General features: G+C 51.4%; 1 pseudogene; it reads left to right on the top strand.

Moving 5' to 3' along the window:
* Nucleotides 1–25952: 25952 nt before the first annotated feature.
* LOC128943466 (serine/threonine-protein kinase pim-1-like) lies at nt 25953–62871 on the top strand (annotated as a pseudogene).
* The last annotated feature ends 7869 nt before the right edge of the window (nt 62872–70740 follow it).

Genomic DNA, 70740 nt, shown 5'->3' with positions numbered 1-70740 from the left:
CAGACAGAGAAAACAATTAACAGGGAGAACTAAAACCTGGACACATTCCTGTGCACCTCACTCTTGGTACAGTGTTCCCTTCTTGCATCTCTTGGACTCATCCAGCAGCGATATCTCCTTGCTGTGAGTTCTGAGCGTTGTGCAGGGATGGAGTTCAGGCAGTTCTGAGAGCTCCTCCCCATTCTCTGGAAAGGTCACTGCCTCAGTCCAATGAAACGTAAGAGGAAACAAATGCCCAAAGAGCAGAAATCCCCAACCATGTCCCATCCAATCATGGAGAAGCCAATGGGACAGAGCCATATGGCTGGAGTATGTGTGTTCCACTCTGTATTATTAATTGTATTAATTCACTGATGCTAAGTATTTCAGCAGGAAACCCCCAGGGCTTCCAGGAATGTCCTAGTGGCTGTGATCACAAGTTATTCAGCAGTGCCACTTGTTCAAGAAAAGCCTTTCTGAACAAGCACAACTCTGAGGCTCTAGCTGGTTTACTTTTGCCTTTCAGCTGCTTCCCTCTAAGTTCCAGAGGGAGAAGTTTCTCAGCAGGAAGAAGGAGGCCAGCACTGGGGGGAGTATTCTGCCCAGAATTGGCCCATTTCTAGACAGGAGTGAGACTCGCCCAAAGGTAGCCTTTTCCTGCTCTTTTCCTTTCTGTTTCACATGAAGTTTGAAGAGGGTGTGTGTTTGTGACAGGCTTGCCTCCAGCAAAATACCTCAGTGTCCAGGTCCTGCTGTCATTGCAAAGTGCTGGGAGTGGTGGACTGGGAGTCCTGATCTGCACTAAGCCAACACAAATACCCTCTGCTGAAGCTGCTGGGGTGTGCTGGAGTGCAGCTGCCATTGCTAAAACAATGGGAGGAAGGCTGGGGACACAGAGACCCAAAATTGCCCCTTGCCATTCTCCTGCTGAAGGAGCCACCTCTTGCTTTGGTGTGGTCACCATCAAATGCTCGGGGTCACAGGATTCGCTGCAGAGTGGCAGCGTTGGCCTTTGAAGGCCAAGGATCTGCAGGAATTACTTCAGATTGAACACAACAAATTGCATTTCTGCTTTGGGCTGGAACAATGTGTTGGACCCTGACGGGGTGTTAGATTTTGCAGGCTGCCAGATGTACAGGGGACTGGCCCTGGGCAGAGGGGAATGGATGTGCTTTGTCTGGATCAGTGCCTACTCAGAGGTGTGTTTAAAGCTGCTTTTCTGGCAGGACTAGCTTGGTATAAAGCACAGTCCAAACGGGTAGGTGACTGAGGTGGGCTGTTGAGTAGGAAATTGGAAGCAAGAGACATGGAACACAATCCAGGTGAAGGATTGTCCTGGAGAGGAGCCTTGGGAACACCTCAGGGAAGGGCACAGCTAAGGGACAGTGTGCTGCAGCCACTCCCTTCAGCAGAATGTGTCTGCTGTGAAGTCACAGAGGAGACCTGCTTGTGTCTCTGCAGTGACAGCAGTGTGGCTGGAGAAGGCAGACAAAGCAGGGCAGAGTTTTCTCCAAGCAATGTCTCTGCTCCAGAAGCATTTACTGTTGTTGTGTCATTCCAGACGTGCCTCTGCAATGGCATGAAATAAGATCGCAGTAATGACAAGAAAGCACCCATTTAAAGGCCACTGAAAAAGGAGATACCGACTCTACTTTTACCCAAGTTGCTGAGAAAATAACTGAAACTTATCCTCATTCAGCATTCACCTCACTTGTCTTTTTATTTTCAGCTCATTTGTCTTTTTATTTTTGGCTTTTCCTCTCTTTGGAGCACACTAACTTTTAAATACAATGAAAAGGAACAAAATCATCAAAGCAAAGGAAAGTGTTTCTTAGTAAGGATTCAGCTGAGCTGGGGCTGTCTCCCTCCCTGAGAGCCAAGCGCACACACACACCCTCTGAGAAAATGGCCATCTTTGTATCCCCTTTGTACCCGGCTCGGGCGGTCCCTGTGCCCTTTGCCATTGGATGGGTACTCAGGAGCTTCCATTCTCTACTGAGCACCAACTTTTCTGTGCCCTCCCTTCTCGTCCTCCTTCCTTTTGGTCAGGTCTTCAACCCTGTCCCTCTCACTGTGACACTCAACAAACCAACCTGAACAAAGGCAAACCAAAAATAACACACAGAACCAACAAATTCCATTCTTTTGCTTAATAACCTTTTGGCTTCAGCCAAGTGTCACCTCATCTCTCAAACCTCCTCTGGTCCTGTGCTCTTCTTACTGATGTCTAAGTTGTAGAGCAGAAAAGATATTTGCAGTTGTGTGGGCCTTGGTTTCCCTGTCTCAGAGTAAAAGACATCCCAAATCCTTTCCCATGGAGTCTCCTGTAAATTCATGGGTTTTACTTACTCCATGAGTGCTCAGTCAGTGCCCCAGAGCTCTGTGACGACGTGGGCACAGGGCTGTATTTTAGGAAAGTGCTGCCTGGCATTCTGGAGAAAGAAACCTGGAGAAATCCATGCCAGAAGAGCAGCTTGGCTTGAGCCTGCTCTGTGTGGCCCAGCAGCTGTGGATCAGCTCAGAGCAGAGGTGGGTGAGCCCCTGTTTGCCCAGTGTGGGCTGGGCAGACGTGCTCCCCCAGAGTCTGTACTTCACTGGGGATCAGTGGAAGATTCTCCTGCATGAACCTTCCTCCCAGCAGCTGAAGCTCTCCCTGCTCTCTCTCCTCTCCAGCTGCCGTCAGCTGCCCCGAAACAGAGCTGGTTTGGGGTTTCCCCACCAGAGCTGGTATTTCAGAACTTCGTCGCTCGGGAGGTCTCTGAAATGGTGCTGTCTCTCATGAATAAGGACAAGGTAAGTGCTGGCACGTGAAGCTTTAACACTGTGCTGGAAGAGGAGAGTGCTGTCATTCCCTCAGTGTAGAGCAAAGCAAGTTATCTGCTGCAGCACATGCAGAAGAAAATGTCTCAGCACCTTCTTCTGCAAGATGGTGGAAATCTTCCTGTGCTGGGAATTGTGCCCAGATTTTGACCAGGCATTGATGGTGTCTATCCCAAAGGAGTTTCCTTCTCTCGAAAGCTCTGGATTGACAGGAACGTTGAGTGCTGTACAGTTCTTACCTGCTCTCATGCTTTGCCTTGGGTCTATAGCACACCCTGTGTGTCCTTGGTTATTCTTGGCTCCTGGTAGGAATCTCTGCCTCTCTCAACCAGTTTGGCTCCCTTTATGCAGCTCACAGGCAAAGCTCAGGGGCTGAGCCTCCTGCACTTTATGCTGGAATCACTTCTCATTAATGGCATTGGCCCTGCAGGAACCGTGTTCTGCAAGAGCCCTGCAATCAGAGTGATGGAGCAGAAGCAGTGAGAGGCCTTTAGGTGCCACTTGAGGCTCCTGCTCAGCTTCATCCAGCCCTGCTCAGCTTTTCCAAAAGCAACACGGTGCTCTGCTTTCCCTTTGCAGAAGCACATCACATCCAAAGCCATGTGCTCCTGGAGGTTTCCACATTCACCTGAAGAAACTGGGATTGTTTTGCAGTTTCCCAAGAGAGCTGAGAGGGAAAAAGTTGAAAAATGTCAGTTGTGTTCCACTGTAAAGAGGAAAACTTGAGACCATTTGAATTTCAGTCAGGGAAACATTTTCTCAAGTGAGGCTTGTGCCAAGAGTGGGCTGGTGGGAGGAGACAGGAGGGAGTCCAAATCATCTGGTTTAGACTTTTGGAGAGCATTTTGGTGCTCAGGGGTTGATGATATCAGTGTGTTAGAAAATGCATGTGTGCTGTGCATGGGTACCCCAGAGGGCAGAACCTGGCCTCCTGGCTGCAGGCAGGAATGCCCAGCAGCCCAGCTTGCCTTCACAGGCAGCAGGAAGCCCTGGAGAGCCAAGATTGGCTTTGCATACTGGAACCACACTGTCAGTCAGTGCTGGTCCTGTTTCTCCAGGCAGAAAATGCCTCTGAAGCCCCATGGTCAATAGACACCGCCTGTCTGTGTTTCTGTTACTTTTGGCAAGCTGGTTGCTCTCATGGTTTTATGATTCTTCCTTGCTGCTTTACTGCCCATTTAAGTTCTCTTTGCCATCTCCTTGTTTTAGGGATTGTCTTGCTGTGTTCATTCCTTCTTTTGCTTTTCAGGTTTGCTTTTATTCCCAGTAAGACCACAGTGTTTGGTCTCCTGTCTTGCTGCTCTGCCTGCCTGACTGTATCCCCAGAAGGTCCCTACCCAAACCTGATCTGCTGGAAGGGAATTTCTTCCTTGCCCCACAGTAATGTGCTGGTTTGCTTTTAGGTAGCACATTCCCCCTCTGGAACATGACAACTTCATGGCTGTGTGCAGGCAGAAGCCAGCAGGTTTTTTGGCCTTGTTGAATACGCAGGTGACTTGGTTCAGGGGCTCTGTCTCCATCCTGCTGGTGCTGACCTGCTCGGCCCTTCCTTCCCAGCAGGCACTGCCCTACTGCCCCTGGCCAAAACGCTGGAGCCAGAGAGAAGGGATTCAAGTTCAGCCTTGTGAATGATGTGCCTGTGCCTGCTCAGCTGAAAGTGCTTTGGAAAAGGGGCAAGGGAGGGATGTTAGCAGGGCATGGACAGGTCTCCTCTCGTCCTGTTTCCACAAGTGGCAAAATCAAATTTCATGTCTTTGCTGCAGTTTCTTCACGTGGTGAAGGTCTCCATGGAGAGCTCACCTTACTTCCAGCTGGTGAGCTCCAGCGATGCGTACCGTGCCGTGCCGCCGGGCGCCTCTGCCCCTGTGCGCATCCGCTTCACCCCCAGCAAGAACAAGGTGAGGCTGGAGGAGCCAAAGCACACAATGATCTCCACAGCCATTGTTTTCCCTGCACTCTGGCTCCAGCCCATTGCATGCTGTGAGCTGGGCTCCAGGCGTGGGCAGGCAGCCTGCAGCCAGTCACACCTGGGCACTGCTGGCAGGCACTGCAGCCAGGCCTGAGAGGCTCTGCTTCCCCTCCGTGCACATTGCTGAGCATTGCCAAGGGAAGATGCACAGGAAACAGGATGAAAATGACAGAGGGCTGCTGATAGATGTTGGGCCATCTCTAGGTGCAGTGGAAGGGGTTTCATTCTGATGGAAAACACCAGAGGAACAAAGAGGTCAGAGAGCTTTCGTCCTTCCTGGACTGCCAACAGCTTCCCTGCCTGCCCCTGGGCTGGAGCAAAGCCGGTGCTTTTTCACTCCCTCTGTTGTGCAGCCTTGCAGCTGTGCTGTCCCAGAGCACAAGTGAGCATGGCACAGCTGCAGGGCCAGGGCAGAGGATGTGCTGTGCCTGTGAGCCCGGCCTGGCACAGGCACACTGGGCTCTGGGTGCCCTTGGTCAGCAGGAGATTGCTGAGCTGCAGGGGACTTGAACACCTGCCTGCAGGAGCTGGTGTAGGGCAGGTACAAGCTGCAGGCAGAGCTGTGGGCCCAGAGCCCGTGGCAGTGACACTGCTGGGGCTCTGTCTTCATGCCTGTCGCTGTGCTTGCTCTGTCAGCTGGCACCCATTCTGTGCCAAAGGTGCTTTTGTGGGGAGGTTTGAACGGCAGTGCTGAGGCCCTGGCAAGTCTGATCTCAGTGCGGGGATCTGGAGGGTTCATGTTCTGATCTGGAGGCTTGTTCATACAGAAGGGTTGAGGGCATGGCATGGAAGGGAGGAAGCCTGGCAGGGAAACAAAGAGAGGCCCTTTCCAACAGCATCCTGCTACCTCTTAGCACTGTTCTTCTCCTGACTTGGTTGGACAGGCAAAGTTAGAGGGGAGTTGTGAGCCAACTGATGTTTCTGCACCAGGCCAGAGGTGCAGGATGTCTTTGGGTGCAGCTGTTTTCTCCTCTTCCTTTTGCTGCTTAGAGTCAGTTGAACACTTTGTCCTATTCTCAGACAGTGGGAATATAGAACCCTAAAGAGCAATGTCCTGTGTTCCCCAGCTCCATGTTGCTTAGAAGGGGCTTAGGAATTCTTTAACATCATTAAAGTTTAGAGTAGAAATGATGGTGGCCTAGGGCTGTTATCTGTATGAGCCAAGTGACACAAGAGCTGAATGCCACTGAGACAGATTTTGCAAAGTGCACTGGTGCCTTTAAAATGTGACATAGTAGTAGAACTTAGTGTTCATTTGAGGGTGCAATAGGTAAATTGATGGCCTTGAAGGGGTATAGGAAATGGTTTTTCTTCTGCCATGGGGATGGCACTAAATGTCCTGTGCTGAGCCAGTTTCTTTTCCTGCAGGATTATTGCCACGAGCTGGTGTGCCTCACTGCAAGGGAAAGGATCATTGTGCCAATTCGGGCCATTGGTGCCCGAGCTGTGCTGGACTTCCCTGCCCAGCTGGACTTCTCCAAGTGTCCAGTCAAGGTCAGCGCCCAGCAGACTCTGCTGGTGCGCAATGTCGGTGCCCGGGCAGCTCGGTACCAGCTGAGCACCCAGAGGTGAGGCAGCTCATCTGTCGCTGTGCAAACACCTTTGGGTGAGAGCGGAGTTGGGAAAGAGCTACAGAATGAGCCAAGCGTCGAATCTGCTGCCCTGCAGCCTGGCTGGAAGTGAGCAGGATGGATGGCATCTGCTCTTGCTTTCAGTGGCCTTGGAGCTTTCTCTGTCCCAGATTCCCTGGAGGCTGCTGGAACATGTTGGGAGCTGGCTTGCACCCTGCTGAGCACAAGCAGCTTCTGAAATGCTTCCTCAGCACTGTCAGCCAAACAGAGCCATTCTCTGGGAGGCCACAGGCACGTGGCTTTGCAGTGGTCCTGGAGGGGACCTCTGGAAATCATCTGAGCAAACACACTGCTCAAAGCAAGAGCAGTGTCTGGGGGTTGCAAGGTGCCATTGGGAGACATGGACCTGTCTTTAGATGCCATACAAGAAAACAAACATGTCAATGGACCTAGTTATAAAAGCAGAAGAAAACAACCTTTTTAAAACCCCTCCATACCTTATCTTTTCTGCCTGTCAGGTGCAGCAGTGATTCATTGAGAGGATGGATCTAACAGGATGAGAAGTGTCTTAAGGAGCAGCTCACAATTAACAGAGAAAAGCCCAAAATTTAGCTTTCCAGGCCTATCTCTTGGCAGTGATTTTCCTTTGGTTCTTACAGTGTCAGGGATGTCTCCTTCACAGCTCTTCTAGCTGTGGGCTCAGGGAACAATTTAGTGGTGTTGGCTGAAATTCAGAGGAGTTACGTTTAGCTGTAGACTTGTAGAGCTTGTGTCTTTGGGTCTTAGGGAGCCAGGTGTGTGTGAGAGATGACTGCTACAGCAGGAACGGAGGAGTCTGGTGGGTACTGCCCAGGGATTGAAGAGATGCGGGGGCTGATTTGCAGTCAGTTTTTCAGTGCTGACAGCTGAGTCCTGGACTTGGCTGGATCCTCTTCTCCTGATAATTTGAAAAGAAGAAGACACCTTCTTTCTCAGGCAAGCCCTGAAGTCGTCCCTGGAATGTTATTCCCATCCTGCCACCTGAAGGCAGGAGCATGTAACATGGGGCAGGAGTGGGAAGGGAATGGAATGGAAGGTAGTGCTGAAGCTTGGCCAGGGATTCCCCTAACTGGCAGCTTCTCTATTGTGGTGAAATTTCTGGCCAAAGACTAAGAACAGAATGCGGTGCCTTGCCCCCAGCAGGCCCTGATCCCCCCAGCCCCAGCAGAGCTGCAGCCGTGCTGGCATCAGCCCCGGGGCAGATGCAGGAGCACGAGCACTGATCTGGCTCTGGGGCTGCTGGGGCCTTGTCTTTCCTCCCCTGCCTCCAAAGTCTCACGTCCAGCAAATGAACATTGCTGGCCCAAGGCTTCTCCATCAGCCAGCAGTGATGTTCTCACCAGTGGCAATGGGAACAGGTCAGCCCATAATTACAGCAAGAGGTCCTTAATGAGCAGAACCTGAAGTGAGTTCATCAGCTGTTACTACTGACATGAACAAAGTTCAGCTTGGCACATGTTCTCTTTGTTTTTGTGTGTGATGCATTCATCAACAAAGTCCCCAGAACACATTTGAAGTGACAGATTGACCAGCAACAAAGCACCAGGGCCAGGAACTTTTGTTTCCTCACTGGGGCTGTAGAAGGGCACAAAGCCCAGCAGCTGCTGGGCAGAAGCACATTTCCCCTGAGCTGTCCCTGAGCATCAAAGCACAGTCTTGTGCCTTTAACCGAGCCATTGCCTGCTCTGTCCTGGGCCTGCAGGGGCAGCGTCACTGCACCGAGTTTACACTTCGACCTCGCTGAGCTCGACTTCGGGGACATCTCGTTTGGTGAGTGTTCCCTGGGCTGGGACACAGCCTCAGGGATGTGTGCCTTCCAACAGAAAAGCATCCCTCACTCCTGCTCTGCCCCAGCAGCCTCTTCAGGCTGTGAACTGCAGGGCTGCTGCTGCTGCTGCTGCCTCAGGGGGCATTTTGCCATTGTGAGATCCAATGGAAGCAAGGAATAGAAAGGCAGTATTTTCTGGTGTCTCTGTGCTGCTTTAAAAGACAGATGTCTGCCAAGGAAGGTGGGAATCTTGCTGCAATGGAAAGATGAGCCCCTCCCTCCAAATGATTATCCCTTTGAAATGACAGGGCTCCCAGGCAAAACTGTGGGAAAAGGAATAACAGTTCTTTGCTAGACTATCTCAGGAGAGCACAGACAAGACAAGAACAGACATCTCCCAGATGCCAAGTCCTGTTTTTCCCCTTTGGTGGAGTTCTGGTCACAGCAGGAGGAGCTGTGGGCTCTGGCAGGGCAGTGATCCCCCCCCAGCCGGTGCGGGAAGGGAAGGGAAGGGAAGGAGGAAATGCTCCTTTTGCACAGCCCCAGAGGGCAGGGGGATGTGGGCAGTGCTCAGCAGCAGCAGCAGCAGCAGCAGCAGGGCAGGCAGGCAGGGTCGGTGCCAGCGCTGAGCTGCAGCCAGGGCAGCCCCAGGCCAAGCACAAACCTCCCGCAGCAGCAGCGGCCGAGCTGCGACCCCGGAGCGGGAGGAAGGGAAGCTCCGCTCCCTGCCCAGCCTCAGCTCCCACTGCACAGCCGCCCACGGCATCACGCCACAACTCCCAAAAACCCCCAAGAGAAAAGCCCAGCCCAGGGCCAAAACCCCCCAGAATCCCCCAGAACCCCTATCCCCCTTCCCAGACCAAGGGCAACATTCACGGCCAAGCCAAAACCCAGAACAATGAAGTTCATGAACTTCTGAAGGAAACTCATTGCCTTTTTTGAGCTGCTTCTTCCCCAGCCTGCATCACCACGGAGGCGCTTGTCAAGTTGCCTTTGGAAGGAATGAAACGCGAAAGGCAAGAGATGGAAATATGGGTCTGAAGCAGGAGATTCAGATCCTGCTGAATCCAATTTCATTCCTAAGGGCTCTCCGGCTGAAGGCAGCTGTTGTATCTTTGCTTCTTTGTAACTGTTGACTGTTGTCTGCATGTGCTGGCCTCAGTCTCGTTGGAGGTTTTGACATCTGGGTTTGTCCTTTTTGTGCCTGTCTTGCCTCCCTGCTGGAGTCCCTGCTGGAGCTGGCAGTGGTCACTTGGATGGGCACAGAGAAGCTCTGGGCTGCAGCTGCAGTTGTTTTTTCTCCCCATCTGTGTCCCAGTGACTCTTGGTGAGCAGGCCTGGGGAGAAGTCTCCTCCCCACAGAGCTGGCCAGCCCAGCCAGATGTGCAGTGCAGAGCAGGCTGTGGCTGCTCTGCGCGCTCTGCAGGACATCCCCACTATAAGTGGCTGTATCTCTGGCTTTGCAGGATGGAAAGCAAATCTCAGAGCCAAGGTGGGGTGAAGCCTTGCAGGCAGCACTCTCAGTGAGCAGCATGGCTGTGATGACCCTGTTTGTGGGCTGAGGTGGGACCTGGTTCCTAATTGCTAATCTCAAAGCAAGGCTTGGCTGTGCCCCCAGTTGAGTGGGCTCTGAGCTGTCACGTGCTCAGCTGTTTGGCCCAAAGCAAGAGATGCCTTAAGGGTCCTGCAGAGAGAAGCTGCATTAGGGTGCTTTGCATCACGTTCTAGTTCCTGATTCCATCCTTATTTTCTTTTGCTGTAGCTTCTTCTCACTGACAACTCACTGTTTATATGTCTTGAAAAAGGTGGGAGTGTTGGCAGGCTGAGCAGGGAATTGGACAGCTTGAATTCTCAGAGTAAATGCTGGGTCTGGGTGCGCACTCATCACTGAGAGAGAACTGGTGCTGGTTTGGGGCAGGTGAGGGAGCTCGTCCCCATCCCAAAGAGAGAAGCTTGCAGTGTTCAGCAGGGCTAGGAGTGGGCATTTTCAAGGCTGCAGTCTGGAATCTGTGTCAAAGGGAACTAAGTGACGATTAATTCCTCATGCAGCTTCTAGGTGAGCTGTAGTTCAGATAATATTAAGCTCAGCTCCAATCCCACTTTGATCCTGCCAGGATCTTGCCCCCAGGATCATGCCCTGCTGGGTGCCTGAATGGATATTTGTGTCCTTGCCCAGGCTTTCCCTACACGCAGCGCTGCCGCCTCACCAACAGCTCTGCGGTGCCCCTGACGTTCCAGCTCCGCATGTCGGACGATGGCACGCAGCCGGCTGTGGACAGCGTGGATCAGATCCGCAGGGACACCGACCCGGCCTGGAGGAAGGGAATCCATTTCCATGTGGAGCCCAGGGAGTTCACCATGAATCCCAGCCAAGGCACCATCCTCCCCCAGGGACACCAGGACATCGAGGTACGGCAAGAGCCCAGCCACAGCCGCTGCAGCACCAGGGCTGGAGCTGCACTGCAGGGTGGGAGGGCTTTAGCTCTGGTGCCAGCTTGGAGCATCCTGGCACTGAGAGATCTGCACTGCTGGGAGGCCTCTGCTAGCTGGCTTACTCGGGATGTTCCTCAGGGAGCACTGTTTGCTTTCCAAAATCATATGCTGAGCTCACAGACCTTATGGCCAAGGCCTGAAGCCATTCTTGTGTTTTTGAGAGCGATTGATTTGATTGCAACGGGGCAGAGCAAGGATGAGGGCAGAAGGTGGCTGTTAGAGAGATGTCATTGTATAAAGCAGTTAGCTTTTCTTCTTGGTTTCTTTTCCCTCCTCCTGGGGAGCAGAATGATTTGTGTTCACTGCAGGAAGCTCCAGTGGAGACAAAAAATCTGCAGCCATGTGTAGCGGTTCAAATTTATTGTATTGATTCCTTGTTAAGTGGTTTGTTCTGTTGTACCCCGTGTTCTCCCTGAGTTGGTTTACTCCTGGGTTTTACCCTCCCACAAAGCTGTCCCTCATGCCATTCCCTGCCCCTTGTTCCAGCTCTCTTCCTTCCTGTCAAACCCAGCCCCTTTTGTTCCCCAACCTTCTTTGCCAATTTAACCTGGAGCCAATCCCTGTCTGCAACACCCCTTTGGAATTCCCCTATTCCTGGAGGCCCCATTGGCCCATGTGAGCCATCCTCCCCACCCTCCTATCCAAAGTGGCCCCAGACACTTGATGTAATCCCCTCAGTGCTCTGCTGAGGATTCTCTTTTGGTTTGCTGTTTGTATCCACCCCCTGCTTTGTGTCTGTACAAAATTCCTTGCACCGGAGTGTCCAGGGCTCTTTTGGCTCTGATCCTTTTGCTTGGAATAAACCCTTCCTTGTGGAACTTCAAGACAGAGATCCTTCTCCTTTCTTCTCTGCCTGGTCCCGTTGGTGGCTTGTCTCTTGCGGTGTTGAGCAAGAGGCTCTGAGGGTTCTGCCTGTGGTCAATGCCCAGCCTGGGGCAGTTCTGAGGATTCTGCCTCTGGTCAATGCCCACCCCAGCACAGTTCCCCACTCCTGGCTTGGGGCTGGAGTTCTCAGAGCCAGCCCGGGCTCAGGGTCCCAGGGCAGCCATGAACTGCCCAGCACCTGCTGGGCCACACTTTGCCCTCAGCCTCCTGCTGCAAAGCTGAACTCATTGTGGTCAAGTCAGATTTCCTCTACATGGATGTCTTTGTAGTCAGATGAGCAATTGGCCCCTTAATTTGAATGCAGTGGTGCATGGAGCTGTAGTCTAATGTTTTAATGTAGCTGTCCTGTGCCCTGATAGCACGGTGTGTTTAACAAATCTGGTATTGCCAGAAGGCTTTTGTTACTCTGAGACTGTGCTCTACATATGGAGCAGCAGAAGAATGAAGGGCAAATCCTCCCTCAGGAACTGGAGGATATCACCCGTGGGTAATGAGCTTTTGGAAGGAAGAATTGACTGTTCTTCTCTTCCACCAGGTGACCCTGTGCTCCAACACAGTGATGGAGTTCTACCGGAGATTGCTGGTGGACCTGGAGGGTATTGGCAAGGGAGTGGCAGCCCTGATCATCACAGCCAGGTACCAGCCCTTGCCTGGCCTCCCCCAGGCACTGCCTTGCCCAGGCTGTGCTGGCTGCAGCTGCCAAGGAGAAGTGCTGCTGAATGCCCTCATGTTGTGCCAGCTGGACATGAGAACAGCAGTGCTTGGGCCGCAGCCCATGGTGAAAAGCACGTTTGCTCACAGCTCAGCATGGTCCTGGGCCCTCTTCTAAAGGCACCAGGAATGATATCATTGATTGGCCTTGTTTTTGGTGCTTGAGGTGGAACAAATTTCCCAAGGGCCTCCTCTCCTTCAGGCTGCAAGAGGTGGGGTTGTGCTGGTTGTGAGCACCGTGCACTGGTTTGGGCCACAGCAAGCAGCTGCTGAGAGTCAGGCTCTGGCTCTGTCTGTGGGGGCACATGGCAGGGGGGAAGTGGCTCCCAGCAAGAGTGGGGAGGGCAAGGTCTGACAAGGGGAAAGCAGCCCTTGATGTGGCAGGTCAGCTCCAGTTTTTGTCCTTCCCTCTGCTTCCCATTTTGAGCTTTAATGTTGTCAGAGTTGAGAGCAAAAGTCGTCGTTGCTGCAGCAGAATTCCATGCTGCTGTGCTGCTGTGGGTGTCAGTGTGATGCCCAGAGGGATGCAGCTCCCTGGTGCTGTTCCCTGTGCCAGGCAGAGCCATCCAGGCAGTGCCTGGGCTGCCATTGTGTACAGCAGGTGGAGCTGGGGCCAGGCAGTGCCTGGAGCTGTGCAGTGAAGGAGCCAGGGAGCTGCAGGGCCTGGCAGGGGCTGATCAGCCCCTCTGTGGGGCAGCTGCTGTCTCGTGCCCTCCAGGGCTGGGGCAAAGAGCTGAGTTCTCAGGCAGGGCAACAGCACCATGGCAGAGAAGGGAGTCATTTTTACTGAGACCCTGGAGCTGTGTGTTCCTTGAGCCTTAGGGAGCACTGATCCTTGTTGGGAAGGCTCCCCCAGAGCTCGTGGGTCACTGGGACTCTTCCAGGAGTCCTTGCAAGCCTTCTTGTGTAAAGGAGGGGCTGAGGCAGCTGTGGGGCAAAGTGCTCTGCCTGGGGCACTTGGCAGCCTCTGGGTGCTGCCTCTCAGGGTTTGCCCCTCCTTGGCAAGACATGTTGGAGTGGGAAGAGGTAGAAGGCAATTTATCCCTGTAGGGCTCTTCAATGTGCATTTGACAGTGACCAATGTGTTCTGCTCCATTTCACAATCTTTGGGGGTAGGCATTCTCCATTCTCTCAGTATCTCTGATTGTCCTGGGGTCATCTCTTTGCCCAGATGTCTCGTTCCTGAGCTCCAAGTGTCCTCCCCAGTGCTGCTGTGTGATGAGTGCCACCTGAAGGTGCCCTATGAGAGGAAGATCCTCATTAGGAATCCCAGCCACCTTCCTGGCTGCTACGGGCTTATTCCCCAGGTTTGGCATCACATCCACCTCCTCCTATCAAATATTCCTGAGGAGATTATTAGGGGGAAAAAGGGTTTGGATAAGACCTTGCTGGTTTCTAATCAGTCCTAAAGATCTGCTGAGAACAGGATCCTACCCAACTGTAAACTTTAGGAGGCAGTTTAAGCTCCTGAGGAAACAGTTGATGTTCTAGTCGTCAGGGTGTTTTCCTGTGGGAGATCTTAGAGGGTTGTGAAAAGCTGCTGCACCCACAGACACCAGTGCCTGTGCTGGCAGCCTCCTTGCAGGATGCCCTGGGAGTGCTTACCCTACAATTCTTGCATCTTGTTTGTGCCTTTGACCTTTGTCCTGGGGAGTTTTAAAGGTGTGTGTAAGTTGCTGTTGTGGTGGATGTTAAGGAGCCTAAAGTTTTTTGAGATGTCCCTCTGAATCTGCGTTTCATTGTGTCCCTTCCAGAAACGCAAGGAGGACTCTGCTGTGCTCTACTCCAGCCCCAAGCCCTGTGGGATTGTGCAGCCCCAGAGCACAGCAGAGATCCCAGTTGTGGTGGCAGTGCAGGCCCTGGGCACTCATCGCACCAACGTTCTCATCGGCGTGTTCGGGGATGAGAGAAACCCCCTGGTGAGGGCAAGGGGAGATGTGAGCCTGTGTGCAGCTGCTCCTGGCAGGGTGCACAGGGACAGGGATTGTGCAGGGGAAAACAGGCACAGCTGCTGGGGAGAAGGACAGGAGGGATGGGGGCACAAACAGCTCCTGCCTTAGAGGTGGGAATCTCAGTGTCTGACACAGAATGGAGTTGGGCTAAGCTGGAATCCAGGGGCATTTGAGTTCATTATTCTTTCAAATGCTGTTAACTTTGGAAACATCTGTTTGAAAATGTCATCTCTCTGAGCACAAAAGAGGATGTCAAAAGTCTTCTAGGAACCTTGAGCTTTCTGGCATTTGAAGACTGGTTGAAAGGATTGAAACTTCGATTAAAACATATGGAAATGGCAATGCCAAATTCCTTGGATGGCACCAAACATCTGAACCTGGGCCATTGTGGCACTGCCTGTAAATCAGTGAACAGGAAGGAAAGGCAATGCAGGCTGTGCCAGGGAGCCTGAAGTTTGACCAAACAGTTGCTTTTAACTATCAGGCTGCTTCTCTTAAAGAGGAGGGTTTCTCCCCACCAGAAGAACCAGTTGTTTAACTGTCAGGCTGGTCTTACCTAGAGATTTTTTGCAAAGATTAAAGCTTTGGGCCAATAATTTTTAGTTTGAAAGGTTCTCTTACCTTAATCCTTTTTGATTTGGAGGTGAACATGTAATTTTCTTTTTCCCCAAAAGCCCAGCATTTCAGCTGGAGAGTGGTAGCTGTCCCTAAAGAAATAACTTGAGCAGGGTTGAGCTGTTGAAGGTTTTTTAGGTTTGTCTGTTGTGGTTTGTTTTGGGTTTTTTAAAATCTTTCTTGCTTGCTTCCTGGAACAGAGAGCACAATTACGGAGCTCAGGACGGCTGGCAGAAATCTCCCCAAGCCCAAGGCTGGCAGAGCTTGGCAGGATCCCAGCACCACAGCCTGTGTATGTATGGATGGAAAGATGGATGGATGGGGAATGTGACCTGAGTCACCTGGGAGTGTTGGAAAATGTCAACCAATCCCCCAGTGGTGTCAGGGGAACATTCCTGATAAATCCCAGGTGGAGCTGCAGAGTTTCTGGCCTTGGGCACTGGGGGGGCTGTGCTGGCTGGGCACTGGCTGGGTCTGCCCCTCGGTGTCTCAAATCTCACCTTTTTGCTGCCTTCTCTGTCTTTTCCTCTCCCACTGTGCTTTTTGCATCCCCACCAGGTGTAAATGCCTGTCCTCTCTAGTTGCTCAATGCAAGCAGTTGCAGCTGCTGCAGCACCTCAGTGTCACCCCTGGGCTGCCTTTAGAACAGACCTGCCCCAGCCTGGATTGGGAAGGGCTGGATCAAACCATTTCTCAGTTCAACGTGCCAGCACTCAGCCAGGGGCTGCATCCTGGCCAGGAGCTGCTCGTGCAGGTGTCCCTCCCTCCCTCCCACTGCAGGTCCCTGTTCATAGTTATTTATTTTCCAGAGATGAGCTCCACCCACCTAAATTCAAACCCCAGCCACCGAAGGAGAGGAGAACCAGTCTGGATTGTGCAGCAACTCGATGGAGGCACTTCAGGACTGGAAAGGAGGAGGCAGCCAGAGCCCTGAAAGAAGTGCAGGATTTTAGCCAATCTTCAGGAGCAGAGGTAGATTTTCTTGTGCACCTACTGCTTGCTTTGCCTCCCCAGCCTGCCAGCACCAAGTCCTGCTCATGCTGAGCTCCCTTTTTGCTGCCCTGCTGTGCTGTGCCCTGACAGTGGGCTGGGCAGCAGGGCCAGTGGCTGGACATGGGCTGAAGGAGAGGTAGAAATAGGACAGTTTTCCTTGGAGAAGCTGACTCAGATCCTACAGGCCTGTGCTGAGTGTGGGATTTTTTGCCTTGTTTCCTTCCCAATGTAAGATGAGGCTTTTCTCTGCATTATAATGGTAACACCTCCAGCTTCCCTCCCAGAGCAAGCTGGGGTGATCCTGATCTCCATGGAGCCTCTTCCCAAGGCAGCCAGACTCCCTGTTTGCAGGGCTCTGCTTTCACCCAGAGCTGCTATTGCACTGCTGGCCCTGGAGCTGTCTGACAAAGGGAGACTTTGCAGAGGGGCTGTCTCTTCCTCCCAGCATAGAAAGTGGCTTGTTTTTTGGGTGCCAGCACCAACTGCTGAGCACCCTCACCTCCCTCGAGGCTTGGAGGGATTCAGGTGCTCCCTGGACGTGGCGCACACTCCCCTGGGAGCGGAGAAGGCAAGAGGGAATCTGTCTCCCGTGCCCATTGTCAGTGTGGCAAGCAGGGCTGGAGCTGCCAGTGCCACTGGGGGCCCTCAGCATTGGCCACAGAGGGGCCTCCCATCCCTGCAGGCCCATCACAAAGTGCTGCCGGAGCAGCTGCTTGTTGGAGAGGCCGTGCAGGACACGTTGCAGGGCTGCCCAAGGACGCTGTGTGGCACCTGTGGAGGGCACTGCTCCCCCTGGAACTCCTCAGGTGCTCCATAGGAAATTTTTGCAGGAGCTTTTGCTGTAGCACCTTGAGAAAGAAGCATTTAAATCAGAGACAGAGGGGAAGAGCCTCAGGAGTCAGATGAGCTGGGCTGGACTCCTTCCCTCAGCTCCAAGAGCTCTCACTCTGAGTCTCCTCCTTTTCTAAAAGCAGGAAGTTTTGAAACTTTTTAAAGGCAAGTTGGGCATCAGAGAGAATTTCTACTGCCAGGAGCCATCCCAGTTCACTTTCATGTCATGTACTAATTAATGCATTGACCCATGAGTATGGGAGAAGATTTTCCCCATGGTCCCTGCACTGGTCAATGGCATGGATGCAGGATGAGGTGAGGGTGATTCTGGCAGTGTTTGGGGAATAGGCCCCTCTGGCTACAGCAGCAGTTTGCTCCAAGATGCTCTTCTGCCTCCATTTCCATGCTCAACACCTCAATCTCTCCTGTCTTCCGTCCAGGCTTTCAGTATCCTGCCACTGCCAGGTGTGCTGCAGCCAGGAGAGAGCCAGCAGGTCTCCTCCACCTTCTCTGGCCAGCTCAACACCACCTGCAATGTCCCGGAGCTGTGCCACATGGAGGGAGGCTCCACCTCCGAGGTGCTGGTGCCCAGGGCGGCCTCACGTGTCAGCTCCTCCCTGAGCCCCCAGGAGATCAACTGTGGCTCACAGGCCTCTCTCAGGGACAGGTGAGTCAGCCTTCCGTGGGTTCCTGCTCTGCCATGGGTTATTGTCCCTGCAGGGCTTCCCTGCTCCAAGGCCTGTGAGCTCAGAGGAGCTGCAGAGCAAAGGCCAGCAGCAACACAGGGATGGCCACTCTGAGCTCCCTGGCTGCCAAGAGAGGAAGGACCTTCTTCTGTTGAGACAGTACCTCTTCTTCTCTATTTGAGTTCTGAGCCCTCCTGGCTTAGCTGCTGCCTGCAGGGAGCTGGGCTCTGGGCTTGCCTTGGCACCACCTCTAGAGGTGTCTTGAAGTCCATGGTGTTGAGTGGCATCTTCTTCATCATCTGCCTTCTTCACCAGAACAGTGGGACTGTGGTATGGGCAGGCGTGGGGCACAGAGCAAACCTTGCTGTGGGTCCTGCTCCTGCCACAGATGAAGTCCTTGCACTGCTGATTTGCCAGGGTTCTCCTTATGGTGGCGCAGCAGCCAGAAAAGCTCCTGTCCTTTAGGCTCCCCTGCAGCTGCAGCCGTAGGCAAGCACAGGAGAAGCTCAGCTCCAGCAAGGCAGCCCAGCTCAGGACACACAGGCACAAGTGTGGAGCTGGGAGTGGAGGCTGCTTAAAGCAAGCCTGTGCAGCAGGACTTCTTCAGGCCAGACTGAAGTTGGTTTCATGGGGAGGAGATGGATGAGGCTGCTTCCAATGGTTTCCATGGCAGCCAGCACTGGTTTGCTTGGTCCCAGCCGGGTTCCAGCAGGAAATCTGCCTGACAAGAGCCTGTCTTGCAGGAGAGGAGTTCCTGCAGCCTTTGCTTTCTGACTGATAGGATTGTTCTCATGAAGGAGCAGGCTAGGAGCCGTTAAAACCGAAGATCACGGACAGAGACTCTAACTAATTAAAGTTAGATTGTGGGATGTTTATTAACACCGGCGGGCAGCACCAGAGACGTCCCTAAAAGGCGTGACCGTGTGTCCAAGGTTCTTTGCCCTCTCTTTATTTCCCAAGATCTTACATACAATACATCCGCACAACCCCAGCACCTCCCATCCCTGCTCTGTATTCAAATGAGGTCATTGGTCCTTCACTCCTGTGCAATTCTTCCCTTGAATTGGGGCAATGGTCTCGAATTGGGTCAGTGGTCTTAAGGGATGAAGTCAGGAATGTCTTCATCAGATCTCTGTGACCCTCTGGCGCCATCCAAGGTCCCCAACTTAGTGATTGATTGACATCAAGCCCAGGTGCTAACCATTGTTCTCCTGGTTTCAAGATGTTCTTATAACAGTTCACTTCCTCCACTTCCTTCTAGAAAGAAGCTCCTAATGGTAAACAATAGAACAATCAGCTCCAGCTTAAGCATCTCATAATCATTAACCTATGGTCTGCCTATCTAACCTACATCCTGATCAATGGGAATTGCTTCTAACCCTCAGCTGAAATCTGAACTCTTTAAAATCATGCTTCAGCTATGCCCAGGGAGAAGGGAGGTGAATGAGCTGAGTAAGAACTGTAGGAGAGCTAAGCAGATGTCAGCAATCTGTGCTCTGCTTTAAACTGGGAAGCCAAGAGACAAAGGGCGTTTCCAGGCACCAGCGCAGAGAGCTGCTGGATCAGCCTTTGGCAGGGGCTGGAGGGGTCTGGCTGTGCCTTCAGAGGGAGCTTGCACAGCCAACACCTTATGATGGCAAATCTCAGGTTTGGCTGGTCCTGGAGGTCCCCTTCCACCCATGCCCTCACTTGGGATGTTCCCAACCTCTGTGGGTTGAGGAGAATTCATGGAAATGGCCTCAGGGTCAAGGAATGAAGTGCTGGGCCAGCCAGGACTAGGGAGCCCAAGTTTCTGGTGGGACTCGCAGCCATGTTTTCTGTTTTGTCTGCAGAAGGGAGCTGAAGGAGCCAGCTCAAAAGGTCGAGGAGGAGGCAAAAGCCTTAGAGGAGGCAGACAGGGGGAAGGAGGAAGAGAGGCAGAAGAAGGAAAAGAAGAGTGTCTCTGTTGGGAAGCAAGCTCCAAAACCAGCGAAGGGGAAAACCAAGACCCGGGAGAAGAAAGAAGCCCATGCAAAAGCATCACAGAGGAAGGAAAGCAGAATCCCAGAGAAGAAGGAAAGCAAAATCCCAGAAAAGAAGGAAACCAAATTCCCAGAGAGGAAGGAAACCAAAATCCCAGAGAAGGAAACCAGAGCGCCAGAAAAGAAGGAAACCAAAGCCCTAAAGAAGAAGGAACCCAAAGCTCCAGAGAAGAGCGAAACCAAAGCCCTGAGAAGTGCGAAAGCAAAGCCCTAAAGAAGGGGGGAGCTGCAATCCCAGAAGACCCAGCTGAGCTGGAGAACTCTTTACTCTTTATTCACAAAATTCGTTTTACACAGTTTGACAGACCTCGTGTGCAACATTAGTTAGTTCATAGATTTCCTAGCAGTTCTTCTGTTATTGGTTAATAAATTAGATTTTACTTGTGCATCAAATCTCTCTATTGTATTGTTTACCTGTTCTCTTCACCGAGTCTCATGGGACTAATCCCTTGTTGTTGCAGGTGCATTTTTGCAGTTTTTCACCCTCAGAATAGATTGTTCACAAAGTCTCATTCTCCAAATAGCTTCACATGGGAACTTGTAACTGCTTAGCTGCACTCAGAAGAGATGACAGGCCAGCTATTAATATGGCAGAAGAAGGCCTGATTTCAAAAGGCCTTTCTTTTATCATTATTCTACTGGTCTATGACATCTCCCCCTTTTCGTTCATTTAAAAAAGGCTCCTATGTTCTGATGTTGAAACAGCTCACTCTTGTGAGGGTATTATCTCATCACAGTTGTCACTGGTTATCTATTAGATATGGGATAAGATAGATAAATGACCAATTACAATCAACAAAACTTACCAAATTCTATCAAGTCATTGACATAGGGTTTTGCAGCATGAGAAAACAAAAGAAAAATGTCCAATGTCTCTTAGGGAAATGAAAAGAAATGACCATTGTTTCCAATTAGTTGAGAAGGATGAGAAAGTCTGTGAGCTGGAAATGCTGATCTTTGACATCACTGAATGTCCTCCTGGGCACTGGAACAGGGAATAACTGCAGAAGGTTCGTAGGAGCACTGTACCATGAGGATGCCATGAGGCTTTTGTTGGCAAATTGCCTCTGTCAGTTTCCAGCCACAGCCATGTCTTGGCAGTGCTCCTTCTGCTCCTGCTCTGGCCACAAAGGCTGCAAGGTGATGGGGTTATTTCTCCTTTCACTGGGCCTCATTTTTTCAGAACTGATCAGTATCTGATGGAATGACCAGGTGACTGCTTTGAACTGCTGATGATAAAACACAGGCACATCTTCTCCTGAAGTTAATGAATTAATTAGGCTTCACTGTGATAGAGCCTATTGGGGTTTAGATGTGATGATCTTTTTTCCAAATTTCTCATGTAAATATTGCATTATTCAAAATGATTAGTTGTCCAAATTTCTCATGTACATATTGCATTACTTGAATGTTCATAAGGCGTTCATTCCTCTTCTTTTTTGTTTTTTAAGAATGAGATGCATGTCTTTTTTTATAAGTATGATGAAACATCATAGCAAAATAATACATGCAGTGAACAAGAAACTTACAGCAATTAGGAATAATTTGGAATCAACAATCAGGAATATTTCAAATAGCAGAAAAAGCTAACAACATAGGTTTCTTTCACCCACCAGAACCAAAAGAAAGTTTTCTTGGCAGTTCTCTGCTTTTAACCCCCTGTGTTCTCAGAGGCGTATCCATGTCCTCAGTGGCCACACCACGTGCCAATATTCAAATCTGGGCACCTATTGGTTTAACTACAGCATCCCAAAAAACTCACTTGCTTTTCAAACCAGGACAGAGGGTCTCTTTCCCTTCTGGCTGGCAAAGAGGTAACAAGGCCGACCCGGCCCCCATCTCAGCCAGGCCGGGCCGGGTGGCTCCTGCCGTGGGGCCGGGCCCATTCCCAGGGACCCCGCCAGGCCCCATCGGCTGCTGGGCAGGGCAGGGGAGGCCGCGGGGCTGAGGCCCGGCCGGGCCATGGCTGCAGTTGTGACCATCTGGGCTCTGCTGAGCCCTGCCCTGCCGCCAGCCCGGGCTGAGCCATGATCCACCGGGCCCCAGGAGCAGCCCCGGGCCGGGCCGGCTTGGCCAAGATTCTGCCACCGTTGGGGTTCAGCCGCAAGCCCCAGGCAGGGGGAGGAGAAGCCATCGGCCCCAGCCATGCTGCTGCTGCTGAGTTCTGGCCTGGCTGCTGAGATCCTGGCCCTGCCCCAGCGCAGCCCATCCTGACACAGCCCCAGCGCAGCTGCTGCAGAAACCTCCATCATAAAACAGCTCCGGTCACAAGCACCGAGCCCGGCTGGGGTCACAGAACCATCTGCAGGCCCCAGGTGAGATATGAACTCTTTCAGTGCTTCCATCCTCCCTCGAGGGAGAGAAAAGGACAAAGTGCAGATACATACATGAGCAGCACAAAGACATGGAGGTCAGTGAAGTGGAAGCTGAGTCCCAGATAGGAGGGATGAGGAGATGTCTTGATCTTGGAGCTGAAATCCTCTTGTAAAGCAATGGAGAAGGATGTAATTGATACATCAGACTCTCTTTTTCCCTATAAGGCATTGAAAAGCATGGGAAGATGACTTGTTCAGCAAAAACCTCCATGCTAAAGTAAGCAAACCTTGAAGTAGCTATGATCCCATGAGAAATTTGAACAGAGAAAGAGAGACTAGTGATGAGACCCTGTGCCTCATGAAGAGAAGAAGACCTCTGTTTGTAGATATGAAGATGCATTCAGAAATAGATGAAGAGAACCTTTGTTCCTAAGCAGCTCATCTTTAAACTAACACCCCATAAACTAACATGCCCATAAACACAGATGTGGCAAAAGATGTGAAAAAATGGGAGGGACTTCACGATTGCAGATTTTCTGGGAGGCTGATATTCATGGGAATTGAGAGCCACGAGAAATATGTTTTCTTGTAAAGCTTCCATAGCATGAAAGAGAGACTCCTTTCCCTACGTGAATTGAAGAAAAACTATTCTAGAGGTGGCAAAGTGACTGAAAATTTTAGGTTTTGTCTCTTTCATTGTCAGTAAGAAAGAAAAGCTTGCAGGGAGAGGAGAAGTGTTCCAAAAGTTTTTTTTGCATTCATATTACTCTTTCTTCTAGTTACTGGTAATAAACTTTTCTTTATACCCTTTTAAAGTTTTGAGGCTACTTTGCCTTTCTCCTAATCCTACCTCACAGCAGGAAATAAGTACGTATAATCTGGTGAGTGTACTGGTATATAGCCGACACTGAACCCATCACAATCATTGCTGTATTCTCCAAGAAATCTCAAATTAGTGAACAAAAACCACTACAGACAGCTTCCTGATGAGCTCCATGAGAGCAGAGGGAAATCAAGGCAGAGCCATGGTTTGTCAGGATTTGCTTGATCCTCATGCGCCTCACTGTGCATTTGGAGCTGAGCCCTTGAACCTTAGGGCCTGAGAGGAGATTGCACAAACCTTTCCAGGAGTCAAAGTCAGAAGAAAACCGCAAAGTGTCTCAAGGCATTCATGGCTCCCACTGAGGTCCATCCCCAACACAGGCTCCTCGTGTCCTCATTGGAGGACAGAATTGAAGGCCAGAATGGCACAAAAACCTCTCAGAGACTCAGCGTGGAAAGGAAAATCCAAAGTACCTTAAAAACCTTGAGTATCTCAAAGTATTAATGAGCCCCACTGAGTGTCAGTACAAAGCTCCCAAGGGACTTGTTAAAGTAGATAACTGGGGCCATGATTGCACAAACCTCTCACAGAGTCTGTATCAAAACAGAAACACCAAGTACCTTAAAAGAACTGAAGTACCTTGAAGCATTAATGAGCCCCACTGAGTGGTGTTACTGACAAAGCCTCTCCACAGACTAATTCCAGCAGATAATTGGAGGCCATGATTGCACAAACCTCTCACACACTCCAAGGCAAAAGCCAAACCCAAAGTCCTTTGAAAAACCTGCAGTCCCTGGGAGCATTCAGGAGCCCCCAGGGCCATTGCTGAGCAAGGCTCCCCAGGGACTCCTTCCAGCAGATCCTTGAGGCCACTGGGATGTGGGCTAGGGGGGGATGCTGAGGGCAGGACAAGGGGCTGCCAGTGCCCAGCCTGGCTGGGGCTGTGCCAGGAGGCCCCAGGGCCTCAGGACAAGGTGTCTCCTCACAGCCCTTGGTGGCACAGACCCTGCTCCTGTGCCCCAGGGCACCAAGACTTGGCTTCTCTTCGTCCCCACCTGTTATCACTGCCACCAGTTCTCTGCTCTGCCTGGGGTCTGGGGACACTTTTTCAGTCGTGTCCCTCAGTGGGACCCATTACAAGTCCAAGAAACTTTGGAGTTGGATTCTGACTTGGAGTTCTGGAGAGGTTTCTTCAGCTCCTTCTCAGGGACTGATGTTCAGGGCCTGAGCACAAAGCCCCAGAGGCTCATTACAGTCCTAGTCCTGTATCTGTGCTGCTGAGCTGAGCTGGGCTCCTGGTACAGATGCAGCTCCTGGTAACCAAGAAGAGCTTCAAAAGCACATTTCTCCTGATGAGCAGCTCTTCTGCCAGCCCAGCAGGGCTGGGGTACTGCCTGCAGCCAGCCCAGGCACAGCACAGAGGCACAGAGAGCTTCAATCAGTCAGGGCTGGGAAGGTGCTGAGAAGTGCCTGGGGCAGAATCACTGCCAGCCCTTGGCACAGGAACCTCTGGCTGCAGGACAATGCAGCTGCAGCTCCTGGAGCCATCTCCTGCTGCTGGACCATTCCAATGCCTATAGACTCTGTGAGTACAACTCTGGGTATTTCTGGTGCAGGGGAGGTGAAATGCTCATGAAGCTCTGATGTACTGAGGGGTTCTGATCAGTCACAGAATATTTCCAAGACAAGGATTTTGATAAAAATGAGGAAAATTCCTAAGACTGTATTCAGTTTCCTACTATTGGAGGATGACGGGGAGGGGGTATAAATATTAAAGGATGATTATGAATTTTGACAAGTACCTGAGAAATCTGAACTGTTACTTTTAGTGATCAATCGGTTCACAGGAGATTCCTAATGTACTTTCAGCCACTCCTCTGCCCATGGACAGCACCAGCATCACCTTTGCATGACCCATCAGGCTCAGTCTGAGCTGTCCTTTCTCCAAGCTGCAAACAGAACCTGTCCCATCCAGTGCCCTGCAAACAGGCAGGGTTCTGTAGGACCAAGGAGAGTGCACAGAGATTTTTTGGGGTCTGTGAGTGCTGGCACAGAGAGATCAGGCGCAGGGAAACACCTGCAGCAGGGAAATCTGCAGGAAGCAGAGAGAAGATCAGGGAATGAAAGAAAACAAAACCCAGCAGTGCTGTGGCAGGGAGAGTTTAGAGATGCCCACAGGATCCCCTCCAGTGCAGCCCCTCCCTCTGAACAAGCCCCCTCCCTCCTGTGCCCCAGCCAAGCCTTTGCCCTCAGGGCCGAGGCTCCAAGGCGTGCAGCCCCTCCTGTGCAGGCAGAACTGCAGCAGAGCCGTGGGGCAGCTCTGCAGCCCTGGGCCCAGTTCCCTCTGCAGAGCACAGGGCTGGGAGCAGCTGCCCGGCCCTGGGGGCTCTGGCAGGGGGCACCGCTGGCTCAGGGTGACGCTGTCCCCAGTGCCCGGCTCTGGGCAATGCTGTCAGTGCAGCCAGGGAAGGAGCTGCATCTCCCTCATCCAATGCCATCATAAGGACACTTGGAAGTGTCCCTGAGATTTCAGTCCAAGCTGGGAGCTTCAATCCAGGGCGCAAACCTGTCCTGGAGTATCTCTGAGATATAAGATTGGTGGGGAAAGGCAGCGGTGTTGTTACACTGAAAATGCTGCTGGGTTGGTGAAATGAGCAAAGAGAGCCCTTGGCCACAAATGTGGAGCTGGGCTGTGGTGGATCCATCTGCTCTCAGCAGTACCTAAGGCATTTTTGGGAATAAACATGGGAAGTTGATCACCCTCCACCTGCTAAAGTTTAAACCCCTGACAAAATCTGAACAGATCAGAATGAAAGAACACCTCCCCTTAGTCTCCACTCATCACTTTGTCTCAGAGAAATCACTCTATTCTCCCGGGGGGCAGCAAAAATGCTGAGGGCTTATGATATCCAAGAATACCAAGACAGACATGGAGGGAGCTTAAAAAGAAAACTGCAGAACACTTGAACACAAAAGGAGGTCTGTGTCACTTACAGGGGACAGCGTATGGGAAATTGCTTTGATTTTGCTTACGGGTGTCTCCTCTATCTCTACACTGTCTTTTTCTCCATGAACAGGTCCACATGCCAAGGATCAGCAAATGTCCAACAGCAGCTCCATCAGGCACTTCCTCCTGCTGGCATTGGCAGACACGCGGCAGCTGCAGCTCCTGCACTTCTGCCTCTTGCTGGGCATCTCCCTGGCTGCCCTCCTGGGCAACGGCCTCATCATCAGCGCCGTAGCCTGCGGCCACCACCTGCACACGCCCATGTTCTTCTTCCTGCTCAACCTGGCCCTCACTGACCTGGGCTTCATCTGCACCACTGTCCCCAAAGCCATGCACAATTCCCTCTGGGACACCAGGGACATCTCCTACTCAGGATGTGCTGCTCAGCTCTTTTTCTTTCTCTTCTTTATCATAGCAGAGTTTTCTCTCCTGACCATCATGTGCTATGACCGCTACATGTCCATCTGCAAACCCCTGCACTACGGGACCCTCCTGGGCAGCAGAGCTTGTGCCCACATGGCAGCAGCTGCCTGGGCCAGTGCCTTTCTAACTGCTCTCATGCACACGGCCAATACATTTTCCCTGCCCCTGTGCCATGGCAATGCCCTGGGCCAGTTCTTCTGTGAAATCCCGCAGATCCTCAAGCTCTCCTGCTCCAAACCCTACATCAGGGAACTTGGAGTTTCTGTTTTCACTGCCTCCTTAGCTTTTGGTTGTTTTGTATTCGTTGTTTTCTCCTATGTGCAGATCTTGAGGGCTGTGCTGAGGATCCCCTCTGAGCAGGGACGGCACAAAGCCTTTTCCACCTGTCTCCCTCACCTGGTTGTGGTCTCCCTGTTTATCAGCACTGGTATATTTTCCTATCTAAAGCCCCCCTCCATGTCCTCTCCATCCCTGGATCTGACCCTGTCAGTTCTGTACTCGGTAGTGACTCCAGCCCTGAACCCCCTCATCTACAGCCTGAGGAACCAGGAGCTCAAGGCTGCCGTGTGGAGACTGATGGCTGGATGCATTCAGAAAGACTAAATTAGATGACAGTTTTTGCAAATCACTTGTAATAAAAGTCATCTTAGATAGCTCTTGTTGGTTTTCTTGCTGGTGGTTTTTTTTCCCTTGATTGTAGTTTTTCCATATTTTCCAAAAGAAAAGCCACAGTTCATTCCATTTCACATTTTGTGTATCTCAAGAGTTCCTGTGGCCACAGACTGTGTCAAGGAGGGGCTGCAGTCTTGGTGGCTTTAAAGGAACTAAAGGATCTCCCAGCCAAGTTTTCTGCAGAGATGCCCTTTTGTTGCCTTCTCTGGAGGTGCAGCAGCAATGTCTGTGTGCAGAGCTGGGGGCAGATCAGTGCTGGCCCAGCAGCTGTGCCCAGCAGCAGCAGCCGCACTTGGTGTTGCCAGTGCTGCTGCCGTGGCCCTGCCCCGCTGCCCTGGTGGCCCTGGTGTTGCTGCAGGGCCTGAGTGCTCTCGGGGCCGGGCACAGCCCTGGGGGTGGCACTGCCGGGGCTGCAGCACGGACAGGCCATGGGCACTGCTGGGGCAGCGCTGACGCCTCAGCCCAGGGCCTGGGGGCTCCAGGCTCCTTGCCCAGGCTCTCTCAAGAACACGCCCAGGCCAATGCTCTGCACAGAAACCCCTGTGAGCAGCCTCAGGCTGGCCGTGGGCAGGCTGGGGGCAAACACCACGGCTGGGGCTCTGCAAGGGCCCTGGGGCAGATGGGAAGGAGCAGCAGAGCAGGGGCTGATCCATCCCCAGTGCGCTGCACAGCTCAGGGCAGCGTCCCAGAGCATGCTCATGGAGCTGCCAATGACATCTCCCCTCTGCAGCCCTGGCCTCTCCCCCAGCTCACACAGGTGCCCCATCCTTGCAGGCACAGACACGGCAGCACTGGCTCAGCAGCCCCTGTTTGCATTGCACAGAGCAGAAGGAGCACCCCCATGCTGTTGGTTTTGGGACATGAACCTGAGGGAGCACAAATGCCATCTGCCCCTGGGGCCAGCAAGGGCTGGGGGACACCGGGGAAACCACTCAGCTTTGTCCTGGCCTCTGCAGTCAGGCAGAAAGTTTGTTCCCATCCGCTGAGAGTTCCCTGTCCCAGTGCAGACGCTGTTGCTCAGAGCCAGGGCTGCCTAGCAGCCACCCCCAAAATGCCTTCAGCATTTCCTTGACTTCACCTTTGCTTTTTTCACTCTTCCTGCCGCAAGTTTCTGCAAGTTTCTTCCTATTGCCCACCCCTCTTCCCTCCCCTGCAAACAGCCCATCCCTGTTTGCCCTTTCCTCTCTGGCCCCACTCCCCATTGCAGTTCCTGACTTGGCACCATGGGAACGTCCCTTGGGGAGCAGGATCATCCTACAAGTGCTGCAGGAATTGTCTGCAGGCTCCTGCAGTGCCTGGTGCTGCTCCCTTGCCAGAGGCACCCCAGGCCAGGGGGGCACATCTGGGCTGCTGTGTCTGGCTCTGGGGCTCCCTGTTCTGGGCAGTGAGGAGGAGCTGCAGAGGCTCTGCAGGACTGACAGGATGGGCTTTGGGGCTGGCAGGAGAAGCTGAGGGACCTGGGCTGCTGCAGCTTCTGAAGAGGGGGCCCAGGGCTCATCCTGCAACTGCTCCAAGGGTGGTTCCAGAGAATCCCAGAATCAGCAAGGGTGGAAAAGACCTTGGAGATCATCAAGTCCACCCTGTGCCCTGACACTGCCCTGTCTCCCTTGAGCCTCCTCTTCTGCAGGATAAACAACCTCAGCTCCCTCAGCAACTCCTCAAAGCTCTTGTGCTCCAGACCCATCCTCAGCCTTGTTGTCCTTCTCTGGACACGCTCCAGCCCCTCTATGTCCTTCTTAATTGGGGGCTCCAGAACTGAACACAGCACTCAAGGTGCTGCCCAAGCAGTGCTGAGCACAGGGGAAGAATCCCTGCCCTGCTCCTGCTGCCCACACTATTCCTGAGCCAGGCCAGGAGCCATTGGCCTTCTTGGCCACCTGGGCACACTGCTGGCTCATGCCCAGCCTGCTGTCCATCAGTCCCTGCAGGTCCCTTTCTGCCTGGCTGCTGTCCAGCCCCTCTGGCACCTTGTGGAAGGGAAGGGAAGGGAAGGGAAGGGAAGGGAAGGGAAGGGAAGGGAAGGGTCCAGATCCAATCCTTCCTGAAATGTGGGGTTTGCTGGCACTGCCAGTGCCTTGACCTGAAAATTTCCCTATTCTGGCACAGCCCAAGTGCAGCAATTTGCTGGCACAGAAATCCAAAACCCGGCAACTTTCTGCTACTGGGTCTGGCACCTCCCATATCTTGTGTTTGCTGCCCCAGTACCCAGATTTGGAAATTTCCTGGTGCCCGCACAGCCCAAGTCCAGTGATTTGCTGGCACAGAAATCTAAAATTTGGAAATTTCAAGGTTCTGACTCCAGCACCATCCAGATCTAGTGTTTGCTGAGACCGCCAGTGCACAGATTTGGAAATTTCACAATGCCTTCACAGCCCAGGTCCAGCAATTTGGTTTTAGCTAGCTTAGGAAGAGAAGTTCCTCGGACTGTGACTTTCCTTTTTCTTGGAACTGTTTAAACCTGCTCTGGGCTGAAAACCCAGACAAACACCGGCAGCTCACACCTGTGGCCCCCTGAGCTCTGGGACGCTGCATTCCAGAACCAGAGGGACTTAGAAGAGACCGAGTGAGCCAACTACAACCCACAACAAGGACTTTCTGAATTTTCCATCTCTTCAGCACTGTCCAAGGTTTTATTTAATATTATTCATTTTTCATGCTTGTGAATACTTTACTTGTTTAATAAACTGGGTTTTTTTCACTTTTCTCGAGGGAAGTCTTTTCCTGAACTAGTAGGGGGAGGGGCTGCTTGAACTTCCTTTCTAGATGGATTCCTTTTGGAGGTTTCCTCCCAAAATTTGCCCTAAGCCAGCACAAACAGTCACAATGAAAACTTCACCAGTGGCATAATTTCCTGGTGGCAAATCTTGTGACAGAAGCTTGACCTTGTTCTCCATGAGAAATTCTTGGGAAGAGCAGACAGGACAAGATTCCTGGAAAACGGAAACAGCTTTCCAGAAGTGAAATGAAAATGGAAGAAACAATCCAAGATGTTTTCCTCTATTTATTTCTATGCTCCCCTTTTCCATGTTGCATCCCAGTAATTCCAGATGTACCTCACCTCTAAGATCAGTGACTTAGGGATTTTTAGGCGTTCTAAAATACCATGAGCCACACACAGTTTTCCTTCTCCTGTTTTTACTGGAAAGCAACACTGGAGATGTAAGTGCAGTGCTTGGGTCAGGTAGGAATCCTACCCCAAGGGAAGGTGCCCCGAAAGTGTTTGACCCTCAGCAAGGACAATGCACAGCAGCAGGCGAGGGGATCGCTGTGCCAGTGCGCAGGAGTCAGGGCTCTGCATCTGGGCTCAAGGCTGCAAAGTTCCCGTGTTTGGACAGACGGAGGGACTGTCCCCGCGGCGCGCGGGGCTCGAACGTGGGGCTCGTGGGGCGAGCGGGGAACGGACACGGGGACAAACGGCCCCGGTGCCTCAGTTGCAGCAGCGGCAGCAGCAGCGGCAGCAGCACCGGCGACAGCAGCAGCAGCAAACAGATAGTTTTCAACACTCTTTCCATTTCTCTTTTTCTTTCTCTTTCTCTCCCTTTCCCGCTGTCGGGCACCCTTGTCTCGGGGTCCCTTGCCCGGCGTCCCTCTCCTCTCCCCGCCTCCCTCTCCCCTGCCGGGCCAGGCCATGCCCCCGGCCCGCCCCCGGCCCCGGGCGGGGCTGCCCCGTGCCCGGCCCCGGCCGTCCCGCCGCGGTCTCGCCTCCGCTCGGCTCTGGCCGTACTGGCGGTGGCGCTGCTGGGCGGGCATCAGTGCCTGGTGCGGGGGCGGCATCGCCGCCCTTCGGCTCCGCCTGGCCCGAGCCCGGCTCCGGACCCGACGCAGGGTCCAGTCCCGGCCCCGGCCCCGGCCCCGGCCCCGGCTCCGGCTCCTCCCAGGGCCCGCGGAGGACACACGCGGCGCGGCCGCTCCCGCCACCTCCGCTGCGGCTTCCCCGGCCCGAGCTCCGCCGCTCGGCAGCGCGGCCGCCAGCCCCAAGCCGCCGCGGCCCGGGGCGGGTGGGGATGCCGGGCCCGGGGCGGGTGAGGGGCGCTCGGGGGTCGTTGCTGGCCCCGGGCCGAGCGCTGACAGCCGCGTCTCGCCCGCAGGTGAGGCGCACGAGGCCCTGCAGGAGCGGTACCGGCTGGGATCGCTGCTGGGGCGCGGCGGCTTCGGCAGCGTCTTCGCGGCCACGCGGCTCTCGGACGGCGCCCCGGTGAGCGGCGGGGCCGGCGGCGGGCGCGGGAGGAGGGGGCGGAGGAGGAGGGAGGAGGAGGAGAAGGTCGGGGCGCGGCGGGACGGGTGGCGAGCTCAGCCCGCTGCTCTCCCTCGCTCGCAGGTGGCCATCAAATGCGTGCCGAGGGATCGCGTCCGGCACTGGGGCGAGCTGGTGAGTGAGCGGGGCCAGCGGCAGAAGCCGGGCCGTGCCGGGCGGCGAGGAGCCGGGGCCCGGCAGGGTGGGAGCCGCCGTGAGCCCTGCGGGGAGAGCGGGCGTGGGCTGAGCGGGGCGTGCAGAGCATCCCGGGCTGCCTGAGGGCTGCCAGAGCCCCGGCACGGCCTCGGCCCCACTGACGGCACCGCGCTCCTCCCGCAGCCCGACGGCACCAGCGCCCCGCTGGAGATCGTGCTGCTGGCCAAGGTGTCCCGTGGCTGTGGTGGTGTTATTCAGCTCCTGGAGTGGCTTGAGCTCCCCGACAGCTTCCTGCTGGTGCTGGAGCGTCCGGAGCAGTGCCAGGAACTCTCAGGTTTCCTGGCGGAGCGGGGGTTCCTGCCCGAGGAGGAGGCGCGGGGGCTGTTCCGCCAGGTGCTGGAGGCCGTGCGGCACTGCACCAGCTGCGGGGTCCTGCACCGGGACATCAAGCCCGAGAATGTCCTGCTCGACCTGGCCAGCGGGCAGCTGAAACTGATTGACTTTGGCTGTGGCGCCTTCCTCCAAGACACAGCCTACACCCAGTTTGCAGGTGAGCCCTCGCAGGGGATGCTCCTGGGCATCTTGTGGCCCAGCCTGGGTGCAGCACTGGGGTTTCCCCCTATTGCAGCCGGGATAGGATTGATGCTGGAGCCGAGTTGTTCTGGGTGGGGTGTGAGGGCGGCCAGCTCCCAGCCCTGCTGACAGCCTTCAGCACCCACTGTGGCCTGGGCTGGGGCTGGAGCTGGGGCAGCCAGCCCGACACAAACCCCCATGGGGGTAGCAGAGAGGGAGGCCTGACCGCGTGCCCGGATGGTTTGGTGTGCAGGTGAGGAAGGGCTGGACTGCTCTGCTCTCCTTGTTTGCCTTGGCTTATTAACATTTTTGGGGGCCATGGAGGTGGGGAGGAGAGTGAGTTTTCTCCACTACTGGGTGGGTTTCTTCTTTGTGTGTCATGGTTTGGCCTTCCCAGGGATTGTGCTGCCCTCTTCCAGCACCGGTGGCTTCTTTTCCAGCCCCGAGTTTGTGCACAAGTCCCAGGTGCTGGTGAGAGGGCAGCTCTCACTCCATGTGCCTCTGGGGCAACCCCCACATGGCCAGGGATGCTGGGGCCAGGCTCTGGGAGCAGCAGCATCCCCCTGCTGATCTCTGTCTGTGTTCCACAGGAACCCTGTCCTATAGCCCACCAGAGTGGATCCAGCACCAACGCTACCACGGCGAGGCAGCCACGATCTGGTCCCTGGGCCTCCTGCTGTGCCACCTGGTCATGGGGAAGCACCCGTTCAGGAGGGGCCAGGAGATCATCCGGGGGCGGATCTTGTTCCCACGATGGCTCTCTCAAGGTGGATCCTCATCTCTGGGCACGGGGCCAGTACCATTGCTGGGAGACAGGAGCAGGCTCATGGGCATCCCGCTCTGGCAGCTGCTGAGGAGGTGGCACATGTCCTGCTCTCCTGCTGTCCTCCAAACAGAACATCCATGGGGAAGTTTAGGCCCAGCTCTGGGCACACCCAGCATGGCCTGGGCATGGGAACGGGAGGGCAACTTCTCCAATTGACTGATGATTTCTGGTTTCTCTCCCCAGACTGCCAGGATATCATTAAGAGGTGTTTGTCCATGCAACCCTCGGACAGGCCATCCTTAGAAGATCTTTTCTGTCATCCTTGGGTGAAGGGTATTCCTCTGCCCTAGAAGATGGGAGAGATCCACGTGCACATTTGGATCCAGGGGCCTGGCAGGTACCAGCTCCACGCATCTCTTGGCAATCAGTGGCAAAGCAAACCAGGCTGGTTTTGTCCTGCCTGTAGCTTTGAGCAGGGGTCAGCAGAAGGGAATATGCATCTCTTGGGCTGGAGCTGAGCTGCAGACCTGGTGTGGTGGTGGTGATGGCAGGCCACTGGTGACCACCATCCCCCTGGTTTTGTTTGTCCTGTTCATGGATGGCTGGGGCCCCGGGCAGAGCCCTGACAGCCTGGTCTGGCCCCAGGGCAGGAGAACGAGCCTCTGGAGAAGCTGTTCCAGGTGGGGCTGCTGCTGGAGACACCAAGGACAACCTCAAGGATGACAATCTCTTCCCAGCCTGGCCAGCTGAAGATGGTGGACTTGGATTCTGGCACCTTCTTCAAAGCCAGGCTCCAGGCCCAATTCGCAGGTGAGTCCACAGGCAGGGGGATGCTCCCTGATCTGGGCATGGCACGGCCTGGCTGGGCACCAAAGGTTCCCCCTGTGCAGGGGCAGATGCAATGAATTCTTCAGTCAGCTGCCCAGCTGCTTTTTGACTCTAGGAAGCTACTGAGGGCTGCATGTGCCGTGGCTGGCTGCAGGCTGGGCACATGTGCTGCCCTCCTTCTCTGCTGCCAAAGGCAGCAGGGATGGGCAGCTCTGGGCACAGCTCTGGGCACCGCAGGCCTTGGCACAAGGGCACAGGAGCTCTCAGCTGACGGGCACTTTTTGCTTTCTCTCCTTGCAGCCGGGCTCTGCGGGTGCTGAGGCTGCTCTGGGCTCTGCCAGGGCTCTGCTGGGCTCAGCCCTGGGCCCAGCTGGGCTGGTTCTGCCCTCACATTGCTCTGACAGCTCTGCATCAGACGAGCCCTTTGCGAGCACAGTGCCTGAGCTTTCTGCTTTGGCAGGTGAGTGAGACTCTGCTGCAGGCCCAGAGATTGCAGCTGGGGACACACATCCAATTGGCAAGGACCCAAACTCTCCACAGTCCCAGCTGAATGCCTGGATCTCTTTTGTCTGTCCCATTCTTCCTTCTTTATTGGCTGGAATTATGAAATTGCACGTTCTTCCTCCTCTAGAAGTGCCACAAGTGGGCCAAAGCTGGCGAGTGGGCGATGCTCCTGAGGCAGTGGAGTCTGGAGCTGGTGGATGGAGAATTGCCCTTCTGCACTGCCAAACCAGAGCAAAAAGCTGTAAGTGGGACTTTGTCAGGGATTTCTTAGAGACACAGTTTCAAAGGGAATGTGCAGCTCATTTCCAGGCTGAGAAGGAAGGTCATCTTCTAAAGGATTTGGGGTTTGACAGAGTTTCCACTCCCAGTCCTGCTTGGAGCTGGAAGGGCACAAAGCAATTTCCTTGTGCTTCAACCACAATTTCAAATACCAATGTTGGAAACAAAGCCCAAAATCTTTTAAGAGGCTGCTGAGGTCAGTAAGATGGATGCATGCCATCAGCACATTTACAATGTAAATAACTGAGTTATCTTTTTAAAAAGATCATTTACCTCTTAATGCACAGAATTTAACTTTGCCTTTATATTTTGTTTTTTTTCACTAACATTATGTTTTTTTCACTAACACTTGGATTTTACTCTTATCTTTTACCATTTACCTATTTTTCCCTTTGTCCTTTTTTTTCCTTTCAATAGAAAACATGTCCTACAAAAGGAACATCCTTTGCTCCTGGTTCCTGTGTGGAGCAGCTCCCTTCCTGCTGGCTGAGCTGGTCAGGCAGAGCCCGGCTTTTCCCCATTGCTGGGCACAGACTGATGGAGCAGCACTGCTGAACACGGGCACACAGAGGGACCAGCAGCAGCTGCCTTTGGCCACCTGAGGCTCCAAGGCCCAAACTCTGAGCAGCCAGGGCTGGAAGAGACTGGCAGGATCTGATCCCTGACTCTAGGCCAGGGCTGCACAAATGACCCCACAGAAGCAGCAGCAGCAGCAGCAGCAGCAGCAGCAGATGGAGCTGATTTTGAGCACAGCCCCTGCCCTTCTTCCCTCCCGTGTGCAGCGGTGTCACAGCAGCCTGAGGCACCTGGGAGCCCCCAGTGCCAGCAGGGACTGGAGATGGCAGCCCAGGGCTCCTGGAGGCTTTGCAGGGAACGGAGCTGGGCACTCCCTGTCCATGGGGAGCTTCCAGATGGAAAAGGCTGCTGTGCCCAGGCAGCTCCAAGGGCACAGAAAGGAGGCTCTGGAGCACTGGATCTGTGCCAGTGCCACAGTCCTGGGCAGCAGCCACTGAGCCCTGGGGGAACAGAGGGCACAGCACGAGGGACAGAACCAGGCAAGGGCAGAGACTGGAGAGAGCCAGGCCCGGGAGCAGGAACAGCTGCTCCATTGCACTCTTGGAGAAAGCTCTTGGCTGGTTCAAAGCACTGAAAGGCGTGAAGGGCAGAGAGGAGGCCACAGCAAACAATGCTCCTGTTTGCACAGCCTCCCCTCTCCGTGTCCCAGAAGGAATTGCATGGACTGTGTTCTTCTCTCTGAGGCGTCTCGTTCAGCATGAGCATGTCAGCACCAGGAGCTGAAGGAGCTGAAGCCTCAGGCCACAGGAGCTGGGCAAGAGGGAACTTTTGGAGCAAAGTAATGCTGCTAAAATAGCCCCAGCTGGATGCAGTGGATATAATCATGGAATCACAGAATCCTTTCTGTTGGAAAATCCCTCTGAGCTCAGCCAGTGCAGCCGCTCACCCAGCAGTGCCAAGCCCAGCACTAAACCACGTCCCTGCAGTGCCAAGGCCTGGACACCAGCCCTGAGTGAGGCCTGGACAGCAGGCCCTGAGCCAAAGGTGGCCTCTGGATGAACCTTCCAAGCAAAGGTTATCTTTGTATCTGCTCCCTGATGAAATATGCATGGTCATTAGCAGTGAGATAGATGCAGCCACTCGTTAGTGAAACATGTGTTGGAGATGAGGGGGAGACGACCATCCTTTAATGCATCGAACTCCGATTTTATTGATCAATCAATCACCTTAAATAACAAAGTTAACGAACTTCATGCATATTCTGTAATCCAATGTCATGATAGGCTAACAGAGAAATTTCGAACCACTCCCTTTGTTTTAGAATACCTACAATTGTTTATTAAAAACAGAAACCAAAACAGAAACCAAAAACTAAAACAGAAACCAGTGTTCCCAAAACGTTTACATCTGTTCTCAGGATGGCAGGCCTTCCCAGAGACGGTGTTCTACTTGTTATGGGAAGACAATCTGAGAACTCCATTGTTTATAGAATGATGCCTGAGAGAGTCTAATTGTTTATACAAATCAGAAGGCTGAGAGCTGTTAGAAACTGCTTTTACTTTTCCCCTATACTTTTGTCTCAATTGTATGTCTCATGGCCTTTTCTTTAAGTCATTCTTGAAAAACTCTCCAACAAACATGTATTGACCTTTGTGTATTTAGAAGCCAGACAAGGCCATGAAATCTGACATCTGGCCTTGTTTGGGGCTGTATGGTCAAAGTCAGCTCCCTTGGTTCCTCCTTGAGCCCTGGCCAGGCTTTGGGAGGGACCCAAGAGGTGGATGAAAGCAGATGTTGCCACACTAGCAGTGCTGTCAGTTTGTTCCTTCAGCACTGTCAGAGCTGGGCCCTCTCCCAGCAGGGTTGGAGCCTCACCTGGGGCTAAAGGCACCTGCAGGAATTCCCAGTGCCCAGGAGTGGCTCTGCAGCCCTTGGCTGTGACAGCTTCGCCAGCTGCTGTGTGGGTCCGGGGGATGGTAAAGCCTGAGGGTAAATGCTGCTGGATCTTTGTTAATATCTGCAGGCAATCTTTTTTGGGGATGGTTGGGTGCATTGCTGAGCTGCTCCTTTTGTGATTCTTTGCTGCTCTGAACTGCAGGAAATGACACTGATTCCTTCAGTTGGAGTCTGTGCCTTTGGTGCTGCCCCTGCCCACTGGTAAAACAAAACTGGCACAGTCTGGCCAGATCCCAACAAAATGTCACTTGTTCAGTGTAAATGTGAGGAATCAGTCCCATCAGAAATTCCCAGCTGGGAAGCCCTTCCCTGGAGTTCCCTGGCTCTGGAGTGGGCTGAGGTCGGAGCCCCGTGGGAGCAGTGGGGCAGTCGGGTAAAAGAAGCTGCACCCCTGGATCTCTTCAAATGCATCCAAAAATTGTATATGGAAAAGGAAAAGACCTTGTGGATTTGGGCAGACAAAGATGAATTTGTTGAGAGTACATAGGAAACAGCACCTTCAGAAGGAACAATGATTGTTGGAATGCTCCCACAAGGAGCAACAGAAGAAGGTTTTCAGCTTGAGCTCAGATGCCCTTGTGCAAGTGAAATATCAATATAACAAATAACTATATACATATTTATAGTATAATAAGACCTTCATGTTTATATTTATAGCTTTTAATGTATATATGTCTATATCTACATGTCTATATCTGTATTTATATATAAATATGTACATATAATAATAATGTGAAATAGTGCTGACAATACTAATTTGGTATCTTTGGCTGCTCAGGGATGTAACACGAAATACCCTACAGAACAGGATTGGCCAGGACCCTAATGTCAGTGGTCAACTTTGTGAGATTGTATACAATGGAAAAAGGAGGAAGGGAGGAAATTGGCTATTTTTACAGGGTGTGCTGATACTGTGATGCAGAGTGCTTTGTCTGTTCCTGTGAAAAATACAGCGATTTTGTCTGCAGGGTTTTTCATGTACCAGAGTATGCACAAGCTGCAGGATTGGTTGCATGGGTGAAGGGGTTGTTAAAAGAGCAGTTGGAAAGATGAGGAGAAGGGAACCTTTGCCCATGGAGAACCCATCTCCCAGATGTGCTCCATGCCCTTCACAATGGCCCACGGGGGAAATGGAAACCCCCTGGCTGTGCACGGCTGCCCCCAATTTGCAAATCCAGCCATGGGCAGTGAGACTTGGGCTGCCTGGGAAATTGTTCTGGCTGTGATGGCCCCTGGCAGGGCCGGCCCAGAGGCTGCAGGGCTGGGCCTTCATGCATTGGAGTTCATTAGGAGAAATTCAAAGCAAATGAGAGCTGTCAATACTGAAACAGGAATTCAGATTCCTCCAGGACACTTTGCTTTGGTAACTGCTCCCTTGGAGCTTGGCCTTGCAAAGTGTTCCTGTCATGGCAGGAGGAATTGATGCAGAATATCAAGGAGAAATTACAGTAATTCTGTAAACAATAATGAACAAGATTGGATTATTCAACCCTGTGACAGGGTAGCACAATTATTGATATTGCAACTCTAAGAGCAATTGATAAAAAAGGAGATCCAGCTCCAGTCACCACCATTTGTGGAGATAAAGGGTTTGGATCCAGCAGCCCTAATAATGGAGCCAGAGTGTGGGTCGGAGGCCAAATGGCCCTCCCGAGGCAGCTGAAGGAGCAGCTCCTAGGAAAGACAACTCTGAGTCCTGAAACCTGGGCAGGAACAATGGGAATGTGTCCCTGCAGCCAAGTATTGTGTGTGAGAACAAGTAAATCTGACAGGATATTGTTTTACACATCCTGCCAGACCAGATCTCCCTGTTTGCCCCAAGGACCCCTTTGGAAAATGCTCTGATCCACGGGGCTCCATGTGAAGGCTGCTGTGACACTGAGGGACTTGCACAGGAATTCCATCCAGGAGGCTGGGTGCCCCTCAGGGCCTGGGACCCGGCCCCTTCCAGCCAGAGGGGAAAGGGCCCCCCAAGCCTTGTTAGCCACAGACAGCATGGGAAAGCTGAACAGCAAAGGGCCCTGGGGCATTATTCTGGAATTAAAAAGGTGCCAGCTCCATGCACAACAGAATTCTTGTTCCTAATTTGAATGATTGAGAAAAAAGAATGAAGAATGGTGTCACTAAAGTACTACTGATGTCTGTAAGGTGTACCTTGATAGTCAGCCAGAATCTTTGTCTGCCACAAACACCTCTAGTGTTTCACCAAGGGATTGGTCATCATAATGTAATGATGGGTTTTGATGGATTGCTGAGCTTCTTTTGTAATTCTTTGCTAATGATGATGTGCTTTGCTGAGCTTATCCTTTTGTAAATCTTTGCAGCTGTGCATGATATAAATGACACAATTCCTTCAGTTGGTGTCTGTGTCTTTGGTAGTGACCCTGCCCACTGGTGAAACAGGGCGCCCTCTTGCCTAGGTGTTCCCTGGGAAGGCAAAAGCCCTCCCTCCAAAATTCCCCCCTTTCTTCCCTGTTCCCCCCTTCATACCCTGAGCATGATGTGCTCTGGTCTGGGTACCCCGGGGTCAGTTGGGGTCCCCTGTCCTGGCTGTGTCCCCTGCCCAGCTCCCCCGCAGCCCCAGCCCCTCCCCAGCGTGGCTGGACGAGGGGCAGGACAGGCCTTGGCTGTGCTGCAGCTCAGCAAGAACAAAACCATCTCTGCGTGCTCAGCCCTGTGCTCAGCACCCGGCCCAGCAGTGTCTCAGTGCCAGGGCTGTGCCCTCAGTCCCTGCCAGGGGTTTCCATGGCAACTGCCAGGCCAGGTGACCCAGGTGTCCCCCCCAGTGCCGGTTGCCATGGAAACAGTGCCCAGCCCTGCCCCTTTCTGTCTGGCTGACCTGGCCTTTGGCCTTGGCAGTGCCGTTGGCTGCTGGTTCCTGGTGCCTGAGCGGCCAGCGTGGCACAGGGCATGTGGCCATGGCACAGCCCCCAGCAAGGGATCCCCTCTGGCTCTGGGCACTGACACCAGCCCTGAGCAAGGGGCCAGGGCAGCTTTCCATGGCCACTAACCATCACAACGGGGCTGGGCATTGGTTGCCATGGCACCAAACCAAGGACCGGGCCCCATGGCCATTGCCATGGCACCTGGTGGCACCAAGTGTCACTGCAATTGTACCTGGAACAGCCCTGGCACCGCTTTGTCCTGAGGGTTGCAATGGCAGCTGAGGGCAGCAACAGCTGGGGCTCTGCAAGGGCCCTGGGGGAGATGGGAAGGAGCAGCAGAGCAGGGGCTGATCCATCCCCAGTGTGCTGCACAGCCCAGGGCAGCGTCCCAGAGCATCCACATGGAGCTGCCAACAACATCCCCCCTCTGCAGCCCTGGCCTCTCCCCAGCTCACACAGGTGCCCCATCCTTGCAGGCACAGACACGACAGCACTGGCTCAGCAGCCCCTGTTTGCATTGCACACAGCAGCGGGAGCACCCCCATGCTGTTGGTGTGGGCACATGAACCTGAGGGAGCACAAATGCCATCAGCCCCTGGGGCCAGCAAGGGCTGGGGAACACCAGGGAAACCACTCAGCTTTGTCCTGGCCTCTGCAGTCAGCCAGAAAGTTTGTTCCCATCAGCTGGGAGTTTCCTGTCCCACTGCAGACGCTGTTGCTCAGAGCCAGGGCTGCCTAGCAGCCACCCCCAAACTGCCCTCAGCATTTCCTCTGCTTCACCTTTGCTTTCTTTACTCTTCCTGATACAAATTTCTTCTAATTGCCCTCCTCAGGGGACCCAGAACTGGACACAGCACTCGAGGTGCTGCCCAAGCAGTGCTGAGCACAGGGGAAGAATCCCTGCCCTGCTCCTGCTGGCCACACCATTCCTGAGCCTGGCCAGGAGCCATTGGCCTTCTTGCCCACCTGGGCACACTGCTGCCTCATGCCCAGCCTGCTGTCCATCAGTCCCTGCAGGTCCCTTTCTGCCTGGCTGCTCTCCAGCTGCTCTGTCCCCAGGCTGTATTGCTGCAGGGGTTTTTGTGGCCAAAGTGCAGGACCCGGCACTTTGACTTGTTAAACCTCACCTTGTTGGATTTGGGTCCTGGATCCAGCCTGTCCAGGGCCCTGTGCAGAGCCTTCCTACCTCCATCCTCCATCAGATCCACACTCACACCCAGTTTGGTGTCATCTGCAGATTTGCTGATGTTGGAGACAATCCCGTCATCCAGACCATTCCATGCAGACATTGAAATCCACGCTGGCTGGCTCTGACCCCTCAGCCATCCTGTGGGTGCCCTGGGATGGCACTCAAGGTGATCTGTTCCATAACGTTGCTGAGCACCCAGGTCAGGCTGACCGGCCTGGAGTTCCCCAGCTCCTCCTTCCAGCCCTTCTTGGCGATGGGCTCACACTGGCACCTCTAGTGCTCTGGGACCTCCCTGCTGAGCCAGCACTGATGGTAAATGATGGAGAGCAGCTTGGGGAGCTCATCCACCAGCTCCCTCATCCCCCTGAGATGGATCCCATCCAATCCCATTCACCTGTGAGCATCTGAGTGGCTCAACAGGTCACCAGCTGCTTCCTCCTGGATTCCAGGGGGGCTGTTCTGCTCCCTGTGCCCATCTAGCAGCTCAGGAGAGCACTTGTCCTGAGGACAGCCTGTCCTAATATTGAAAATTGAGAGAAACAAGATGTTAAGTAGCTCTGCCTTCTCCTTATCTTTAGTTACTATATTCCCCACTGCATCCAATAAAGAGTAGAGGTTCTCCTTATCCCATGTTTTGCTATTAATTTAATTGTGGAAACATTGTCTATTTTTTTCACAGAAGTGGTCAGGTTAAACTCTAATTGAGTTTTCACCTCCTGACTTTTTTTCTGCACGACTTTACAACATCCTTAAACATTTCCTAAGCTGCTTGACCTTCTGTCCAAAGTTGATGCACCTCTTGTTACCCTTGAGTTCCCACAAAATCTCCATGGCCAGCCAGGCCAGTCATTTTCCTCACTAGCTCATCTTTTGCCACACTGGGACAGGCTGCTCCTTCCCCCTTAAGATTACTTTCTTGAAATGTGTCCATCCTTCCTGGACCCCTTTGTTTGTAAGGGATATTTTCCTTAAAAAGAAATCAGTGCCTGATTCATTACTCCCCAAATCTGCATCCTAAATAAGCCAAAGTCTGCCCTTCCTAATTGTTAATAAATTGTTTCCTGTTCAACTGTGGTCTGTTGGCCATGAAGGGAAAATTTCTGTGCCTCTGAGTCTCACCAGTTCCTGACCCCCAAAGGACACAAACCCAAAGAGTTGTGTTTCCCACTCCAGTGGCTGCACTTGCACTTCCCTCCATAGCCAGAGCAGAGCTCCCTTGTCCCAGAAAGTTCTTGGCAATGCAGGGATGAAGGAAACAGGACAGGCTCTGGGGATCAGGGGCAGGGCACAGCCAGGGATTTGGAGGCTGTTGTGAGCCGAGGGCAGGACTCAGACCTCGGCCTTGGTGAACCTCATCCAATTGTCCTGGGCCCATGGCTCCAGCCTGGCCAGATCCCTCTGCAGAGCTTCCTGCCCCCCCAGCACAGCCACACTCCCACCCAGCTTGGGCTCACCTGGGAACTGACTGAGGGTACCCTCAATGGCCTCATCCAGATCAGCAATAAAGAGATTTCGCTGACCTGGCCCCAATCCTGAGCCCTGGGGACATCTCTGGATGTGACCCCATTCCTCAGCTGCTCTGACTGCCAGGGGTTGGATGAGAGAAATGGTGGTGTTGGGGTAGGAACAAAGTGTGATTGACTGTCAGCCATGAAGGGTCTTGATTTTCATATCTGCTCAAACTGCATTAGGAGGTGCTGGGGATCAATATCAACTGGGGATTGCTGATATCAATCTATAAAGAAGAAAATAAAACAGGACAAAAGAGTTCTCTCTGCATTGTTTTCAATATGGTATATTCACTTTGAATAGCCTTCTGAAATCTGTCTAATTAACCACAGAAGATCTGAAAACTTAGATTATTCCCATGGAATTTTCTTGTTTTGGGTGTTTTGAACAAATGTTTATGAGCTTTTCTTACTTAATTCCTGAAGTCAAGAGGTGCTGGGGATCCATATCAACTGGATACCAATCTATAAACAAGATACCAATCTATAAACAAGAAAAGAAAACTGGACAAAACCAGTTCTCTCTGTTTAGTTTTCAATATACCATATTCACTTTAAATACACCTCTGAAATCTGACTAATTAACCACAGAACAATTGAAAACTTCAATATTTCCCACGGGGTTTTCTTGTTGAAATGTTTTAAACAAATGTTTAATAGCCTTTTTCACTGAATTCCTCAACTGAGTAGCTCAAGAAAGAAGAGGCCTCTGGAGTAGTAAAATTCATCAGCACCCTCCAAGTGGCTGAGGATCCATCTCCATCAGAGCAGCAATGAACAGAAATGGGCACAGCTTTGTGGCTGCCCCAGCTTTGGCATGGGCCCTGGGCCTGGAGCAAGAGCAGCTCTTGAGGGCCCCAAGGCCACGGCTCTTGTGCTGCCCTGGGTAGATGGGATGGCAGCAGGGGCTGCAGAGCTCTCAGCACCTCAGGCCGAGGGGAGCAGGGCAGCCAGGGAGCCTCCTTTGGCCTTGGCCCAGCACCTTCCCTCATGGCTGGAGCCGAGTCCTGTGGCTGCTGCTGTGCCCTTGCCAGGGGCTGAGGCCGTGGGGCAGTGCCCAGAGCAGCCTGGCTTGAGCAGAGCTGTGGGGCCAGAGCCAGCTGGGCTGGGCTGGGGAGAGGCCCTTGGTGCTGCCCAGAGCTCAGGGCAGCTGGCAGAGCTTGCAGGGAGCTGGGCTGGGCTCAGACAGCCTGGCCTAGAAAACATCAGTGTCCATCTCAGCCTGGCTGAGTGTGCAGGGGCAGAACTCAGGCCAGGCCTTGTGAGGTAGGGCCAGAGCCTGTGCAAGGCATTGCAAACAGGCAAGTGGCCCAGAGAGGAGGCTGCTCTGTGCCCTTGATGGCAGGGATGGAGGAGGGAGGGGGTCCAGAACATTTGTCAGCACCAGCCTCTGTGCCCAGGCCTTTGCAGCCCTGGCTGCTGAGCCCAGCTTCTGCCTGGGCTGAGTTTGGCTGTGGCCCAGCTCCATCCTCCTGCAGGGTCAGGGCCTGTTCCCAGTCATGGCCAGCCCTGGCTGCCTCTCTGCTGGCCCAGAGGCCGGCAGAGCCCAGCGCAGGGCTGTCTGTGCAGTCCCACAGGTGCCAGGGGCTCTGCAGGAGCTGGCAGAGGCTGCCCAGCAGGGAGGCCATGGGGCACAGAGCCCCAAGGCTGCTGTGGGCACCACGGCACAGGGGCCGTTCCCAGCCGCAATGCTCCTGGCCTGGGCTGGGCCTGCACAGGGGCTGGGCCACCATGGCTGGGCCAGCACAGGCCCAGACGCTGCTGGGGCTGACAGCAAGGCCAGGCTCACACAAGACATTGCTGAGCATGGCCTGTGCTGACCAGACCTGACTGTGCCAAAGGCAGAGCTCAGCTGCCCTTGGGGGCTGCAGCAACAGTCCAGAGCCCAAAGAGCCTCCATGGCTGTGCTGGAGACCAAGGCTGCAGGAGGGAAATGCAGGGCTGCTGCAGGATGGGGAGGGCATTGAATTCCAGCACACACCTCAGCTCTCTGATGATTCCAGCACCATGCTGGGCCCTGTTTCAGACTGGAGCAGAGCAGATGTTGATGGGACAGGAGCCCTGCGGGGCTGTCAGGGACCTGCAGCTTGCAAGGTGCTCTGCTCTCCCTCAGGTGCTTTCGGAGAGATCCAATCCTAGCTGGGCACCTCAGGGCACAAGTGGCACTGCCTGGGCAGTCTTGCCTGGTGGGGCGGGGAGGGAGGAGTGAGTGGGGCTGGGGCACTTTCGCTTTTGGCTTGCTGGCCTGCTTGCTTGCCTGCTTGCTTGCTTGCTTCTGCCTTAGCCCTAGCTGATAGCTGCCTTTTTTTTTTCCCCTTTGCTGCTTTCTGCGCTGTTTTTTTTCTTTTCTTTCGTCCTCTCTTTCTTACCCGCCCCTGAAGATACTGGACCGGCTCCGGACCTGACCTGGGACGTCTGGCGGGATCTCCAGAGTCAGCTAGAGAAGCTCAGAGCCCTCCACAACACTGACTGGTTTCTTTTCTTTTCTTGTGTTGGGGAGTGTTCTTTTGTTACTTGTCAATAAAGAGGTTTTCTTTTCCACTTTGCTCCTCCGAGAAATTCCTTCCCGAACCCGGTATTGGGGGAGGGGTGGTTGGAGGTTTGTCTTTTGGGGGGGCTCCCTTTTGGAGATTTCCCCTAATTTGTCCTAACCAGGACAATCTTTTTGGTGCGTTGGCCAGGAAACGGAGGCCAAAGCCAGTGGAAAAAAACCTATAACAATAATATTTTGGTTTTGGTTGTTTTGTGGGCATATTGGTAATTCATAATGTCATTTGGGGTGAAAGCTTGCCGGTATTTCTGGTCCCTTGGGGTTTTTGAAGCTTTAATACCTTTGTGGTCCCTAGGGTTATTTCCTTACCCAGAAATAGCTCTGGTGTTGTCCCTAATAAGTAACCTTTGTAAGCGGGGGGCACTAACCAGAATAGTCATTGGGCTGGTCGTATGTGCGCTGATTTGTCGGAGGTTTATGAAAGACTTTGTTTCAGGAATGTATGGATTGCTGTCATGGCTGTGTACTCAGTTTGTTTGGGGAGAAGAAGGGGAAGGGGCTTCTCAGCTTTTGTCTTCCTTCTTCTCCTCCAAATTGTTGACATCTCTATTAGAAAATATTGAATTTCCCCTGAGTTTAAAAGAAACCATCTTTCTGGCATTTAATTTATTAAGCCTTTTCTATACTGTCTGGAGTGTATATAAAATGAAAGCCGAGATTTCTAGAGGGGTTAGAGAGACTCCTGATTCAGGAGTAAAACAAAGCAGGAAAAATCTTGACTGGAGTGGGAAATGGGAGGATATGGGCCAGACTTTAAAGGAATTTTCTGATCCTATAGACTGGGACTTTCCATCTGATCAAATTCAGAACCCAGTCGAGGTGGCAAAGTATTTGAGGGAGAAGTGCCATGGTAATACTAAGGAGGAAAGGATTACTGCAGCGAGCTGGGTCTTGGCGCTTGTTTACCGTACTCTGCTAGATACTGTGGAGCAGCAGATAGCAGAAAGGGAACAGGGAGATAAGTTAGTTACTATCCCAGTGACCCAGGCTGCAGCTAACATCCCAGGCTCCAGGCTAGCAGCTGAATCAGACAATAGGCCTCAACCCATGGCTGTCGCAGCTAATACAAGAGGTGGAAAGTGTAAAGGCAAGACCGATCGAAAGGTGGAAGATGATGATGATGATGCAGGAGAAGGACCCTCACCAAAATCAGAGGCCACATCAAAGGGCACAGATTCTGGAGCTAATATTGACTCCTTTTCTCTGAAGGACCTCAGAGGCCTAAGAAAGGATTACAGACGACAACCTGACGAATCTATAATTAGTTGGTTAGTCCGCCTTTGGGATGCTGCAGGGGAGGTTACGATTTTGGATGGTATTGAAGCAAGGCATTTGGGATCCCTGTCACATGATCCTGTCATCGATCAAGGTATGATGAGCAGGGCTAGCCCTCACAGCCTCTGGGAACGGGTCCTGGATAGTGTAGCACAAAGATACTTATGTGCAGATGATCTCTATATACAGCAGACACGGTGGAAGACCATAGAACAGGGGATCCAACGCCTGAGAGAGATGGCGGTGGCAGAGCTCATTTTCTCAGATGATATAACAACTAGGAATCCGGACCTGGTACCATGCACACCCGTAATGTGGAGGAAACTTGTGCGACTTGGGCCACCTGAATACGCTTCTGTCCTAGCAATAATGAAGCGGGATGATACATATGAGACTGTGCTCGATATGGCGAAGAAGCTTCGAGTGTATGCAGATGCTGTGCATGGACCAACTCATGCCAGAATTGCAGCAGTGGAAACCCGACTGCAGAAACTAGAGGACAAAATAGAGGAGAATCATAAGAAACTCCGGGAAGAGATTAAGGAGGACCTTATTCAAATCTCAGCTGTGCAAATTAGAGGCCCTGGTATCCAACGCTGGCGCTCCTTTGATGGGGAGAGAAGGTACACCCCATGGGCTGAGTTATGGGTCTTTCTGCGTGAGTCTGGAGAAGACATGAGGAGATGGGATGGAAAACCCACCGCTGCTTTGGCACAACGGGTGCGTGATTTGAAGAAAAGAGGAAGTATCACCAAAAAGAGAGCAGCTCTGGTTGCTCATAGCTGAGATGTTGAGTATGACGATGACATGTCCGATCCCCTTGAAGGAACTTCTAAGGCATACGCCCAAGGAAAGAAGGACAATCTGGCTTAGAGGGGCCCTGCCTCTAGCCAGGAAGAGGCACGGGAAAACCGGGTTTTTTGGAAGGTGTGGATCAGATGGCCTGGCACATCAGAGCCACAAGACTATGAAGCATTGGTTGACAATGGATCACAGTGTACCTTAATGCCATCGGAACACGTGGGGACAGAACCTGTTTCCATTGCTGGAGTGATGGGGGGATCACAACAGTTGACTTTATTGGAAGCTGAGGTGAGCTTGACTGGGAAGGAGTGGCAGGAACATCCGATTGTGACTGGTCCAGAGGCTCCGTGTATTTTGGGCATAGACTTCCTCTGGAATGGCTATTACAAAGATCCTAAGGGATTCAGGTGGGCTTTTGGAATAGCTGCAGTGGAGATAGAGGGTATTAAACAATTGAATACCTTGTCTGGACTATCAGAGAACCCATCTGCAGTAGGACTCTTGAAGGTAGAGGAGCAACGAGTACCAATTGCCACCTCAACAGTGCACCGCAGGCAATACCGGATGAATCGAGATGCCGTGATCCCCATCCACAAGATGATCCGAGAGCTGGAGAGCCAAGGGGTGGTCAGTAAAACCCACTCACCCTTTAACAGCCCTATCTGGCCCGTGCGAAAATCTGACGGAGAATGGAGATTGACTGTGGACTATCGTGCCTTGAATGAAGTGACTCCACCACTGAGTGCGGCTGTACCGGACATACTGGAACATGGCATCGAGTGGGTATACCATATCCCCTATCATGTACCTGCTGCAGGGAAAGTGGAAAGGTATAATGGATTGTTAAAAACCACCTTAAAAGCATTGGGTGGGGGGTCTTTAAAAAACTGGGAGCAGCATTTGGCAAAGGCTACCTGGTTAGTTAACACTCGAGGTTCCACCAACCGAGCGGGTCCTGCTCAGTCTGAGCTCCTTAATAAGTAGATGGGGATAAAGCCCCAGTGGCCCATGTCAGAGGTTTGTTGGGAAAGACAGTATGGATCAACCCTGCCTCGAGTACAGACAAACCCATCCGTGGGATTGTTTTTCCTCAAGGACCAGGTTATATACATGGTGGATAATGCAGAAAGATGGAACAACATGGTGTGTACCTCAGGGAGACCCGATTGTGGGGTGAGACTCATATATGAATGTCATTGTTTGTTGAATGCGAGACAGAAGGAAACTGTAAGTGTCAAAGGTCTGAGCAAGTAAGATGAGAGGAATGCGTAAGTGTCAAAGGTGTGAGTAAGTGAAATGAAAGTTTTTTATTGTATGTTCACGATATGGGATAAGGGGTAGAGTGTCATGGGGTGACAGCCTTTATCCCAGTATCGTGTATTGGTCTGGCAGCTGTGTTTTTTCTCTCTCTCTCTCTCTCTCTCTCTCTCTCTCCCCCCCACCCCCCGGCCGTCTTGCCACGGTGGGGCGGGGAGGGAGGAGTGAGGGGGACTGGGGCACATTCGCTTTCGGCTGTTTGGCTTTGCTTGCTGCTTGCTTGCTGGCTGGCCTGCTTGCTTGGCTTGACGCTTTGCTTGCTTGCTACTGCCTTAGCCCTAGCTGATAGCTGCCTTTTTTCCCTTTGCTGCGTTCTGCTTTCTGCGCTGTTTTTTTTCCTTCTCTTTCGTCCTCTCTTTCTTACCCTACCCTGAAGATACTGGACCGGCTCCGGACCTGACCTGGGACGTCCAGGATCCCCGGAGTCTGCAAGAGAAGCTCGGCGCCCTCCACAACACTGACTGGTTTCTCTCCTTTTCTTGTGTTGGGGAGTGTTCTTTTGTTATTTGTCAATAAACAGGTTTTGTTTTCCACTTTGCTCCTCCAAGAAATTCCTTCCCGAACCCGGTATTGGGGGGAGGGGTGGTTGGAGGTTTATTTTTTTGAGGGGACACCCTTTTGGAGATTTCCCCTAATTTGTCCTAAACCAGGACAAGCACATAATTCCTGCCTCTTCCTGAGATTTCATTGCTGGGTGAGGAGCTCAGCAGTGCTGAAAGCTGAGGCCTGTCCTTTGTGATCCCTTTGGGATGGCAGTGGAAGTGCCCTGAGTGCACATTCAGAGGCACCTTCAGGGCTTCTCATGCCATGACACCAAAACTAAATGTGCAAGGTGACTTCCTAGAATGGCATGTAGTCCTTTGAAATATCTGCAGGCAGTGGTCTGAAACTGCTTTGTGAGCCTGCTCCTTGGGATCATCAGTGAGGGGCTGAGGGCTGGCCTGAGCCCGGTGCTGTGTCCCAGTGGGAGCAGCCGCACAGGCTCACGTGCAGAGCAGGCATTGCCAGAGGCCCTGGAGATCTCATCTGCCCTGCATCCACCATTGTCAAGGTGCTGTAAGCATCAGCTGGTGCTGACTTTCCTCTTGGACCCCTTGGTTTAGGCACTATGGGGAATTTCTTTCCTGAAGCCCGTGGGATTTGCCCCTGGCAGCTGTGATGGGGATGCTTGGGGAGTGTGGGGCTTTGGGGGCAGCTGCCCGGGCAGGGGCTGAGCTCGGGGCCCTGTTGGGCCCATGGCCCCCAGAAGCAGCAGCAGCAGCAGCATCCCCAGGGCCCAAAGCCCCGTGCCCCCTGCCCAGCACAGGCTGCCCTGCAGCTGTCACCCGAGCGGGGCCCAGGGGCCACTGGCTGCTGGCAGCAGCAGGAATGCGGGCAGGGTGAGGATGCCCTAGCCTGGCTTTTGTCTCTGGAATAATGCAGGCACAGGGCAGTGCAGAGCAGGCTGGGAAGCAGAGCCCAGGGCCTTTGGAGGCTGCAAGGCTTAAAGATCAGCCCCTGCAGCAGCCCAGATGTAGCTGGCCCAGTTGCCAAGGCTGTGGGGGCCTTGAGAGCGGGCAGCTGGATTTTGGATGGCTGTGGCCTGCTGGTGGCTCTGGGCCCAGGAGTGCCTGTGGCTGCAGCAGGAAGGGTGGCTGAAGGTTTGCTGCCTGCTTTGGTGGCCTGGCTGCAGAGGCCAATGCTGTGAGAGCCCCCTGTGTGTGAGCTGGTGAGAGCTGAGCTCTTGGGGACAGCGCTGTGCCCCAGGCCAGGAAGAGCAGCAGTGCCCAGTGCCAGGAGTGGTGTCAGTGGGAGCCCCTGTGCACAGGGACCCCCAGCCCCAGGGTGGCCGTGCCAGCACCCCCAGGGACCTCCAGCCCCAGGAACGTGGAACAAGTGGAACTCACAATTGTGCAAAGGCTGCCTGTTCCCAAAGGAATGGCCAAGAGAAGTCAGGTTTTAAAATGAAACAGTATTTATTTGCCAAAGATTGGCAAATCTAGGATTTACAGAACATGTGTCATAATACAATTGTTATAACAACAACAACAACAATATACAGAACATATTTACATGGGATCTGAGGGGCTAACAATCTTCAAAACGTATTTACTGGAAACTTCTAATGTAGTCAACATATTTACAGGAACTTCACAACTTTCAAACGTATTTACAAAGGTATCAGATCTGCGCTATCATGTGCATGAGTCCTGGAAGAAACGAAGCAGCAAAGCTGGACTCAGCTGGCAGCACAGGGCCCAGCAGGGCCTTCTTATACATGCGATTCATAAGAAAGTCTCCAAGAAACAGTTCCCCTTGCCTAGTCACGGTCCCCTTGTAATACATTCCTTAGTTCACAAGCAAGATCATAAATCTTCTGCTTATCTTATTCTAAGAGCATTGTATGCTGCCTCCAGACAGGTTAGCATTCTTACTTTCCTGCACTAGTTTAATTATTTATTAAATTCCTAAGACTACCTGCTAGGTTATGCACAAACCCAACACACACACTATCAACGGCTACAAAACTGCAAAACTGCTTTTAACAAACCAATTCACACACAACTCATAACTAAACTATAATTACACATTTTGCTAAATTTCATTTCTTTTCCAACATTTCCCCCCTTTTGAGCATCCTTCAGTCCTGCTGCAAGGATGCTCAATCAACAGTATTGACAGTAACATCTTCATAACGAGGTGGGGAGCGTTCTTCATTCTGCCGCCCGCGGGTCATCGCCTTCAGCAACCGGAGAGATCGTTTCTTTTCCTTTTCGATCACACCTAAGCGGCATCTATATACAATCCATACAGTCACTAAAAATACTAAAAACATTAGTGTATACGTATAGCAGACGTAATCCAGCCAGACAGGTGAAGCCCCAAAGAATCAAATACTGCTCCTATCCAGTTATGCTGTGCTTCCTTTTCAATTTCCTTGGTTTTTGTTTCCACTTCTGCCAGTTGAGAAATATCTTTCTCAACTTCAAGTGTAACATTTGGAATGTGTACACAGCAATGATCTATTCTCCTACTCAGGTAACCACAAACTCCATGTTCTTTTAACAGTAGCAAGTCCAGTGCCATTCTGTTTTGTAGGGTCATTCTTGATGTAGCTTGCAATTGCAAATTTACATCTTTAAAACCCTTCTTAGTAGCTGCTGCCAACCTTTCTGTCCTAACAAGTTGTTGAGCATCTCCCTATTTCAATATGTTGCTACCAGAGGGAATAATGACTCTAGTATCCATCCAAAGTGTACTCCTGAGCCAGGTTCACGCCACTGCTCCTCTAGGGATTCTTCCCTCTTTCTGAGTCCTTTCCTTTGGATCAATCTATTCTGTTTCCAGTATGGACACAATGTGGGAACCCCTAAGGTGATTTGTGTTACTGTTCCATCTAGAGGTAAATGTGTGGTCCACTGTCCATGTCCCAACACCCAGACTAGATTTCCAGGGCTATGCACAGTAGTATATCTGCAATCTATAGGTCCCTCCATGGACTCTCTGCTAACCGTATGATCATATCCCCTACACTCGCATCCCCACTTTAATGCCATTTTCACCGGTACCAATCCAATTCGGTCTTCTGGTGTATCACATGTAAAAACCTCAGTACAATTCCAATCCTCTTTCTGCGGTCTGAACTCTCAGGAAGATGTAGATGTGATAAGGGCCCTATAATGTGACTGATTCTTTACTCCTGATCATTGGATGCACCATTGTACTTCCCCAAGGTAATTATAGTGTTCCAAAACACTAGGTCCCCATAATGTCTTCCAACTATTCCAGGTGTCAAAATTCTGTGTGACATTCTGACAACTCATCTCATTTCGGTGGGATTTCGTTCTTATTCGTACTGTATTGCATGGCTCATCTATTGGGGTTGCAATCAAACATCTCCTGGTATTTTGAATCCAACCATAATGATTGGGTTTCTTTTCACATTCCTCTCTAGTCATAGCCCGAAAGGTCATACACAAATCCCTCCATACATCTACTGGTTTGGGAACTGACTGGCAGGACCATGAAGCATTCTTGAATGTTTCAGGCATTTTGGTTACCGGTATTATTCCCCAGGGAATTGGTTCACCTGCAGCCTGTGGTAATGGTAGGCAAGCTGTTATTTTAGTCACGTTCTGCATGATCCCAAAATCTCTAATTAATCCTACCACTAAGTTTTCCTGCTCAGTATTCCGTTCTATTGTATCATTAGCCTCCCGTCTACTCCTTCTACCGTGTCTCTGTAAGGATAACATCATTCTGTCATGCCTCCACCATGCATTTCCTATTCTGGGATTAGTGACATTCAACCACCCACAACCTTTGCCTTCCTTCTCCCACCAACTGGTCCCATCCTCTATTCTGTCCCAGGTCAGTTCCCTATTTTGCTTCCACCATTTGACCCGTAGGTTCCTTTGATATCTTGATCTTACTAGGAAGGAACAATTTATTCTAAGGGGTGGCCCATCCCACATGTTCGCTGTCATTGATACTGGATCAACCTTTATGTTTTCAGCACGATCCCCTGTCCCTGGCAAAACCCTCATACTCACTCTTTTTTAATCAACACTATCCCGTATCTTGATCAAACATGCATATTCTCCCGTATCGTTTGTGGTTACCTTAGTAAGATTCAGTACTGTGTTTCCTTGTTGTTTATCCTGATCCCAACCGACTCCCATCTTGCCTCGGCTTCTTTCAGCCCCCCGTTGCCATATTGCAATAACTTCATCGGCCTCAACTCTCTGGCTGTCAAATATAACACAAGTTGATTGAACATCCATCCCTTCCATGACTGTAACCTTTGTTTCTTCAACCTGTACTAGAGTAGACCCTTGAACGGGTAATAGTCTCATGATCACTAGCAGTAATATAATTAGGAAGGCGGCTTTGCGCAGAAGATCATCCGGGTTGGAGACACCATCTGGGTTTCCCATTGGAACGGTGCCTTCTTTACCCTGGTGTAATGGATCCAAGCATCCATCCCCTGGACCTTCACCGCCGTGTAGGTCATCATCATCACCTGGTGGGGTCCGCTCCATGATTCCCATAGCGGATCCGTGATCCACTTCTTGACGTACACCTGGTCCCCAGGCTGGATGTCGTGGACAGAATTCTCCAGCGTGAGCAGTCTATTCCACTGTAAGGTATTTCTTAAAGAATTTAAGATCTTATTAAGTGACATAACATACTCTGCAATTGCCTGGTCCCCACTCACATGTACCTCCCCTTTTAATACAGTTGCATGATATGGTTTGCCATATAGTATCTCATATGGACTTACGCCTACCTTTTCCCTTGGCTTAATTCAAATCCTGAGTAGGGCCAAAGGCAAAGCTTGAGGCCAGTGCAGTTTAGCTTCCTGGCAAATCTTTTTGATTTGTCCTTTCAGGGTTTGATTCATGCTTTCCACCTGCCCACTAGACTGAGGTCTCCAGGGGGTATGCAAATTCCAGGTTATATCTAACAGTCGTGCTAATTCCTGCACTACCCCAGCTATAAAATGCGGACCCCTATCTGATGACAATCCTAAAGGTACTCCAAATCTTGGTATTATTTCTTTTAACAAGGTTTTTACCACCTCCTTAGCCTGATTAGTTCTACATGGAAAAGCTTCCGGCCACCCTGAGAACGTACATACGTACACTAACAAATATCTGTATCCCTGTGCCCTAGGCAATTCAGAAAAATCAACCTGCCAGTAATCTCCCGGTTGTGACCCGACTTGCAGCTTTCCCATTTGTATTTGTCTCCTAACTACTGGATTATTTTTCAAACATACCAGGCACATTGCATTAACTCTTTTTGCCATTGTTAACATCTGATTAGAGATTATCTCATTCTTCAAAAATTTTACCAATACTTCTGCCCCCCAATGACATTTGTTATGTTCTGATTCCAAAATAAATTTCATTATGCGGGTTGGTACCACTATTTGTCCCATTGGTGTAACATACCACCCAAGTTGATTCCTCTGTGCCCCTAGCAAGTTTATTAGTTTTCCATCTTCTATTGAATATTTGGGCTCCTGATTCAGGTATGGGGTAGCCGGATTCGTTCTTACCGGTACCAATGCCATTTGAATCCATATTTCCCATGCCACTTGCCGTGCTGTAGCATCAGCAAATCGGTTTCCTCTGTAAACGTCTCCTTCCGCAGTCTGATGTCCTCTAACATGCATAACTGCAACTGCTTTGGGACTATGTACCGCATCCAGGAGCTGTAGCACTTCTTCCCGGTGCTTGATGTTGGTTCCCTGTGAATTCAAAAGCCCCCTTTCCTTCCATAACGCCCCATGTACATGAACCACACCAAAGGCATATTTAGAATCCGTCCAGATATTAACCCTTTTGTCCTTGCTCAAATACAGGGCTCTGGTGAGTCCAATCACCTCTGCCTTCTGGGCCGAAGTTCCAGGTAACAAAGCCTTTGCCTCTATTACCTGATCCAATGTTACCACTGCATACCCGGCATAGCGAGTCCCATTCTCGACAAAACTGGATCCATCAGTGTATAGTTCCCATTCAGGGTCTTCCAATGGTTCATCCTTTAGGTCGGGTCTGCTGGCATATACTTGTTCAATTACCTCTACGCAATCGTGCACCAGTCCCCCAGCCTCCTGATCACTGCCTAAAAATTCTGCTGGATTAACATGATTAGTAGTCCTTATTTCAATATCATCCTGTTCTTTCAGGATGGCCTGGTATTGCAACATTCGACTGGATGATAGCCAGTGACCCCCCTTTGGCTCCAAAACGGCCATGACCATATGGGGAACAAACACTTTCATTTTTGCCCCCAAAGTCAATTTCCGGGCCTCTTGAATAAGAATTATTGTTGCCGCCACGGCTCGTAAACCTGAGGGCCACCCGGAACTTACCGAATCCAGTTGTTTAGAGAAGTATCCCACTGGCCTCTTCCAGGATCCCACCTTCTGGGTGAGGACCCTCAATGCCAGTTTTTGCCTCTCATTCACGTACAACTGGAATTCCTTGGTCAGGTCAGGGAGTCCTAGGGCTGGGGCCTCCTTTAGTGCCTGCTTCAATTCTTGGAAGGCCTTCTTTTGCTGTGTCGTCCACTCCAGTCGATGCTGCTTCAAGGCCTCATACAGTGGCTTGGCTAGGAGACCGAAATTCATGATCCACAGTCGACACCATCCCACCATTCCTAGAAAAGATCTCAATTCCTGATGGTTACGAGGCAAAGGAATAGCACATATTGCCTCTATTCGGTTTACTCCCAAACGTCTCTGCCCTTGTGTGATCTCACAACCGAGATAACTAACGCTATTTTTGACCAATTGAGCTTTTTCATTAGAAACCCGATACCCTGCTTGGCCCAGCATGTTGAGTCATTTAATTGTTAATTCCACACACATTTCCCTTTCCTTAGTAGCCAGAAAAACGTCGTCCACCTACTGCAGGGCTACATACAAGGATGGGGATATTGTTACCTGGGTTATCTTCCATTCCTCCAGCTCCTTGGCCAGTTGATTTCCAAAAATAGTAGGGTAGCATTTAAATCCCTGTGGGAGTCTCGTCCACGTAAGCTGCTTCTTTCTCCCAAAATCAGGACTCTCCCACTCGAAGGCAAAATATTTCCTACTCTCTACTGCCAGTGGGATGCAGAAGAAGGCATCTTTAAGGTCAATCACTGAGAACCATTTAAACTCCTCCGATACAGATGTTAACAAGGTATAAGGATTAGCAACAACTGGATGTATGTCTTTCACTATTTCATTAATAGCCCTTAAGTCCTGTACCAAACGGTACTTACCATTAGGTTTCTTTACTGGAAAAATTGGAGTATTATACTCCGATTCACATTCCTGTAATATTCCTTGAGCCAAAAATTGTTTAATTAACGGGGCTACTCCCCTCCTTGCCTCAAGCTTCAAGGGGTATTGCTTTACCCTCACTGGTTGGGCCCCTTCCTTTAGTTCCACCTTTACTGGCTGTGCAGCTTTAGATTTTCCGGGGACCCCTGACTCCCATACCCAGGGTATTACAGCCTGCTCAATTTCTTCTGGAATAGGAGAGGCATCCACTTCCTTGATCACAAAAATGCCTGCTATTTGTTCCTCAGGTATTTCCAATTTCACCCTTCCTCCCTCAAATATTATTTTCACATTAAGTCGGGACAACAGGTCTCTGCCAAGAAGGGGTGTGGGGCAATTTGGCATATACAAAAATTGGTGATCTAATTCTTTCCCCCCAAACCTAAGATTTAAAGGTTTTAAAAATGGTTGTTCCTCTAGCTTCCCTGTTGCCCCCACCACCTGTACTGTTGTGTCACTCAAAGGTCCCAATCGTCTATTAAGTACAGAATATGTTGCTCCAGTGTCCACCATAAATTCTTGATCCTTTCCATCTATCTCTAAAACTACCCTAAGATCCTTTTCTAGTCAGCTTTGATTCTGATAGTTTCCCAAAACCAGTGCTTGAGCGACTTCTGCTGGTCCTCCCGTGAATCCTCCCACAGGAGCATTCCCCATTGGACCTGTCCTTAATCCTATGTTTCCCATGCCCATACCTCCTCTAACCGGGCATTCATTTTTCCAGTGTCCCAATTGTCGGCAAAACACACACTGGTTTGGATCCAACCTCCCCATGTTAGGTGCAAACCCAAATCCTCCCTGACCTCTTGCCAGCCCGCTATGTCCGTGACTAGCTCCTCCCCGACCTCGACCCCTAATGGGTCTTCCTCCTGCCCCTGTCTGTTGCATTACAGCCAGAATACTAGCTTGTTGTCTTTTTGCAGTTTCTTTTTCCCTGTTGTTGTACACCTTCCACGCTACCTCCAACATTTTATCCAAACTCCGAGTGTCCTCTCCTTCCAGCTTTTGTAACTTTTTCCTAATATCCTCTTGTGATTGCCCCATAAACAACAATGCCCATTGAAGTTTTCCTGATTGATCCTCTACATGTAAATTAGTAAACTTCCGAGCCATGTCTTTTAATCGTTCTAAAAAGGCAGACGGAGACTCATTCTTGTCCTGCTTGACCGAATACAACTTGGACCAATTCATAGTCTTAGGTATTCCTGTTCTAATTCCTTCCACCAACAATTCCTGATATCGTTTTACAGCCCTTATTCCTCCCGTAGAGTTTGGGTCCCACCTTGGTTCCTCACTAGGTACCAATTCATCAACTGTTTCATTTAGTTGTCTCAACCGAATTTCCTCACGAGCCTTTTCTCTAGTGGCTCTAATAACCATTTCCTTTTCCGTGGAATCCATTATAGTATCTAATAATACCTGTAAATCATTCCAGTCCAGATTCTGAGTCTTTATTACCATTTTAACCACCCTTGCCACCCTTTCAGGATCCTCCCGATAACTCCCCGCTGATTGCTTCCATATTACCAAATCCCCGGGGGAGAAAGGCACCTTTATAAGTATCCTTTCTCCCTGTGGTCCCACAGCTTCCCTTAACGGCGCAATTAACTGTGGCCCCTTCTGCCCCCTTCCTCCCCTTGCGAGTCCGCCCTGCTAACGGAGTTCTTTTAACACTCTCATTCTTTTCACTATCACCATCACTATCACTCTCACTAGATCCCATTTTTATAGCTATATCCGCAGGGGGAGCAGGGGGCAGATTAGGAGCAACCAGAGCCCTCGGGCGTGCTATACAATAAGACAAATCTTCCTCAACTGAAGGATACAAATTACGCTCCTTTCTTTCTTTACATCCCACGCACTCCCTCTCATCATTCACTTCTAAAACCAAAATACCACACTCCTTTTGCCATTCATCTTTCCAGTACAAAACGAAAAACAAATCCAAATATGGTATTTCATCCCATTTCTCATTTCTCCTTAAAAATTGCATCAAAGATTCCATTATCCCCAATTCCACTGTACCAGTCACCGGCCATCCCGCTTGCCCAATCTCATATTCAGGCCACCAATGATTACAATAATCTATCATTTTACTTTTATCCAATTCTTGATAATACCCCTCACTTTTCCACCGTTGCAATATAAAACCTAATGGCGTATTTCCAGGTATTTTACCATTGGCTTGCAGTAAGGTTTTAAAAGTTTTACAAGACATCATATTACAACCTTTAATTCCACCTTTAGTCCCAGTAAACCAATACACCTTAAACCAATATACCTTCTCGCCGTCCTTCCCCAAAAAAAAAAAAACAGGAGGCGAGTTCCGGTCCTGCGTCCTTAGACGTCTTATGGCCGGAGCCTAGGCTTTTTTACCAACCACCAAATCCAAATCCAATTATCACCTTTTTCCAATATAAAGCATCTTTGGGCTTACCTTGATGCAGTTTGTCCAACAGGCGCGGGGGTCGGACACGACCGATGACTCCCCGAGAAATGCTCGGTGCCAGCTTGGAGTGGATCGAGACGCGGAACCGCCCCGGCTGCCCTCAGAGTCCTGCCGCGGTCGCCATAAAAACTGTTGCCCGATTGATAAATGACACAAAACTTGAATAAGTTTTGTGGGTGCTTTATTAAGGGCCCGGGGAGCTGAGGGGACTCACATCCCAAAAAAAACCCGAGCCCCCGATTTCACGTATGGGTGCTTCCCTGTTTCTCCAAGAAACAGTTCCCCTTGCCTAGTCACGGTCCCCTTGTAATACATTCCTTAGTTCACAAGCAAGATCATAAATCTTCTGCTTATCTTATTCTAAGAGCATTGTATGCTGCCTCCAGACAGGTTAGCATTCTTACTTTCCTGCACTAGTTTAATTATTTATTAAATTCCTAAGACTACCTGCTAGGTTACGCACAAACCCAACACACACACTATCAATGGCTACAAAACTGCAAAACTGCTTTTAACAAACCAATTCACACACAACTCATAACTAAACTATAATTACACATTTTGCTAAATTTCATTTCTTTTCCAACACCCCCAGGGACCTCCAGCCCCGGGAAGGCGGAACAAGTGGAACCTACAAGTGTGCAAAGGCTGCCTGTGCCCAAAGGAATGGCCAAGAGAAGTGAGGTTTTAAAAAGAAACAGTATTTATTTGCCGAAGATCGGCAAACCTAGGATTTACAGAACATGTGTCATTATAACAATTGTTATAACAACAACCACAAAAACATACAGAACATATTGACATGGGATCTGATGGGCTAACAATCTTCAAAATGTATTTACAAAAAACTTCCAACGTAGTAAACATATTTACAAGGAACTTCTAAACTTCGATCGTATTTACAAAGGCATCAGATCTGTGCCATCATGTGCATGAGTCCTGGAAGAAAGGAAGCAGCAGAGCTGGACTCAGCTGGCAGCACAGGGCCCAGCAGGGCTGGGAGCTGGGCCCCAGGGGCTGGGCCGGGGCTGGCAGGGCTGGCGTGGCCCCAGGCAAGCACAGGGCAGGCCGGGGCTGGTGCTTGTGGCAGCACAATCCAGCCGCCCTGCGGGCACCGTGTCCCTGAGCGGGGCCATCCAGCCCAGCCCCAGCCTGGCGTCAGGGGACCCAGTGTGTGTGTGGGCAGGATGTGGGAAGCATCTGCCTGTCTTACCTGTGGGGCTGCATCTTCATCCAAGGACCATGGGCTCGTTTTCATCCTCCTCATCTACTTCCATGTCCTTGATGTTATCCTCCTCATCGACCTCCATCTTGTCGATGTTGTCGTCCTCCTCTACTTCCATGTCCTCAACCAGGTTGGACATGGAAGTAGAGGAGGAGTCCACCTCCATCATTTCTTCCTTATCCAGCCCCTGGTCCACTTCCATTTCCTTCACAGTGTCTCTGTCATTCTGCAAGGGGCAGCACAATCTCCCAATGGGCTTTCTGTCCCTCACCATCCATTCCCACATGGCTGCAGCCTGCCCAAGCCGGGTGCCCCCTTCCTGGAATGGCACTGTACCTCCATTGGCGCAGCAGAGCATGTCCTGCTGGGATTAGCGCTCCAGATCTGGCTGCAGGAAAAGCCCAGGCAGCAGCAGCACCTCAGCGCTGAGGGTCAGAGCGCAGGGCGGGCAGCAACTGACCCTTGGCAACCAGTGAAGTTTCTGCTGTGCTCGTTTCCATGTCCTGGACGTTCCACCTGGAACCCTCTGGGAGCTGTGATGTCACTGAAGTTTCAGGGCCGCTGCTCAGTGGGAGATGGGGATGTCAGATTGATCAAATCCTTGAATGGTTTGGCTTGGAAGGGACCCTCAAGATGATCTGGTTCCAAGCTGAGCAAGCTCCTAGCACAGCAGGTTGCTGCAGCCCCTGTCACACCTGGCCTTGGATGTTGCTGCAGATGGGGCATCCACAGCCTCTCTGCACTGGTCCCTGTGTCGGGGACAAGCACCCTGAGAGTAAAGAACTTCTTCCCATCATCAAATCTCTTCCATCCCTTGCAGTTTGATCCCATTCCTCCTTGTCCTGTCACTAAAGTTCCTGACCAAGAGTCCTCTCCCACTTCTCTGTAGTCCCTTCCCTCACTGGAAAGGTGCTGAGGTCTCCTGTGATTCTCTGTACAATGTTCATAAACTGAAATCTGCAAGTTGAAGCTTGTAGGCCCTCTGCAGTTATATAGTGGCGCTGGGGTGGTTCCTCAATGGCAACACGAAATTCTGAGGTATCAATTCATCAGCTGTTTTTATTGTGGTGGGATCTGAGAATTTGGGTCAGCAGAGCCCTTTATTGTCAGGGGGTGGTGTCTGTGAGCCTGACACAGAATCCAGCACTCAGACTAATCTTTTCTTGAGTATGGTAGGTTTTTTCATTCCTTTCCTCCTGCCCTTAGCCATTGCTAGAATGTCACAGTGAAAATAGAATTGAGGCCGTTTTTCACTCATTACATGTTCTTGTTTGTTTTGTTTCTTCTGCAAGGCTGGGCAAGGTTGATCTCGATGCAAATTCATTCACATCTGAGGAGCTTAAAAAGGCCTTGGCTAAAATGAAGGAAAGTGAGAAGGCAGAAAGGAAGGTGAGTTTCCCATTTCTAAAGCAATGCACATTGCAGGGATCTGAAAACACCCTGTTACACTCTGCTGAAACACAATGGTTAAAATGATTGCTTGGAAAACACTATGCAAACTAATTTTGTAGTGAATATGGACCTAAAATACCTTTATTAACCTGTTAGTGATATTGTTCCCTGACTTTTCTGTATGACTCGAAGATTCTGTGAGTGGTTTGGGTTGGATAGGACCTTAAAGGTGATCCAGTCCCACCCCTGCCATGGGCAGGGACACCTTCCACTATCTCAGGTTGCTCCAAGCCCCATTCAAGCTGGCCTTCGACATTTCCAGGGATCCAGGGGCAGCCACAGCTGCTCTGAACAATGTAATTTATCTGTTTCACTGCAGCTCAATTCACAAAAATGTCTGCAGACCCCAAAGGGAACTGGATTGCAGCTGATGGTATTTACAGAGGGTATTTCCCTTTACTCTCCTTGCTTTGGATTTCCAACCTTGTGCTCTGGATAGCAAAACCCAAGTGGCCATGGGGAAGCAGGGGCTGACATTTCCTTACACAAGCTCCAAGTTGTCCATTTAGTTACAAAACAACCCACTACCTGAAGTAAATAGGTGGGAAGATGTGTGACTCATCAGGTACATCAGAGCCTCTTTCCCTTCTCCCCCTCAGCAGTATTTCTTTAACCCTCGCTCCTCCTGCTGCCTTGGTCTTGGCTCACTCAAACAAAAACTGAAAGAGGAGTCAAGGCTCTAAAGTTCTGGTGTCACAGAAAGGCTTTTTCTTCCCTTATGTGGCAGCACGGCATGATTTCATTTGCTGGAGATTATTTTCATAGTAGCATTGCTGATTGATTGCAGGGCTGCTGAAAAGGGCTGCTGTAAATGAGGATCATTGAAATGCAAAAATTAGTGATACTCTATTAGGGGAAAATAAGCCATCTTTTAAAACCCCCTGTTAGAATAGCTTTTGTCCCAGCAACTAGGCTAAAAGCAGCTACATCTAATGAACCTAAAGTATTCCATTTGCAGTCACTCCTGCAGAGAGCAAATCCATCCCTGAAGGCTCAGTGTCAGAGGAAATGGAGTTACACTGAGCCCCTCTGTGCTCCGGCAGAGGCAGCTCGGGGAGGGATGCGTTGGGTGTGGTACCTCTGGTAATTTACCATTCCATTGACACAGCTTTCACCTCCATTGCTCACTTGGTTTTCCTCCAGCCCTCTCTGATCCCTCACAGGGAGCAGGACAGTGCAAACCCTCCAGCTGAGGCTCACTCCGCATACAAACACATCTTGGCATTTGTGACAAATGCCTTCCAAAAGGGGCTTTTTGCCTTTCTCCTGTCCTTGGGGCAGCCCAGCTCCAGCATGGCCTCTCTGCTGCTTCTGTCCCCTGCAGCAGCAGGCTCTGTCCCCAGTGCCACCAGTGCTGATGTTCCTGCACCTCTGGGGCTCTCTGAGATCTCTGACAGAGCCTTTCCTCCTCACCACATGTTTTGTGTCAGCTCTCTGTTCAGGGCAGCCCTTGGGGTGCTGTTACTGCGAGGGAGATGAGCTCAGGACAGGCTGTGTGCTGGCCAAGCCCCATGGCACAGCACGTCAGCTGCCCCCAGCTTATCATTGCTCCTTCTGCCTCCCTTTCTGACAGCTTCTGTCCTCACACCTCTCCCTAGGAGATAGACCCTTCCAGGAATTTGCTCAACGCTTGGAAAGGCAAAAGCATCTTTGTCTGTGTCTGAGAACTCATTGGAGTCACTGGGCACTTTGGGCTGGATGGGACCTCTGGAGCTCTCCAGCCTCATGTCCAGTTCCAGAGAGGTTCAGCTGTAAGATCAGGGAGGTGCCTCAGGGCTTTTTGCAGCCAGGTTTTGAGAAGATCCACTTGCAGGCAAGCAGAGAACAGCAGTACTGCTGCCTGTGGGCTTGATGTTGAATTGGATGGAAATGGGATGTAGAAATAGTGCACAAATGCTGTAGAGATGTAGAAGTGGTGCACAGAGCTCTACTGTTCTCTCATATTGTGGGTATATCACAGCTAACTGGGTTCCTGGACTTCTCAGAAGGAACCTGCCCCTGCACCTCTGATGTAGAGCAATAAATCCATTGGCACAGACAGCCCGGTTCCCTTTGTGAATTTTGGGGCTGGCATTCCTTTCTGTGTCTGTCTTGTCTCTCTTCATCTCCTATCTTGTTATCTCACATCTGGTTTTTCCTCCTTTTGTTTCCAAGGCCCGAGAGGAAGAGGTGAGGAAGAAGTTCTGGCCCATAGATCAGCTGAAGGAGGAGTTTGAAAAGCTGAACATGAAGATAGAAACAGATTATGAAATTATGGTTAAATTAATCAGCAAATTCAACAGCTCTGCCTCCACGCTGGATGAGAAAGTCGCGGCGCTTTATGATCTCGAATATTATGTTCACCAGGTAACAAGAATGCCTCAGTAACTACCGTGTAAAATCCAGGGGATACGGTGTCATAAACGGGGCTTTATTTTTCTTATCAGTATCAGGTAATACAAATTGCTTAATTACCATAATCCTGGGACAATAACAGACAGCAGAGGACTAGTGCAGGCTTATTTTATATCCAGGTTGGAATTAATCATCGCTTGGGCCAGGAGCCAGCAGTATCCTGGTGGTTGCCTGATTTGTTGTCTGTTCTCAGGCTGGTTTTCTTATCTTCTCTTTTTCCTTTTTTATCTCCTTAATGTTTCAAAATGGTGTTTTAGCTGCCATTTTTGGGTAAGTAGAGTGGTGGTTGCTCCGAAAATAATTACTTTCTCTCTGCTTCCATGGAAAGCTGCCGTGGTTGATGGTAGGTGCCTTTATATCAGTTCACAGAAAACGTCTTTGTACCAGGAAAGGTGACAGCCACCCAAAACCCCCTGTTTTGTATTGGTGTGAGTAAGCAGTGGCAAGCAGAGCCTCGCTGTGCTAATTAGCTCTGTGTGAGGGTGAACATATTTCCTGGCATCTCGCTTCCTGGGGTTTGTGCTCACACTTTTCCCCCCTCTCTCTGATCTCTCTTGCTCTGCTTTCAGCTCACACATTCCTACCTCCCCTTGGATGCAGCTGCAGGCACAGAGCTCTGCTGCCCTGGGCTTGGTGCCTGCCTTGGTGCCACCCCTGGGAGGGTGTCTGGGCATCCAGCCTCTGCTCTGCCGTGTGGGAAGGGACTTGGCTTCTCCCTCCCCAGTGACTGGGGAGAGTCTGGAGTGCACTGGGAGAGTTTCCAGTGGCACTTTGTCATTTCAGAGGGTGAATAGGACAACTCTTGGGAGGTGCCAGTGCAAGCCCTTTCACTGGAACAGCACTTGTTGAACCAAATGTGGTATTTGGAGGCAGGCAGCTGAAGTGTTGCTGCTGTGAGAGAGAGAGTCCATGTGCCAGCTGATCCAAGTGTTATTTCCAGGGCTCTATGTCTTGAATTTCCACTCTGAATTGTCATTGTGGGCATGCAGAGGCTTCCTTGCTGTTTGTTCTCCCTGCTTTTGTGTCACTGACAGCATCTGTGTGACTCAGAGAATAACTGTGAACAATGGGCACCCAAAGAGCTTCATATTTGTACTCAGGGCTAATCTTGCCTGATTAAGGGTGCCAGAGCATCAGGCCATTGTGCTAAAAAGCAACCACCAAATGCCCTGGCATGCCTTGAATTCCAGCATAGCAATCTGGACTATTCCAGCAGAAAATCCCTGCAGCACAGGATGGGGCAAACAATTTCAGAATGGCAGAGGAGCAGGGACTGGAGCATCAAAGGGAAACACATGCAGCATCAAAGGGGTCAGAGAGGGGGAATGGCAGGAGGCTGGCAGGAGCACAGGGGCTCCTTTGTGCGCCGATCACAGCGCTGCTCTGTGCCCGCACTGTCTGGGCAGATGGCTGGGCAGCACCTTCTCGTCAGGCAGGAAGCTGAGAAGAAATATGACTTTAAGCCAGCATGGCTTTTCCTCCTCTTTCTTCTTCCAGTCAGTTGAATGCGTCCAGAGCATTATCTCTGCTTGGGACTGACTTTAGCAGCAGTGGCTTAATGTAATTACTGAACAGCAGCCAAAGGACGCTGGTGCTGCATAACTCTGGAAGGGCTGAACTGCCAGGACTCCTCTGCAGCGAGTCACAGCCCTGCTGTGGGAGCAGGGGATCCTTGCAGATGTGGGTGGCCAAGGACTTGTGTAGGGCCACTTTGCAAGTCCCACCTTCCCCAGCCTCCATCAGAGCAGTACCATGCCGTGCCGTGGCTTTTCCGAACTGTTCAGCTCCCGGCCATCCTGCTGCTGTCTCCGGGACACAGGATGCCCTGTGGAGTGGCAAATGCCATGCCCTGGAGGGCGTGCAAGCAAAGGCTGCTCCCTGCTTTTTGCCATGGTCACCCTGGAGCAGTGGGTGTGGGGCAGCTCGTGCCTCGGAGCGTGCCGTGGGAGCCATGGCTGGTGCCCAGCCCGGGGAGATGCTCTCTCCTGCCTTTGAAGAGTCAGCCCAAGGGCTCTGCCTTTGCTCAGCTTTTGGTTGCCAGCTCTAGTTTGCTTCTCCTCGCCCACGATTCAGCTTGGCATGTTCGGGAGCCCGTCTTGGAGAAGGAGTAGGAAGGTTTGGCTTGCTGGGTTATCTGTAACGCATAAAACCCAAATGCAAATGTGAAGAGGGCAGAGCGTAACTCATAAACAGCATTCACGGTGCTTGCACAGCAGTGTGTGGAGCCAAGGCCCGTTCTCAGGCATTGCAGGCTCTTTCTCTCAATTATTTACTCTGCTTATCTTCCCCTCTCCTCTGCTCTGACATGCTACACCATCTCTCTCTGCTAATTTCCTCTCCATCGTGTGCAGTTGACATGCTGCTTTCCCTCGCTCTTCTTTTCTAACATTTTCTCTCTCACCTTCCCTCCCTATTTTCTTTCTCCTCCAATTCAAACCTGCTCCCTGAATAACTGCTGTCATATTTGCTCTTCTCCCATCCCTCCCATCGCCTGCTTTGCCTGTGCACTTTACTCAAGAGCTCTTTTGATCTTTGGTTTTTCTTCTGTTCTGATTTCAGTGGACTGAAGTGAGGTAGAAGCTGCTGCCTTGCAGCATCCACTGCTCCCCAGAGAGGTTAATACCTTCAAGTTGTTAAGTTTGGGGATTTTGTTAGTTTTAGAACTGGAGCTCTCACAACAGACTCTGGTTAAAAAAGATAAGCACATCTTCAGAATAAGCTTTACAGCACAACAGCACAAATACATTCTGCTGTTGTGGTGTCTCACTGATGCTGGGGCAGCACAAAGGACTCTGGTGCTGCTGAGGTTACAGCAGGGGATGGTTTTACCACTCCAGCTGCTGGATGCAAATTCCTGCCTGTCCATATATTCCCTCTCATGCAGAAGTCAATGTCTGATTCCAGCACTAAACCAGTTTTTACAGAGGCTGAGTAATAAAAGGACCCACTGGCAGCTGAAATTGGGTTGCTGCATAGATTTCGTTGTAGATAAAGATGGGTCTGCAGAAAAGTGAGAGCTCTGGCAGGCCTGGTTTATAGGGACAGTTAAAAGAACAGCATCTGAAAGCATACAAAAGCTGCTGCAAATCCTGAATCAGCCCCAGCAGACCTGCAGAGAGCAGCTTTGCAGAGGGACAGGTGGGTATTGTCCCACTGGGGAGCAGAGATGAGCTGGAGCTCCCCAAGTCCTGCTTTGGTTGGTAACAACAGACCTGTAGGACACAAAGCTTCTTCTCCTGGGTACCTGAAATATCTGACTTAGGGCCAATTTTGATGAAGGCACATGGTTGAGATACAAATAACACTGAGCATGAAGTCATTGACTAGAAGAGGGTCCCACATGCCCTGCATGGCTTGTGGTCCTGTTCCACCTCATCAGGGGGTCGGCTTGCCCTGCTGATAACTCATTTTTATATTCTGTTTCCATCAGCCAATGATTGCTGTTGTGTCCCTGTCTTTCAGAGAGATATGTTGAATTTCTAAACCTGATTTTTCTGTGCAGGCAGAAACTGATTTTTCTGTGCAGGCAGTTCTGAGCATTCATCAGATCCTCTTTTAAACTGAAAAAAAAAATCATTGAATACCAAAATGCATTGATTTGACTTTGGACTGAATTTTGTACTTGAAGTAGTTTGTGCTGTTTCTCTAAATTTTGTCTGTGAGCACTCAGAGCCTTTTCTGATCTCCTCTCCAAGAGCAGATGCCCGCTGGGACTGTGCCTGGCTAGCCCCTGATCCACTTAGAGCCAGAGGCTGATGAATTCCCACTAATGTGCAAAGTTTTCCCTACTGGCAGTTAATCCATTATTGTTTGCTTAGAAAAGTCATTGTGGGGCTGCTCCCTGGGGAAGCTCCTGGATGACCCCTCCAAGCTGGGACTGGCTTTTTCCTTCCTTGTCCATGGGAAGTTGTTGATGGAACTCATGGAGAACTCCCAGAACTGCCCATGCTACTCGCTCCCATGCCCCCTTTGCACCCTGTTGGTGCTGACAGGCTCCTAAACATCCCTGACTCCTGGTGCTACAATTACAGCATCAATTAATTAACTTCATTTGCAAAACATGCAATTCCCTGGATCCCTAGTAAAGCCTTGCTCAGGGGAGAGGAAAGAGCTGGAGTTTTTTGACATCAGCAGATATATCGAGTTTTTGACACCACCTGAATTGCCAAAATACATGTCAAGAGCAGTTTTGATAGCTATAATCAAAGTATTTGAGTTTCCAGTGATGCCTTCTGAGTGTGACAATGTCCTCCCACGAGGACACTGTGCCTGGGCAGCTGTGACATCTCTGCTCGTGGGCAGGGCTGTGCTATGCTCAGCCACAGCCATTCCCTCAGAATTTTTAATCCCTTGTAAAACTCCCTGCTGGTCAGAGCAGGAGGGAAGGGATGCTGTGGGCGTGAAGGGAGGTGTTCTCCAGGGGCTGGGGCTTTGTGCTGATGGAAGCTGCTCTCTCCCAGGTGGACAATGCCAAGGATTTCCTGTCCATGGGTGGGCTCCGGCTGGTGATCGAGGGGCTGAACAGCAGCGAGGCCTCGCTGAAGGAACACGCTGCCTTTGTCCTGGGAGCTGCCCTGTCCAGGTGAGACCTGCCCTCGCCTGGGCTCTGTGCCTCTCTCCACCTCCCTTGGTTTATTTCTGATAGCAGAGACCAAAAGCTGTGTTGTGACACACCACAAAACTGTCTTGTCCCCTTCCTCGCCCTTGCAACATCTGTTTCCCCTTCTCCTCAGTGTGTCCTTATCTTGCTCATTGGACACATCCAGAAGTAATGTGGTGTCAAATCTATGATTGTTTCTTGGTTTCCCTGGGCTCCCTGTTTCTACAAAGTCCAAGGAAGGAATAATTCTCCTTCTGTCCCACTGACAGCTCTCTCTGGGGGAAGATGTAACAGAGGGTACAGTTACAAGCACCCCAGTGAGCACCTTTGTCCTTCCTCATCCTTGCTCCTGGGCTGCCTCAGGATGGCAAGGGGCTGATTTGAGCAGCTCCTGTGGTCTTTAGAGAGAGATTTGGGCCCCATGAACACGTGCCTCTGACATCAAAGGCGTGTTGATTAGATGTGGGGTCAGGAATAAGGGTCAGCAGCCAGAATCCAGAGGAGACTGACCTGCAGAATTTTTGAGGTTCAGGGGAAGGAGCCTGCTCTTCCTTATGCTGGGGCATCCTGTGTAGTGCTGGCTACAGGAGGTATCCTGTGGGCTCCATGGGTTTTCCTGGTGCCCCTTCTTTGATTTATGGGTTTTGGGGCTTTGCAGGGGATGTGTTGCTCATTCAGAGGTGCAGAGGCTTTAGAAATTCATTGGATAGACTCAAATTCAGGATCAGAAGTGCAGAGTGAAAATTGAAGGTCAGGACTGTCTTATCTGCATATTTCTACACCTAAAAATACAGTCACCTTCTCCAGCATCATAAATTACTTATGGCCTAGTCTAACACATGGTGCATGCACAGACCTGCATTTACTTGGCAATCTCATACGCAATGCCGTTGGCCCTCAGCGTGTGTGGAGTGATGGGCCTCGTGGACAGGAGCAGGTACCCAGGTTTATACCAGGGAAGGATCCAGCTTCTAGTCTGAAACAGAGCCTGATTTAGGGATGACAGGAAGATACACGAGAAACAAAACCTGCTCTTCATATTCTGGTGTATCTTTGTCTCTGAAACAATACCAGAGTGGTTTGCTCAGGTTCTTTATGTAGACTCTTTCTGCATACAGAGAAGATCATGCAGAGGATCTGGAAACATTTGCAGGTAACTTATGAAATGACAGGGGCTGCTAAAGAGCTTCTTTCCAGATGTACCTGCCATGACATGGCCAGGACTCCAAAAATTCATTGTCTCATGGTACCTGACAGTGTAGCAGTGGCCACGAGAGTCACACTTTTGTGTAGTGTTTCTTACTCAAGTGCAAAAATCTTCTTTGGAGAGAGCCTCTCATCTGATAGGACAACATTAAACTGCTGCTTTGCAAACTTGTGGACCTTTTTTCTTTGAAGGACATTCTGGCAGATGGTAATTTGGAGTGGTTTGGCTGATACATGGTCTGAGAGCTCTGCTCCAAAATGTGAGGGATATTATGCCTTGGTTTGAGTTTGCTTTTTCTCCCCTTGCTGTGCTTAAGCTTTCTCAGTAGACACCTATATGCCAACTTGTCTGCTGTGTGCTCACTTGTTTGATTCATTTGTTCATACATTTTCTCAGCTTACTCCATGCTCTAGTTAAACTGTTGGGGGCATTTCAGGTACTTCACACAGCATTTTCTGTTTTTCTGAGGGCTTATTTTTTATTTCCTTCCCTCATGGTTGTTCCTGAGAGCCTTAGAGAGGTGGTAGGGCTTTCCAGTAAATTCCCAGAGGTGTCACAGCTCGCTGGGCTGCAGGGACACCATCTGCTCTGTGCGTGTGTGCCTGGGGCTGGTGTCAGATCCTCTGCTGGATGCTGAGCCTGGGAAGAGGCAATGGTCTGCTGCTCACCAAATGGGTCTGTGGCCACCTCCCAGGTCTCTTCAGCCAGGCTGGCTCAGGCCAGTGGTTTCAAGCCAGGCAAACATTCCCAGAGGGAAATCTGGGCATGATGAGAGCAGCTCCAGAGCCTGGCACAGGAGGTCAGTAACTCCTGGCACAGCTCAGTCGGGAAGAGGGAGTTTGGCCTTGTCTGTAGACAGGTGTTTAACACAGGAGGAAACCACTGGAGACAGAGTGATTCCAGACATGCCTGGGACACATCCAGAACTTTTCAGCTCTCAGAAATACCCAGATCTTCTCCAGATTTGCACTGTCCTTAACTCTGCTCAGGTAGTCAAGCAGGTAAGGGATGGAACAAACAGCTGCAGCCCCCAGGTCCTTCCTGCACATGGCCCTGCCAGGACCTGGCTCAGAGCTCTGGCTGTGTTGGAAACCCATTGGAACAAAAAGGTTTTCCAGGGGATCAGCATCTTGAGCCAACAGGCCAGGGGGCTGGCCAAGACTTGGATCAGCAAAGGCAGCAGGAGGAGAAGGCACAACAGGGCCAGCTCAGAATTTCCCCTTCCTGATATTATCGCTCCTATTTATTTGGCTCAAAGCAGACTTGAAAAGCAGCCATAGCACAGCATGACTGGGACATGAACATGCACTGCATGTGCAGCCAGGGTTGTCCTGCAGAGCAGCTCCTGCAGCCCTCAGGGCTCTTGGCCAGCCCAGGGCATGTGCCACCTGCCAGGGGCAGCTCTCAGCCTGCCTGGCAGCTTCCCATGGACGCTGCTGGGGAGAAGTTGGAGGTGGAAGGAGCCACCCCCATCAGGGCAGATTTCTCCTGCTGTGGAGATGGTGCTGCATGGCCAGAGCTGCTCTCAGCTTTCTCCTAAAGGGAAGGGAAAGGGGCTGTCAGCTTTGGCTGTGTCACTGAGACTCCTGCACTGTCACCCTGGGCATCAGCAGATGGGCCTCAGATCTCCCTCAGACAGGTCCTCCTCAGCCTCCTCTCCCTACAGACAGCAGCAGCAGCACC

Source organism: Melozone crissalis, unplaced genomic scaffold (assembly GCF_028551555.1).
Source record: "Melozone crissalis strain CALT ecotype California unplaced genomic scaffold, PUWL_Pcris_2 ptg000046l_1, whole genome shotgun sequence".
In the NCBI taxonomy this organism is placed as follows: domain Eukaryota; kingdom Metazoa; phylum Chordata; class Aves; order Passeriformes; family Passerellidae; genus Melozone; species Melozone crissalis.
Note: the sequence above shows the minus strand (reverse complement) of the source record. Positions and strands in the feature narration are given on the sequence as shown.